The 72,089-nt window shown below is 33.3% G+C and overlaps 6 protein-coding genes across 14 annotated transcripts; 3 read left to right on the forward strand and 3 right to left on the reverse strand.

Moving 5' to 3' along the window:
* The first annotated feature begins 6,707 nt into the window (after positions 1 to 6,707).
* LOC108473077 (zinc finger protein WIP2-like) lies at positions 6,708 to 8,383 on the forward strand. Its single transcript, XM_017774636.2, has 2 exons — positions 6,708 to 7,459; positions 7,737 to 8,383. The coding sequence occupies exons 1-2, from the start codon at positions 6,929 to 6,931 to the stop codon at positions 8,166 to 8,168; spliced, it is 963 nt and encodes a 320-aa protein (XP_017630125.1). The 5' UTR covers positions 6,708 to 6,928; the 3' UTR covers positions 8,169 to 8,383.
* A 13,093-nt stretch (positions 8,384 to 21,476) lies between these two features.
* Positions 21,477 to 24,647, forward strand: LOC108470978 (protein gamma response 1). The gene is made up of 3 exons (XM_017772525.2): positions 21,477 to 21,885; positions 22,301 to 23,554; positions 23,835 to 24,647. The coding sequence occupies exons 2-3, from the start codon at positions 22,303 to 22,305 to the stop codon at positions 24,512 to 24,514; spliced, it is 1,932 nt and encodes a 643-aa protein (XP_017628014.1). The 5' UTR covers positions 21,477 to 21,885; positions 22,301 to 22,302; the 3' UTR covers positions 24,515 to 24,647.
* An 829-nt stretch (positions 24,648 to 25,476) lies between these two features.
* On the forward strand, positions 25,477 to 27,079 carry LOC108471724 (GDSL esterase/lipase 7-like). The gene is made up of 5 exons (XM_017773299.2): positions 25,477 to 25,903; positions 25,984 to 26,105; positions 26,192 to 26,440; positions 26,519 to 26,774; positions 26,860 to 27,079. The coding sequence occupies exons 1-5, from the start codon at positions 25,543 to 25,545 to the stop codon at positions 27,072 to 27,074; spliced, it is 1,203 nt and encodes a 400-aa protein (XP_017628788.2). The 5' UTR covers positions 25,477 to 25,542; the 3' UTR covers positions 27,075 to 27,079.
* Positions 27,080 to 27,092: 13 nt separating this feature from the next.
* LOC108473028 (uncharacterized) lies at positions 27,093 to 28,811 on the reverse strand. The gene is made up of 5 exons (XM_017774595.2): positions 28,569 to 28,811; positions 28,423 to 28,460; positions 28,269 to 28,326; positions 27,803 to 27,864; positions 27,093 to 27,586 (listed from the first exon to the last, which is right to left on the reverse strand). Exons 1-5 carry the CDS (start codon positions 28,660 to 28,662, stop codon positions 27,392 to 27,394), a joined length of 447 nt encoding a protein of 148 aa, XP_017630084.1. The 5' UTR covers positions 28,663 to 28,811; the 3' UTR covers positions 27,093 to 27,391.
* Positions 28,812 to 36,734: 7,923 nt separating this feature from the next.
* LOC108470846 (F-box/kelch-repeat protein At5g15710-like) lies at positions 36,735 to 41,450 on the reverse strand. Of its 3 annotated transcripts, none has more exons than XR_001869416.2 (3): positions 41,215 to 41,449; positions 39,044 to 40,689; positions 36,735 to 37,565 (listed from the first exon to the last, which is right to left on the reverse strand). XR_001869416.2 is itself a non-coding variant. In XM_017772338.2 (2 exons), the coding sequence occupies exon 2, from the start codon at positions 40,675 to 40,677 to the stop codon at positions 39,361 to 39,363; it is 1,317 nt and encodes a 438-aa protein (XP_017627827.1). In that variant the 5' UTR covers positions 40,678 to 40,689; positions 41,215 to 41,450; the 3' UTR covers positions 36,735 to 39,360. The 3 variants fall into 3 exon arrangements, 1 of the variants encoding a protein (XP_017627827.1); XR_001869417.2 differs by having other exon boundaries at positions 36,735 to 37,888; XM_017772338.2 differs by having other exon boundaries at positions 36,735 to 40,689; positions 41,215 to 41,450.
* Positions 41,451 to 43,086: 1,636 nt separating this feature from the next.
* On the reverse strand, positions 43,087 to 49,372 carry LOC108470390 (disease resistance protein RPV1-like). 7 transcript variants are annotated; one of them, XM_053021801.1, is made up of 7 exons: positions 48,660 to 49,340; positions 47,363 to 48,467; positions 46,935 to 47,240; positions 44,631 to 46,802; positions 44,442 to 44,500; positions 44,071 to 44,125; positions 43,087 to 43,457 (listed from the first exon to the last, which is right to left on the reverse strand). In XM_053021801.1, the coding sequence occupies exons 1-4, from the start codon at positions 49,130 to 49,132 to the stop codon at positions 44,670 to 44,672; spliced, it is 4,017 nt and encodes a 1,338-aa protein (XP_052877761.1). In that variant the 5' UTR covers positions 49,133 to 49,340; the 3' UTR covers positions 43,087 to 43,457; positions 44,071 to 44,125; positions 44,442 to 44,500; positions 44,631 to 44,669. The 7 variants fall into 7 exon arrangements, with proteins under 7 accessions (XP_052877761.1, XP_052877760.1, XP_052877762.1 ...); XM_053021800.1 differs by having other exon boundaries at positions 44,071 to 44,129; XM_053021803.1 differs by lacking the exon at positions 43,087 to 43,457 and having other exon boundaries at positions 43,674 to 44,125; positions 48,660 to 49,109; positions 49,234 to 49,372.
* Positions 49,373 to 72,089: the final 22,717 nt, after the last annotated feature.

A 72,089-nucleotide genomic window follows, 5' to 3' on the forward strand; every position in this document is an offset into this window, starting at 1 on the left:
CTCCAAAGTTCCAGCAATGTACCGTAAGACCTATTTTACTGCTCCATAATGAACCTTTGGAGGTTGCTGCATAAACGTAGAAATAACACTAATAGGAAATGCCATATCGGGCCTAGTGTAAGTCAAATAAATTAAACCTCCAACCAAGCTTCTAAACCTCCTTGCATCTGCCATTTCTTGTCCATCTTCTAACTGCAATTTCTTATTGATATTCATGGGTGTAGCTGCAGCTTGCAATTAAGCGTGTCAAAATTACTAGAATATCCTTGGCATATTTTCTTTGTGAGATGAAAATTCCATCTTCAGCTTGATGAAATTCAAGACCAATGAGATAATGCAATAAACCCATGTCCGACATCTCGAATTCATTCATCATTTGAGACTTAAACTCATTAATAAGAAAGTTAGAGGAACTAGTATAAATGATATCATCAACGTAAAAATAAATAATAATGAAATCATTTTTACCTTCCTTTTTCACATACAAGGTGGGTTCATTCTCACCTCTCATGTACCCTTTCTTCTGAAGATACCTATCGATCTTACTATACCATGTTCGAGGGGCCTACTTTAATCCATACAACGCATTTTTCAACTTGTACACCTTTGTTTCGTTGCCCTTCTCTATGAAACCTTCTGGTTGTACTACATAAACATTTTCTTGTAGATCTCCATTGAGGAATGTTGATTTGACATCAAATTAATAAATAGGCCATTGCAATTATGCAGTCAATGCTAGAACAAGCCTCATCGTTTCGAACCGAGCTACTGGAGAGAAAGTTTCTTCGAAATCAACACCATATTGTTGTGCATAACCTTCTGCCACAAGACGAGCTTTGTGCTTTTAGATGTTTCCATCTGTACCAAATTGTGTTTTGAACACCTACTTCAAACCAATTGCATTTTTGTCTTTCTGCAAGTTGACCATCTCCCAAGTTCTATTCTTTTTTATGGATTTCATCTCCTCCATCATCGCCTTTTACCATTCTTCCTTATCAACAGCTTCTTCATAATACAGAGGATCTGAAACAGCTAGAGCAAATTGACAGGATGCATAAGTGCCATCAACATATTTTGGATTTGGCTTTTTGACCCTTGTTGATCTCCTTAATGGAATTGGTTCTTCAGAAGACTCTTCAAGTGTTATAGATGTTGCTGGTGCCGACTCTTGTTTTTCATCTAGAGAATCTTCAATGAGAAAAGAAATCTCCTGTTGTACCTGCTCTACAGTCATATCCCAGCTTGCATTTTCATCAACCAATACCTCTTTTCTACCTGAAAATTTTCCACTATGAGGGTTATACAATCTATATGCTTTGGATTGAGTACAATAACCAATAAAAATACATTTTTTAGATTTTTCATCAAGTTTTTTACTAGCATGAGAATTTACCAAAGCATAAGCAACACACCCAAAAATTCTTAAATGACTTACATTGGGTTTCCTACCACACCAAGCTTCATATGGAGTTTGGTTCATGACAGCCCTTGTTGGTGAGAGATTTAGTAGATAGACTGATGTTGCCACAGCTTCTGCCCAAAATTGATTTGAGAGTCCCCTTACTTGTAACATGTTTCTCACCATCTTCACAATAGTTTGGTTCTTTCGCTTAGCGACATCATTCTGTTCTGGAATGTAGGGAATTGTTAACTCCCTACAGATGCCATTGTCTTCACAAAATAGATTGAAATCTTTAGACACGAACTCTCGTTCTTGATCTGTGTGAAGAACTTTGATATGGTAGTTGCTTTGGTTCTCCATTATAGCCTTGAATTTTTGGAACTTTTCATAAGTTTCTGACTTGTTTTCCAGAAAATACACCTAACTCATGCGACTATAATCATTCGTGAACAACAAGAAGTAACGGATCCCACCTAAGGACTCGGTTTGCATAGGACCACATAGATCAACATGAATTAACTCTAAAAATTTAGTAGCTCTCTATGCTTTTCCAACAGGAAATGACTTCCTAGCTTGTTTTCATAAATGCACCCCTCACATAAATCAAGAGAGCTAATTTTTGGTAGTCCAAGAACCATACCTTTATTACTTAGCAATTTTAGGCCTTTAATATTAAGATGTCCATACCTCAAATGCCATTGCTTTTAGTCATCCTTTGCACTTACAGCAAGAACAAAGTTCTCCATGCTTGAAACATCCAATGGAAACATTGTATTTGGATTCATGTAGACATGGACTTTTTTGCCTGACTTTTTGTTGTTAATGATACATGCACCATCATCAAATATAACAAAATATCCACCAGCCATTAGTTGTCCAACACTCAATAAATTGTATCCTAAATCAGGAACAAATTGAACATTGTCCAAAATTTTTCCTTCTCCATGGCTAGAAAAAAATTTCACAGGGCCTTTCCCTTCAACTTGCATCTCCCTTTTGTTCCCAAGTTGCACCTTTATCTTTTGTGACTCATCAAGCACCTTGAACAAGGATTTAGTGCATGTTATATGATTCGAACAGCCGCTATCCACAAACCAAAAATCACTTGGCTTATGGTTAGCATCAATACAAGCCATAAAAAGCTTATTTTCCTCATCATTTTCTGCTACAAAGTTAATTTTTTTTATCCTTATACCAACAATTAGCTTTTTTATGCCCATATCTGTTGCAATGATAACATTTTATGCCATATTTTATGTTACCTTGCTCATTGTATTACCTTTGTCCATCATTCCTTCCTCTGCCTCTGCCTCTACCATAACCACAGCCATGACCACGACCACCACGAAATCCTCCTCTTCCTTGATCATTGTTTGTTGAACTATCATTGTCGCCTAGATTTGTAAATGTCTCTTTCACTTGAAATGCCTGCTCTTCGCTTTTTTCTGTTGATCTATTGGTTCTTGTTTCATGAGATTGAAAAGACCTCATCGGTTCATCAACGGAGAGAACTGACAGATCTTTGGATTCTTCTATAGTAGCCACAACATGATCAAATTTTGTCGTTAATCTTCGCAAAACTTTAGCTACAATTATCTCATCTGAAATTTGTTCGCCGTAAGAGCGCAATTGGCGCACTATTGTCCTTATTCGTGAAAAAAATCAGTAATTGATTCACCATTTTTCATCATCAAGGTTTCAAAATCACGTCACAGTGATTGTAATTTCACCACTATAACCTTTGAATCTGTTACACCCCTAACCCCGTCCCATCGTCGGAACAGGATTACGGAGTATTACAGGTTATTACAGTACATTTACATGTAAAACAAGGATAAATGCAACATCATACATCTAAATATAGCTTTAATTGGCCCACGATACTTAATAAGAACATTTAAAACAAATCGGGGCTCGATCAGAAGCTTAGAAAATTTTTCGTGAAATTTTAAAGTTTATTCCTTTAAATAGTACCACACGCCCGTATGGCTGGTGTGACACGCCCATGGTAAGTTAACCGTGTGGCTCACACGGCCTGGACACGCCCGTGTCCTCTACCCGTGGAGTTCTCTGACATGTAGCTTATAAATCAACTAATTTCACACGGCCAATACACACGCCCATGTGCTCAGCTCATGCGACAACTTGTTTGTAGCATTTTAGGTGCAGGGGACACACGGCCTAACAACATGCCCATGTGCAAGCTGTGTGTCTCACACAGTCTGGTCACACGCCCGTGTGATAAGTCGTGTAGACTCAAATGAACCTTATAATTCAAATTTACCAACCCTGCAAACCTTAAATATCAAGCAATTTAAAATTCAATCTTTTATCCAATCTAAAATATGATAAAAACATACTTAATACTCATTAAAACCATCATACAATAATCTAGCACATATATTCAATATTCATTAACAAAACAACTTCAAAATTTGCATTTAAGTACCATTCAAAGCAATTCATAGTGGACTATATTATAGCACTCACATTACATTTATTAACTATCTATTACCATTCTTCACTAACATTAAAACAGCCTAGGTACATGCCATTCTTTAAGACAAGAAACTTTACCAAGTATTTGAGTTCGGGAGTTGGCTCGAATGCTGAGACGTTAGTTACTTTGTACCTAACCTGCGCATGGAAACAAACCATATGCTGAGTATACACTCAGTGTTATTTCTATAAACTAATGCTTAAAACAATAATAAGTTATGTATATGCATTGTAACTTAAAACTTTTTACTTTCATAATCTTAATAGCTTAATCTCTTGCCTTCATCTTATAGCTCTTAAAATGTAGTTAAGCAATTTTTTATTTATTTCATATCATTCGATACCTTACATCAATCGTATAACAATCACAGTCACATAATCAATAGAAGTCAATTTTCAGTACTTTCATTACCCCTATTAACATAACTCAAACCTGGACGGATACATGGATCCAACCCACACAACGGGATATCATACAGTGTTTCATCGGCCGAAGCCGGAATACATCGTAAGGGTAACAGTAACAGTAACAGTCAGGTATAGAGTACCTCTTCGGAACGAATCCGGAACAGCAACAGTAGTCAACACATATAGTGTCTCATCGACACACCGTCGGAATATCCCTGAACACTTCCAATCCTATGGCATGCCAACTATATCCGACTATTTGAATCATTTCATTTTGATATAGAAACAGTAACAATTTCCATCACATCATTTATCATACATATTAACCAATTAAAAATAACAATTACATTTATTAAATTATTAAGCATAGTTTATAGAAATACAAACCGTAATTCTCGAGTTTATTCAATAACCTAGTTCACCTTCTCCTTTCCCTTTTTCGATGACGTTTTTGGTGCTACGTTGGTTACATAAGAATTAAAATTTAAAATTATCAATGTATGTTATTTAATAACACACTCTTTTATTTCCATGTAACTTTTACATTATTTCCAATTTAGTCCTTCCACCATAACCATTCTTTTTCTTCAAAATAAATCATATATTTTCATTCAATTATCACTTTAAACTATTCCAACTCTTAAATTTTACAACGTAAAACATTAATTATAGAATTCTCTCTATTCAGTCCCTACTATTACAAAACTTATATCTCTTTTTACAATTTAATCCTTATCCCACTTCTAACTTGAATTTTTATCAATTAAACCCATAATTTTTTCCATTTATTCAACTTAATCAACATCTAAAAATCCAATAACTTTCTAAATTTCAACATAACTCAAATAGTATTTCTTCCTAGGATTCCATAGACACCAAAATTACAAGAAAATGAATTAAGTTAACTTATCAATCAAACTTGAAACTCTAAAACCCTAAATTTTCTTTTTCATTTTCTTTTTCTTTCCATTTTCCTTCTTTCTTTCCCTGCTATTCATGCCTTTCTTTCTCTTTTTTCTTTATGTTTTATTTCTTTTATTTTTTTATTCATTCTTTATTTAATCAATATATTATAATTATATAATATACTATATTATAATTTACTTTATATTATTATTTACTTATATAATAAGTAAATACATATATATACATACATTTGTACCAATTAAAATAATACATATGTATTTATACTTACCACAAACTTGTCATCTTATGGTATAATTGCTAATTTAATCCCTTGACTTTTGTATAGTTTCTAATTAATCTCTCACTTAACTTCGTAAATATTTCTAATAAATATTTACAAATCTAATATTCAAAATCGAAGACCCGAAAACTCACTTTTTTGATGACCTTAAAATTTGGGTCGTTACAGATTCACCTTGATACTCTTTCTGCAAAATTAACCATGCTTCATTCGATGTGGTTGCTATAGCAATTTGTGAGAAAATAGAGTCATGAACCGCTTGTTGAATAATGAACAATACCTTAGCATCGTTTTTCCTAGTTTCTTTCAATATCTTTTCTTCTTTTTTATCAGGTTCAAGTATGTCAGTGAACCCGTACTCGACCAAGTCTCATAGTTCTCGTGATCTGAGCAATGTCTTCACCTTGATGCTCTACCACTCATATTTCTCACCATTGAAAATGGGTATGAGTGGTTGAGAGGAAGAAAAACCAACTGATGTTATTCCAAGAATACACACTCTCTTCTCTCATGTTTCCCAAAGACCCAAAAAAGGTGTTTCTCTCAAATACCCAGTGGACCCAAACCTAACTTTCACTCAATTTCCTAAAAGATCGAACTTTGCTCCGATGCCAAATTTGTGGAAGAAGGAAACGTGACAGAGACAATGACAATATGCATCAAAGTTGTTCTATTATTGATGAACACTGAATTGATTAAAAACAAAGCATAAATGCCTATATTTATAAGCTTACAAAGAAACTACCTTAACACAAAAATAACTAACAACTTAATCAATTAAACTAAAAATAAAATCTGAAACTAACAAAGATTGTACCAAAATTCTTGGTCAACTAAACAACCCACTACTTTGAATTAATTCTCAACATTTTTTAATTTATAAAATTATGATAACTTGATTTTTCATTAAACAATTATTTAAATTAATCAAGCAATTACAATTGTTATGATTTTGAATGAATAAATTCTTCAAAATGATCGTATTATAAAATTCTCCAAAATTTTAAAATTATTTGTGACACTCGTTAGCGTAAAAGGTCTAGTAAGGTAAAAAATTGTGAGGGAGACTTATCCTCCACACCACTTAGAATGGTCTCTTAGCTAGCTAGCCTCAAACCATAGCTTATTGGTTGAAGACAAAAGATAAAGCGAAGGGGAGGGGAGGGGAGGGAGGGGTTTAAAAATAACAGAATATTTCCTTTGCATCCACCCCTTTCTTTCTCTTTACCCTATGAGGTCCACTCATGCATGCGTACGTGTGTATCAATGTATGTGTGTATGTATGCATCGATATATAGATGATATAAAGATTGTGTGTGTGTGTGTGTGTGTCTTATCATTCTAGTTGCTACTAAAGTACGAACAGTCCACTTTAGAGTCTTTTCAAAATTCCCAATCTTTCAACTCCAACCATGACAGACCCTTACTCCAATCTTTTCAGTGGCTGCTTCAATTTCATGCCTCTCCATCCCCACTACGCTACTGCTCCCACTCCACCAAATCACCCAAACCCTTGTTCTCATCTTCACCCAAACAGTATAATCAACAGTGAAACTAGTGGTCATCCACTTGCCCCATCGCCTCCTGGAGAAGAAGCTCTTCCTCTCATCAATTATCTGAGTCCCACAAGGCAACAAGAGAATAATGAACCCACAAGCAGTTCCATGGAAGACGATAAGCACAGCACTGTTGATGATGAAGCTGCAACTGTAGCCCTACACATAGGCCTACCTAGTCCTAGTTCCGATTATGGCTTCTCCCCATCCGTAGATTTGACTGATAATTGTGGAGTGAATGGCAATGTTGCAGCTTCTGGGTATCCTTTAAGCTGCACCAGCAAGGGACAGTATTGGATTCCTACCCCTACTCAGATTCTCGTTGGTCCTACACAGTTTTCATGTCCTGTCTGTTGCAAGACCTTCAACAGATACAACAACCTACAGGTATGTATGCTTGCCTCGTTGCATGAGACATGATCCACCAAAATTTCCTCCTTAATTAGTTCTATTTTCTCTGGTCTGCAATTTCCATCGATCATGGGCATTTTCTTCTCCGGAATCTGAACCATAACTTTAGTTTTAGCTTACCGTCTTAATTAAGAGGCCAAGAGCCTAGAAGCCACTTCATGTTGATGTTTCAACGGTGATAAGGTTTACATTTACAATTAGCTGTGACCTACAAATATATCTTTCTCTCATGTATGTATATATGAAAGTGCAGATGCATATGTGGGGGCATGGATCTCAGTACAGAAAGGGACCCGATTCTCTAAGAGGAAGCCAGCCAACAGGGATGCTAAGGCTCCCATGTTATTGCTGCGCACCCGGTTGTAAGCACAACATTGATCACCCAAGAGCAAGAGCGCTCAAAGATTTCAGAACTCTCCAAACCCACTACAAAAGGAAACATGGAATCAAACCCTTCACCTGCAGAAAATGTGAGAAGGCTTTTGCGGTGAAAGGAGATTGGAGAACCCACGAGAAGAACTGTGGAAAGATTTGGTATTGCATTTGTGGGTCTGACTTCAAGCACAAGAGGTCTTTGAAAGATCATATCAAGGCTTTTGGCCCCGGTCATGGCTCAGTTGGCATTGCTTCTTTCGACGAGGACGATGAACCCGGTTCGGAATTTGAATCCTCAACGACAACGTGAAATTGGCAAGCAGTGTATAGCATGTACTTGCCTTTTTGGTAAGGATTGGGAGTTGTTTAAATAAATGACTATTTTTTTTTCTTTTATCCTTTCTTCTTCATGTGCATAGCTTTCGGGTGCAAGTGTTTTATTCTCTTCTTTGGTATATCTCAGTTCTGTAAATCCTTCCCACTTTAAGTCAATATAAATGGTGCAAAGCTTACTATAGTTAAAAATGCTAATTACATTGTATTTGCTACCTATAAAATTTAGAGTAACGGAGGAAGGGCTATGAATTTTATTAATGAGTATAGCAATATATATCACGTAGCTATTTTTAAAAAACAAACCCTTTACTGATCTTCTATTACTTTTTGATCGCTGAAGATTCGGTCATATCAGTTCATCTTTACTATTGTCATAGATCCTCCCTCAAAAAGGAGTGGGAATATAAATGAACACCCATCTTGTTACGTAACCTACTGAAAGATGCTTTGAGTAACGCGACTTGGAAGAAAGAAGCAACGCCTTTGGTAACCAAATTACCTCTACCTACCATCTTGTTTTTTGAACAAAACTGTAATCAAGCTCAATGTATTTGGATTGAGCATGAAAAACTGGATTGATACATATGTGAAGAGCACTAATGTTGTCACAGGATAATTGTGAAAGTTGATATAGAGTGAAAGTGAGCTAAGTCATTTCTATAGTGATGAGTGGTGACATAAATTATTGGTTGCCTTGTACTGGTTATAGAAAGGATCTTGTTATATCAACATCTCATCAGTTGGTTCTTGTTAGTCCCATATTTTCCGATGAGTATACTTGACTTAAGGGCTCATCTACATAAGGAATCACTCATATCTTGTTCAAAATTTATTGAAGACCCTTCTTATCACAGGATGCGTGTCATAACAACTACCACTAGCTACTATCAAGTAGCTTTTTTTTATCCAATCACATTGTGGTAGAAACGTCATGACCCTATCCCGCTTAACTTATGTGGTAGGGTCATTGTTCACTAAGACCTAGGACCAACTCCGTTCCAAGCTCATCGCTTACATATTAACTTTTACTCCATTGAAAGAAAAGGATTTTCTCCCCATCTAGACCATTGGCAACCATCTTTAGAAAGACCCCCATAGCGGCTATAATGGCACCACCATCACTGTTTGAACCGCTCCTGATCACCAACCCTCAAATTTTGTATAAATTATCAGTATCATCATTGATACCCAAGATTGGAAACCATGTCTCCACTAAAAAAAAAAGTCTTCACTCCTCAAGTAAAGGAAGCTTAAAAAACGTCAGATAACACTATTATGTTGCCACCTTTATTACACAGACTAACCAAAAAAGTCTTACATGCCGAGGCTACCAAGGCTAAACTTTTTAATGGTACTTATGACCAAAATAGCTAAAACCACGACAGCTTATACTATCTCTTCTTTCCCTATCCCACATGCCAAAACCACCTACGAGTTTTGGCCACCCACTGGAACCAACCATCGGAAACCTACCCCTAAAACCTTTTGCTAGAGAGTTTCATCCAACAATATTGAGAGCTTTAAGCCAAAAACTAGAACTTTTGAGCTCAACTCTTTAGACTGACTTGCCTTTACAATGAGGAATATTGCCTCGAAATAGCTCGTTACTAACAATAAAACCATGCTTTAGAAGGTCATCTAGGAACCCAAAAGGAAGAGCCACATCTCATTAAAAAAAATTAGCTTTAACTCGGAGGAGGGAGAATAATGCCAACACCTTCCCAAACATGGAGTAGGTCTAAAAATCCCACTAAAGTTAACCTTGGGGAAGAAGCAAAAGAGACACCTTATACTAAATTTCGTAGCCTCACCCCATTCAACACCTTGCACACACAAATCCTGAGTGAGGTAGCAGACTATAAAATTTTGGGGCCACCACCACCTTTTACGAGGTTGAGTTGGCAAAAAAGGCAATCCTTAATGACAAAGTGCTAATTCCATGGATAGATTTGGCATGAGGCAAAAGATGGTCTTCAACTGAAAAACACCATTGAAGCGATGATCTGGAGGGATCTGGAGGGGGCACCCTGCCCAATTTATCAGACAACCGTCCATAGCCATAGAAAGAAAAATAGAAGTTCAAGCTTTCTTAGCCTCATTCAACCATCAATTTCAATAAGGTAATTAAATCATTTCTTTGAAATTACAATAGATTCTTGATCATGGAGGTTTAGTTAAATTAACCCAAGTGTTAATTTCATCAATTGTTTAGTTTTTAGGAAATTGTCATAGGTGAAAGTTGATTAGATTAAGCTTGAAATTGATAGATATCTAGTTGTTCAACTTAAATTTTATTAAGATTTTATTAGAAGATAGTGGAATTAGTTTAGAATTTAAAGTTTAGTTAATTTTGATATTAAGGATTAAATTGAATAAATTAAAAATGTTAAGAAATTATTCTATAGATTAAAATTACAAGGTCTCTAATGAAAGGATATGAAATCATGTTTCTATCCGATATTAAATATCAAAAATATGAGTGTTTTGGATGTAAAGACTAAAATAAATAAAATGCAAAATATGTTTTATTATATGTTTTTCATGTGATTGAGTGAAAACTAATGCCATTTTTATAATTGAATTATCAAACGTTGTTAAAGACGACATGGGGCCATCATGAGAGAAAGGAAAGGCAAGAGCCGTAGATGAGCGGTTAATACAGTTTGTACTTTCATGATTTGAATTTAGTATATATATGCCTTGTTACAAACAAGCTCAATTAAGGAAACAACCCTACTTGTCTAATGATTTGGTATGTATATGATGATATGAAATAGTATGTATCGAATTGAGCTCGATATAATACATTTGCATGAAACTATGATATGAAGAATCATGTACATATATAAATATGTGCTTGAAAACATTAGTTACCCTATTAATGGTCTCAAGCAAAGTCGGGTATAGTTAGCATGCTATAGAACTAATGTATATATAGGATTATACTTTGGTTTATGCCGATGAGGCGTGGAGCACATATTACACTTCAGATGTTCCAATGAGGTGCGTAACACATATTACTTCGATTTATACCGATGAGGTGTGAAGCACAAATTATACTTCAGATGTTCTGATGAGGCATTGGGTGTCAAATATATTAGTGTGATGGTTGGATGATCCGTGTATCCGTCTTGAGTTCGTGTCCAGTAATAGGGATAATAAAACATTTACCTTACTGAGTAACATTTGATATGAAATGCTATTTGTAAGTGATGTACCTTGTATATTAATGTTAAATTAAGTATCAAAAGATGACATGTGAAAGATCATGTGAACCGATTAAAATGAGCCTTAAGGGCTAATATGGACAAAAAATGAATCTATGGATTCGAGATAGAAATGAGAAATGAATGAACTTGTCGTATCCTATGCCATATATGGCATTGAGATATGGTGTTAAAAGAAATTATGTGTTCATGAATAAAATGTCAAATGATTTGGTATTGGGCTTTGCACTTGAGACATAAAAATTCAAACTGATTTAGTTGATAGTTGAAGTACATAATGATTGTATTGACACCATGTTTCTATTGATTATTGATCTAAATCATGAAAGTATCACTAAGCCCTATCATTCAACGTATGGTTTGTTTATTTTCATGTGCAGGTACTGTAGATCTCAAAGTTTCAAATAGATTGGTAGCATCCAGTTTCAATTGTCAACTCAAAAAGTTCACGAGGATCATTAGTAAGCTCGAAAGTAGGTTTGGCTTCCCCACTTACTGGTCTTTACCTCGTGAAGACAACTACTTGCGAAGTTAGCCTATTGACTTAGGCGTTGCTTCGCAACAATTCAAATAGTTAAGGGTGAGGCGTATTCTAAAATTGGGGGAAATCGTTACTGCTAGACATGTCTTCCAATATTATCTGCAAGGACTAAGTCCGAATGGCCGCCAAGCTAATGACTTTCTATTATGGGCAGATTCTCGAAGTAGCCCTTTTGTTGAAACAACTTGGACTGACAACTCCAATGATGATCTAGCGTGTATTTTAGTGGGGAAGATGAGGGAACATCATTTCTTTTTCTATGATCATTGATGGGCGTCGAAACTACAAAAAATAAATCTTACAAAATAATTCTAAATAGTAGTAAAGAGTGGTAGTAGGGTCGAGTTCACATGAATTGGTATTATAATCAACTTTCGCATTTAACTTGTGATTAGAATTTCTGTTGTATCGATAATCATGGCAATAGTCGTGCCCACGACTCCAAATAGACCTGCTAAAAAGTAAACAAATAAACCAGAGGAGTTTTGAAATGTTTAGAAATTAAATAATTGAAACAACATTATTTAAATAAATTGGAAATAAAATTAAATTGGGAAATAAATTTGGATTTTGTAAACAGAGATAATAAACCTTAGCCCTAGACTTGGGGGATTCTGGATTTTGAACCGATCCTCGAAAATTAATTTTCTCTTCCAAACAATAAGTTAGTTATAGCAGTTAAGCACGTCCTAATTGCCAATTCTTCCTCTCGTAGATGGTTCTGGTACGATCTGCAAACCAACCCTTACCGATTATCTAACCGAGTTACACACATTCCTAATTTAAGATTCTGGCAGCCTTGCGCTCTAAAGAACCCAAATCAGATTAATGGTCTCAACCGTGCAGGTCGTTTAAACTCGATCACTTCTCCCTCGATTTGTTCTCAAAGGTTTGAATACAGCATGACCGACTCGTTTCCCCAACTGTCTACAAACACGACTCCAACCTAATGCGCTTTTTGATTTGAAATCGAGTTAACTTTAAGGGATGAATTTGTTAATCTCGATACTTAGAAAAAATAGTGAATACCGATTGGAAGAATTTTTAGTACGGATATGTATCTCACGATTCCTGAGCAGAAAGAATACTGGCCTAGAGATAAGTTGGAATTTAGTGAAGCATGGTTTAATCATGTGTTGGTTGGCTATGGAATGGATTTAAATGAAAATGGTAGAAGTTGGGAAGGAAATGGACTTGGAAAACAATTAAACAAATTTTGCAAAAACAAGGAAATGGAAATGGGGTAGCAGTAAGTTATTGACGCATAGAATTTGGAAGGGAAATAAAATATTTCTTATTTAATTCCAAGTGAAATCAAGTGTATTTTTCAAGCTACCATAAAGGCCTTATTTATATATATATATGACTTACTAAATTTGGTCTAACTGCCTACTACATAATTAAAATTAAATAAAAAATAAAATTATATTTTCTTCTAATTTTAGCTTTTACAAAGTCAAAAAAATCTGATAGTCCTTGACTATTTCCACGTTTCTAATTCAGCCACACTTTATTGATTGTGTTGCAAATTGGTCATTTTCTGCTCCTTTTTAACTCATAGCATCCCAATTGCATTCCTGATAGAATTAAAACATAAAATCACTAATTTAGCAGTGATCAATTCAAGAATTAACCGATTTAAACATAAAAAATCATGCAAATTTAACATGTCATCAGTTATTGTGGACTGCATCCACACCACTAGAATATCATTTTTCATGGTATGTCTTCCACTCATTCTTCCAGTTAGGCTAATTCTCCTATTGATACTACAAGGTCTACTTCCAATTCTCATACTTCTACGCTCGCTCCAGTAAACAACATGGACGTATTGGCCTTATTAGATTTAGTGCGCGAGGATGAATGTGCTATTACTACCCTACCTAGAATAGTGGCTGCAAAGAAAACTTTAAAGAGGCTAAGGGTAAAGGGAAGCACCCATGACACAAAGGTAATGACTGTCCACCATTGATTCGGCGCAAACTCAAGAAGGGCCTGCCTCTAAAAGATTCATCATTCCTCTTGCTCCTACTTTTGCTTCATGTTACAGTTGCGCCAATTGAGTCCGTTAACTCAACAGGCTCTCCAGTCCATTGCGTTGATCCTCCTAAGGTTGAAATCTTACAAGAAGCAACATGCCCAAGTCAGCCAGGGTCTCTTCCTGATTCTCTATGCAATGATGCTCCATCTGGCGAAACAAATAAACTTTTCCCATAGTAGAATCTAATAAGGCCAGGACAGTATCCTTATATTCTCGAGGCTATCTAGCAGCAATAAAGTAACATCTTGCCTTAACAAGTGAAAGAGGCCTTTCTCTTCTCTCTCTCGTCCAATCTTTAATTACCCCCAGTCACAATACTAGCGAGATTTTGTCAAGTATTAGCTGCTGAATATGGGCTTTTGAGTTGTACCCTTTAGGAGACTTGCAACTAGAATAATATTAATCTGGCAAGCTTTGAGGAATTTATACATTTTGGCGAATAGTCTTTGGCTCAATTACGTCAAACTCATCAAGAAGCTGTGAGCCAGAATGAGGATCTCAACTCCTGTCTCAGCTTTGAAGGCCAAGTATAAGGATGTAGAAGTAGACTCGAGCAGGTGGTGGAAAATAATTGGCTGAAGGTCAAAGAGTCCTCTTGGGAGGAGAAACTCAAATCCCAAGAACAACGTCACTTATCAGAGTTGGAATGTCTATGCCAATCTAGCGAAGATGCTCTGAGAAAGTATCAAGAGGACAAAAAGAAAAATCTAACAGAGGCTCTGCCCATACTAAGGTCTAATTTGGTCCTTCATGTCGAAGTTGTTGTGGGCCCTCTCAACTTGAGTCGGGTGAACTTCAACTATTTACAGAAGGTAACTCCTAATTTCCTAAACTTCAATATATACAATCTTGAGGGTAAAGATTAGGAGAAGTTCTAGATTGAATGAAAGTAATCTGTCGACTTTTTTGCTTCCACTGAGCCAAGAATAAGAGGAGGAGGAGGAGGAGGATGACGATTCAATAGATCTGGAAGAAATCTCTCGAGAACACCCCCAACTAGAAGAAGCCTCCATTGAACCAACTGACTAGCCAGTTGAAGCAGGAAACTGAAAATTTTCTTCATTTCTTTTAGCTTACTTTACTTCTTTTTTTGTATCATTTCCCCACATTTTAATGAAATTTATCATTTTTCTCTCTATCTGTCTCATTTACCTTAGTTCTAACAATTTATTAAACCATTTTCCATACGAAAGTTTTTAACTTACCTAAGATACTAAGCCAGGTCTAGTGTATTATGCATACAGGGCTAACTCTAATTTAACTGTCAGGGATCGACTGACTAAGCCAGGTCTGGTGTATTATGCATACAGGGCTGACTCTAATTTAACTGCTAGGGATCTGCTAAATTGAAAGCTCCGGTACCAATAAACTTGTAATACCATATACTCGACCCGATTTATCGGGTTCGAATGTAAGATGTCACTAGACTTAAAACACTTAACAAAGATTTTGAAATGGGAAAATACTTTTTTGAACAAACTTTTCACCTATTTATTATTATTCTAAAACATAAATACTGAAAATAAACGTTTATTTAATTACATTCTAACTCACCATTAGGCCAACAGGGTGGTTGATTATGCTACTACAACACGCCAATCAATTTACAAACATACTTTACTCATCTTTATGAAGTCTCCAATTTTTTGGGTGTGACATTTTAGGTGTTAAATTGATAGATTCTAAGCTTAAATGTGAAAAAGGACTAAATTGTAAAGTTAATTAATAGTTTCATACATTAGGGATCAAACTGAATAAATTTTAAATTTTGTTGTAGAAATAAATAGTATGAGGTCCCTTATGGAGTATAGTGAAGTCGGATTACAATTTGGAGTTTTAAATTGAAAGTTATGTTAGTCCCACTTTTAGGGACTAAATTGAATAAAATAAAATTTTTGTATAAAATGATAATTGATTGTGAACTTGGTTGGGTATTGATGGTATTATATGTTTATGTTGATTAGTAGCTAACATTGACCCAAATTCCTCGAGAGGGAAAGGAAAAGCTAAAGTCGTCGACGACTAGCTCGGAGTTTTCAGTTTGTATTTCTACAATTCGAATTGATTAAATTGTTTCATAATTGCATTTTATAGCATGGTAAGATATTAAGGTAAGCTAAGATTGATTAGTTGAATTGAATTGGCATGAAAATATTGATCTCTGAGATGGAGGACTAATTTGAATAAAATTAAAAATGGTGTAAATTGATAAAATTGTGAAATTGACCTTGAATTGGATTGATTCATGTTTTATACATATGAAATGACAATTTAATTGAAATATATTCGAAATTGAATAGTTGTTACCTTATTAAATATTCGAGCAGAATTGGATATAATTGGCATGTCACAGGATAGATCAAGTACGAGTTACTTCAACTACGTGTCGACGAGTGTTGGGCACAACTTTTACTTCAATTATACCAATAAGCATTGGGCGTAAACTATTTACTTCAGAATTGTCCAATGAGGTATTAAGTGCCAAATTCGTGTGTTGGTTGGATCCATGTATTCGTTTGAGTTCGAGTTAGGTTAATAGGGATTTAAAATATAAAATCTTAAAATGGAATTTGAAATGAATACTATTAAGAAATACTACGTAAACTGGATTATAGATCCAAAAGATTAATATGAATTAGACAAGCCAAATGATTTGATTCGGAATATGATATGCCAATTCGATTATTCCTAACTTAATGTTTTGAACATGTTGTATTGAACTATATGGCATATTGGTGCATTTGGAAATAGGTTTTGCATTTGGTATGATGACATGATTATTGAATTGTATACATTAACTTAATTTTTATTTGATGTTTGAATTGTGGAAATATCACTGAGTTTATTGCTCAACGTACGATTTTGTTTCCTATACCCAGGTTAGATTTATACAAGATCCTGAGCATCGACTTCAACATCTAGACAAAATCCCAGACTCGACAAAGTTGGTGAATTTCCTTTGCTAGTTAAATAGCATGTACCTACTAGAGTCCTTCTTGCATGTAGCTATGCTTGGAATGTGATTTTGGAAGTTAATGAATGTATATATATGGTATATACAAGTTTGGTATGAAAGTGTTGTACGGGCCCAATTTTACCCGGCCCATTTAAATAAAAACCCAAAAAAATATAAGCAGTCCACTTACAAAAAGTTTTAACCCAAATACAAGCCCAATATTTGGATGGCCCAATAAGCCCAAACCTAAGGGTCCAAAAGGCCCAAGAACTAAACTAACTCAGAAACCCTAGGGTTTCTGAGCCTTTCTCAAGGCGCGTCGCTTCCCCACGTGCCTCGACAAGACCACCTTTTGGTCCCGAGACTGACCACCCAGTGCCTCTACCACCGTTTTGCACCAAAATATCCGGTTTTTGCCTTCGTTGACCTTGCGCATCTGCAAACAAACCAAAAAAACAACAGAAGCAGCAACAACAGAGAAAGGGGAGCATTTTCTTTCCTATTGTAATCGGTTGTAAAACCGAAACGAAAATCAGTTTGTAAGATACACAGACGATCAAAGCAATCAAAAAAGAGAAAGGTTGAAATCGGATCTTCATCTTTTATTTCCCGTTTCCTATTCTGTTTCATTTTTTCTTTTTTTAAGTTGGTTTAAAGCAAAAAACAAGAAGAAAAGAAAGGGGATTTACCCCAAGCCCCAGAATCGCGTCGTCGGAGCCTCAGTTTCGTTGTTTGGGATAAAAGGGGCCTCCTCTATTAGACTCTCGGGTTAGGGGACATGTAGCCTTCGGGCACTTCGAACGGTGACGAAAAACCCCCCTTTTCGTACCCTCAACCACTATCCACGGTGGCCTCAACGGCGGCGGCGATGATGGGTTGGTGCAAACCCTAGCAGAGGATAAATGGAAATGGGGGGTGTTCTCAGATTTTTTTAAAAAAAATAATGAAATAAAATAAAAAAATGAAATTTTTAAGTTTATATACAAACACGAAACGGCGCTGTTTAGTACCTAGATCATCCAGCGTCAAAACGACGTCGTTTTAGGCGACCCGCGCGCGACCTAACCCGCTCCAGGAGGGATCCGAGCGTTTTTGATAATTGGGTTATTTACGCCTGTAGTCCTTCCGTATTTTTTATTCTTAATATTTAATCCTTTTGTTATTTTTTCTTTTGTTTTAAATTTGACCACATAAGTATGCTCAATTTTCATCTTGGTCCTTAACACATGGGTGCGCTGGATGACGAACACGTGTCCAAAGGCTGAAACTTTTGCCTGATAGTCCTCAAACTTTGCGCATATTTTCATTTTGTACCCCACTCTTCTATTTTGCTACAGTTTTCATTTCTAATTCCGTTTTTGTTCCAATTTAATCCCCAATCAAATTGATTTTAATCTTTTTATTTATTTATATACTTCAGGTTTTATATGTGTTATTTATTTCATATTTCATTTGTTAATCATTCTTTTATATATCTTTAAATTGTTCTATTATTTGTTTTCAAATAAATTTGTTGTTATTATTATTATTTTCTACATATTATGTACTGCAAGCTATTGAGCATTTTAAATTATATATATATATATATATATATATGTTATTTGTTTTAAACCATTATATACACTATTCCTTTCGATTTTATATATGTATATGCATATCTCTTCTGCTTTAAATCATTTTTTATATAGACATATTATTTTTAAATTTTCTATAAGTTATTTGGCCATATTATTGTATATGTTAATAGCTTTAAATCCTTTTAGTATCATTTATTTTGAACTTTCTATATCATTTGTTTAAAAATATTTCTTATATACTCTCTATTCTAAACTATTTTATGTGTCATTTATTTAAAATTGATTTATATTATTCATTTCAAATTGTTTTATTATACATTATTTTAGATTATGTATACATAATTTCTTAACTAGTCACTTCAAATGATTTTATTACATGTTATTTTAAATATCACTTATTTTACGTTCATATATATATATATATATATATATATATATTATTTATTTTAAATTCTTACATATCGTAGACTTTAAATTTTCATATGTCATGTAGTTTAAACCATTTTGTATGTTATTTACCTAAAGTTTTTATATATATACTGTTATCTCAAACTATTTTATTATTATTTACCTTAAGTTTCCATATATGTATTATTTATTTGAGACTAATTTTTATTCGTTTTGAAATATTTTTATACATTATTCATTTTAAACCATTATCTACTTGAAATTGTTTTATATTATTTATTTATTTCATCTTCTTTTGTTGTTAATATTAGTATTTAAATAGTAAATGTTGTATGATTATGGCCATTGTGTGTACTTTAATTCATTTATTTCATAATTTTGCATTACTGTATTCCATTCGTAATTTTGTGTCCATACATCATTGTTCTATGCTCGTTACCATTTTTTACTTCAAATCATCGCCTCATGAACTTAATCCCAACACGTTTATCCAACTTAGATCGATTTATTTTAATCCAAACAAATGACGAACGTCGCTTAAATATTGTACTTGTTATCATTCAAAAACAAAAATTTTCAAAATAAGGCAATGTTTTGCGTTTTGGAACATCGAGGAATTGTGCTTTAATTTACGGGGTTTCGGTTCTCTCGTTGATTCTAAATAGCCTAACATCCTTTTGAGTTTTAAAATACATAGATTTCCAATTAAAATTAAAGACAAACTTGCGCTCGGAAATTCATTCATGATATCGTATCCTAACTTACGGGATGTGATACTCCGGTATCTCGAGACGAGGAAGTCTTTGACGATTGTTTTGATCTAATTCAAGCATTTTTTAAATTGATGTTAATAAAAAGGGATCGTATTTTAAATCCATTTCTCGATTTTTAACTTTCAACTTTAGGACACTAACTAATCAATTCGGTACCAATTTTGGGCGTGTCGAGGGTGTACATCCTTCCTCGCACGTAACCGACTCCCGAACCCATTCTCTCGAGTTTCGTAGACCAAAAAAAAACAACGTTTTAATAAACTAAAACATTTTATTAAAGCAAAGGTGATCCGATCACACCTAATAAAGATCGGTGGCGACTCCCGTTTTAATTTTCATTTTCAAATAAAGTCGATTATCGTTTTCAAAAAAATAGTTTCGACAAGTGTAATATGAATGGATATTGCGTATTGATAATGGCATGTTTTGGTAATGGTTGGAGTGCATATAAACATATGAAATGGTTTTTGAAGTGTAAATTGGTATGAAACATGTTAGTAGGTAGTTAAGGTTTGATAAATGATCTTGGTATGTGAAAATGATAAGTTAATGGATGATTGAATTGTTGAGATTTATAATGAAGATGCAAGTTATTATTTAAATATGATTTGAAAATGCTTTTAAGTATATTTAGTTATGATTTGAACATATTTTTGGGAATGTTTTGGTATGGTTGATAATAGTTTGGAATAAAGTAGGTGTCAAATGCAAATTCTGGAAATTTTTTATGAGGGGAGGGTATCGATACTTGGATGATTTTTCTTTAATTTTCAAAATATCTAACCTTAAAATAGTATTGATACTAGAGTAAAGTATCGATACATTGAAAAAGATATTGATACTTTATGAAAGGTATCGATACTATTGATTTTTATTCAAAATTTCCAAACATCGAAGTTCAAATTGATATCGATACTTGGCTTGGGTATCAATATTTGTTCTAAAATATTGAAAATATTGTAATTTGGTCCTTTTTAAGTCTCGGGTTAACTTTAGAGTGTATGTAGGCTCGTATAAATCTTGGGAAAGGTTGCATACCATGTTTTCGTTCTAAAATGCTTATGTTTGCATGAATTGTGTTTTGAATTAAATGTTTTGTATTCGTAATTACTTCAGCAACGAATGTAACATCTAGTAAATCGGACCTGACGGTCGAAGTGTTACATTTATAACCCGAATATGAGTACATAATGTGTGTTATTAAGTATCGAAACTTAGTTTCTTGTATAACTCGTTTGTTAAATATTGAAATAAAATCGTAATTGTTTCGACAACAAATGTGGCATCTAATATATTTGGTCTAACGATCGGATCAAATATGAAATGTTACACATTATGTCCTAATGTGTGTCATAACACCTTACCACTGGTTACCTACCAAGTAGCCTTTCCCATCTAGTTATATTATGTAGGAACCTCATGACTATATTGCGTAGCTTACGAGGCAAGGTCGTCAATCACTAGTACATATGGCCAACTCAGTTTGAAGCTTATTGTTTATATAATACCTTGTACTCCCCTAAAAAGAGAAGGATATTTTTCTGGAAAGACCCTTTATAACAAATTTCGTGATATGTGAAAGAGCAAATTGCCATTTGGATATGTTGTTTTAAAATTCAACATTGTGTTCCACTACATACATGTTACAATACAAACAGAGGTTGAATCTTTCGTCCCGAACTTTACACTCAGCATGTTAATAAATAATAATCCTTCCTTTTCCAACAAAATTTGTGAAGAATAAGTGGGCTTCAAATAATAGTGAAGGCCCAAGAGTCCATTTTTTATGATTTGGGCCTCCGGAGTTATTTTCTAATTATTCTATTCTCATAATATTTATTAAAAAGAATTAAAAATCTGTATCTTCCCCGCCACTGCAACCACAGCCGCTGTGCAATTCAAGGGTGAGCCATCGGCTCAAATTCAAGCCCCCGCCACCTTCCCGGTGCATCCCCACTCCCAAGGCATTTTCAGTCTCTTTCATTTCTTCAACTTATTGTTTGTCCCATTTTTCCTATTGCTTCCAACCAAACCGAAACTTAGTGACGGCATTTCTAACTTCTTCTTCTTCTAGATTTCTTAGATTTGGCTGACATTTTCTTTAGATTGGTGAAGGCAGGCAATTCATTGCTTTCTTTATTTTTCTGATTGCTGGATTCAAGCACAAAGTAAGTCTTGTTATTTTGATTTTAATTTTCCTAATTTCCTTTCACCTTCTTTTTTTTTTTTTTTTTGAGTTTCAGTTTTCTTGCTAACTGTTTATATGTAATTCATGGAACAACGATGAATTTAAGCTGTTTCTGGTCTTCTTTTCCCGTTTGAGATTATTGTTATTTTTCTTTGTCCCGTTGCTAGTTTGTCTAGAAAGAGGCTTCAGCTTGTTTAAACCGTTTGAATTCATATCCTTTTTCTTTAAGGTTTAATTGTTCAATAAAACTCTGAAATTGAGTTCAAACGATACGGTTCATTTTTATTTCTAAAATGGATATCCCCTTTCCCAATAATACTTAGTTAAATTCAAAATTCACCGACATATTCTGTGTTGAAATGATGACTTGACTGTTCTTGCGATGTTAATTCCAGAAATGGAACAGTCTCCAAAAGTAGGGCTTTCAGTCGATGGCAATGATGTTAAGTATATCTCTGGGTTAAGCACCATACTAGTTGCTTCAATTCAGGAAGCAAAGGACAAAATTTCTCAGATCGAGTACATCTTTTGTAGCCAACTGTATCCAAATTTCCAGTCGAAATGTAAAGGCTTGGAGAAAATATATGCAGAGGCCAAGAAAGAGGCTGAAGATGCATGGAAGAAGAAGGAAAACGAGTTCAATCTCCTATTGGAGGAGCTTGAACTTGAAAAGAAAAAGGTTGTTGAAGAGAATCATTCTTTCTTGCTTGAGAAGGAAAAGCTACAAAAGGAGCACGAAGAGAAAATGAGGCAACTTGTTGTTAAACTACAAAGTCAAGAAACAAAAATTGAGGAGCTAAAAGGGGAGCTTATGTTGAAGTGTAAGGAGGTTGATGAGGGAATGGAATTGCATAGTAAATTAGTGCAGCTAGTTCAAGCAAAAGCCTCCGTGATAGCTGATAATGGTAAAGAATTAAAAGAGCATGAAGAGAAAACAAATGTACTTCTCAGTGACCTAAACAACATGCGTAAAAAGGTTGAAGTACTCCAGCAGGAGCTTGGAGAAAAGACTCAGGAAGTTGCTGATGGGAAGAAATTGGCAGAAAACTTACTTAAAAAGGTTGAGTCGCAAGCCTTTGATGTTATGCATAATGAAGAGCAGCTGATCAATTGTAACAAGGAGAAGAAGCTACTTGAGGCCAACTTCGAGAAATTGAAGGAGAACTACAAAGAACTCCATGTGGCACTTGGGAAGAAGACAGATGAAGTTGAGGAAGGAAGAAAATCGCAGGAACAGTTGCTTAGACAAATTGATTTAGAAGGGTCAGAAATTTTGAAGAATAAACAGCAGTTGGAGGAGAATGAGAAAATAAAAGAACGACTTCTGGCCAAAGTAAAAAGCTTAGAACTGAAGATCAATGAACTGCAGGCTGCCAAACTTAGTAGAAGTGGTAATGATGCACACCATGCAGGTGAAGAAAGAGATTTATACGAGAAGTTACTAAAACAGATTGAAGCGAAGGCCTCTGAGTTGGTGGCTGAGAAGAAGAAAAAAAGAGATCTCCTTGATGCTTACAAAAGGCTAAAATCTCAGTACAACTACCTCTGCAGAAAGAATGGCCTTACTACCGAGAACATGTCTTTTCCAAATAAACTGGAAGATGAAAGTGACTCAGCCAGGCATCATGACAAATCCAAACCTTCTCTTGGTAACTTTCCAGAGCTTATATGTAGTTTATGTCTGTTGGCTTCTATTTTGATCAATGCTTATTGCTTAGTCATCCCAGTTAGTTTCCGCTAATTGCTACATTTGCTCTAGGATCTATCAAGTTATTGACTTCTCGTTTTGCTGAATTGATGATTTAAGTGAGACTGTTAAGAACAACCTATGGTTTGAGGCAACATGCTGAAAAAACATTGCTGCCACTGCCCTATATCTGCTTTTCTTTGTAATAGATTTTTAAGCTACATTTTGTTGTTTCATTATAGATGCTGAAAACAGGATTCTGAAGACTCCTATGGTTGTTTTTGGCACTAAAAGCATGAAGGATGTAATTGGCATGAATGGTGACTTAGAGGACGAGAAAGGAGTCAAACCAATTGAAACCTCTACCTCTCACTCCAGTCGTAAATGCCCCTCAAGTGTGAAGTCTAATCCTATAGTCGGTGCAAAGCGACCGGCTTCTGGTTGGAGAGATACTAGGTCCCACCAAGGCCAAGCTAGACAAGATCCCCATGATGATTTTCTTGACACTCCTCTGGAGAATATCAGAGGAAACCTGGAGAAAGCTATGAAGAAAGAAGCTGGTGATCCTCTGGTTCAAGATGACATGAATTTCGATAGCTCAGATGACGAGAAACATGATGTTAGCGTTGACAAGAAGCAACAAAAACAGGAGACACCGTTTCAAATGGTTGACAAGGGAAGTTTCAAGTATGTGGAACCAGTAAGAAAGAAAGCAGAGAGGGAGAAATTGAAAGGATATGAATGCAATCAATGTAAGAAATTCTATGATGCTGTTCTTAGCAAGGGAGCTGAAGGCAATGAAGATCACAACAAGAATTTCCGTTGTGAGCATCATGATGGCGTGTCGAGGCATCGATATAAGTACGTTCCTCCTATGACTCCTGAGGGATTTTGGAATATTGGGTTTGAATCGGAAATGTGATTTGTCTAGTTCAATATTGAATATGCATTTTTCATTTAAGTTTAATTATCATTCATACGCCAGCCTTTAGTCTGTAAACAAACCAAAAATGGAAAAAAGTTTAAAATGAATGGCCAAATGGTATTGAGCTTCACCATCTACACTCAAATATTGTTGGAGGCTTTCAGCCCAAAGACAAAACTTCCTTACCAATCATCGTATTGCTTTTTTATAATAGGGTAAATTACAAAAACAGTCACTCGGTATCTTTTTATTACGAAGTGGCCATTCTATCGTTAAGCTCTATTATCTCTCTAACGGTAGTCTTACGTGACAATCCAAATGAGTTTTAAATATCAACTTGAATGTTTAGTTGTTGGGATGAAAATAGATTTTTAATTAAATAAATTTAATTTGGACCGTCACGTAGGACATCCAAGTTAACATTCAAAACCCATTTGGACTGTCACTTAGGACTATCGTTAGGGAGGTAATGAAGCTTAACGGTAGAATAATCACTTCGTAACAAAACGATAATGTACGTGACTAAAACGTAATATTTCAAACATAAATGATTAAAATATAATCTGAAGTAAACAAAAGTAACTGTTTTTATAGTTTACTCTAAAATATATTAGTGATTTTCTTAAGAATTGGATCATTTTATTATCTATGCTTTTTAATTAAAATCCATAAATTACCCTTTGGTTTATTTCATGTTGATTTTTTGTTCTGGAATTAATGTAGGAGGAATTGATGATAAAGGGAGAAATACGAGAATTCATATACTAAAAAGTAATAGTACATAAAATGCTAATAAAATATAACAATTTCAAAGTAATAATTAAATTCCATAACAAAAAAATATATAACAATTCATGTCATACTCATGAAATTCTGTTTAGTGATTACATTTCGGTTGTGTCATAATTTTGGCCTACCTATTGCTTAAGTCACTAAAATCATTTTATCTCCTCAACAGAAAAAGGAAAAATAGGGGAAAGAAAAAACAAAATGGCTTAGCTTCGCATAATGAGATATAAATAGTCATGGTGATGTACTTTTATGATTTCCATTTTTTCATTTCTCAACAAAATCTCCTTTCAATATTCAACACTTACATAAAACCATTATCCTCATATTCTTCTTTAATTTCTCTTGCAAAGATGAGCAACAACAACTTCATCACGTCCAACATTTTCTTATTCAGTCTCCATCAATTCCTCTTGTTAGTCCACGCTAAACCTCTGGTACCAGCTCTCTATGTATTCGGAGATTCATTGTTTGACAGTGGCAATAACAATGTTCTGCCAACAATGGCCAGGGCAAACTTCCCACCGTACGGCCACAATTTCGTCCAGCACTTCACTGGAAGGTTCACTAATGGTAGAACTCTCCCAGATTTTATAGGTATTCTATGTCTTAAAACTCAATTTTCCTTCATTTAAATTATATCCATTTTTTTCTTAATATTTATGGTTATTTTGAAGCTGAGTTTCTTGAGCTGCCATATCCTCCACCATACTTGGGCATACACGACTCAGTACCCTTAACAGGTTTGAATTATGCATCTTCAGCTTGTGGAATTCTCCCTCAAACTGGAACTATATTTGTAAGTCCTTCACCTTTACTCTTAATTAATTGGAAATTGACCCATCAATTAATTTTCACAGCACCTTTTTTTTTGGGGAGGGGCAGGGCAAATGCTTGAGTTTGGGTGAACAAATTGACTTGTTTAAATGGACAATTGAATCGAAGCTGCCTACCCACTTTAACAGCTTAGAGGAGCTTTCTAAACACTTGGCAGATTCTATTTTCATATTTACAACAGGCAGCAATGATTACATTCAAAACTACTTAGAACCAACTTTGTTTAGCACAAATCATGATTATGATCCTCAATCATTTGCTCAGCTTCTTATAGATGATCTCTCCAACCATTTCCAGGTTCTCTTCATAAATTCTCTTTTTACCTGTCTCAGCTTCTTCTTCATATACGTATTGATCATGTTATTGGAATTGCAGAGCGTATATAAATTAGGAGCAAGGAAGATAATAATGCACGAAATAGCCCCACTTGGATGCATCCCACATTATACAAGAAAATATCAAGTAGTCGTAGGCAAATGTCATGAACAAACTAACCAAATTGTCTCATATTTCAATACCAAGCTTCATGAATTGCTCAAGTCTTTAACATCCAGTCTTCAAGGCTCCATACTTGTTCTTGCTCGAATTAATTCATTAGGCTATGATGTCATTACTAATCCTTCAAAATATGGTAAGCTTTGAAGGCATATTTTCATAATTACTTATTTAAAAGATCATGTATCCATTGTATTGAATGATAGTCCATATTATTGCAGGATACAGTGATGCAAGCAATCCATGTTGCACAACTTGGGGTAATGGGAGTGCTGCATGTATTCCATTGCTGGAACCATGCCCTAACCCAAATCAACATTTTTTCTGGGATGGTTATCATAATACAGAAACAGGGAATTCAGTGGCAGCCTCCCTTTGTTTCAACACTTCTGAATTTTGTACTCCTTTTAGCATTAAGGACCTCATACAAATTTAAATAAATTATGCTATCATATTAAATATTCATAACAGATTTGTAAGTCTCCACCATATGACTATATATATTTATATCACAACCAAAACAAAAGAAAAGAAAAAAACATGGTATAACAAAGTAAACCTAATGTACAAAAACTGTGTTCCTATAACTGAAAATACTTGTTTAAAAAAAAAAAACTAACTGTTTCTTGTTCCTATGCAAGCCTATATGACCCAACTATAACCAAAAAGGACAAAAACACAACAAACTGATGTTTGCTACATAAAGGCTAAGGGACTTCACTTTCTTTCGTGATGGGGGCAAGGCAAAGTCGATCAATGCCTTGGTACATGATTGTTGATTGGAGGCTTCCGACGAGGTCTGCCTCTGTAATCCTCTTGCATCAACTTTACAATCTCTTTAGTTGCTTCCAGAAGCTTTTCTGATTCGACATTGTTACCACCATTTCTGGGAGTTCCCAATCCGGCAAAATTACTTGTCTTTGCCTCCAACTTGTTCACACCACTCACCTGTTTTTCAAACATAAAAAAATAATGTTCATAGGTTACTGTAAACAATACCTAGCAAATGTAACCAATTAAATTTAGTTAGCTTAACCGATGACTTAAGACAGTCTTTAAGGTTAATTAAATGTACAATTTACAAGAATATTTTTGGACTAATTGCAGAAGTGTAGAGTTAAAGGCGTGTGTGTTTTTGAGAGAGAGAGAGAGAGAAGGAAAGACCTGATTTTTTGGTTGATGTTGAGATTTCCCAATGGACACGCTTTCAGCACCATTTTTCCCCCCTGCATTCAAAGGGCAATATCTAGGATGAATACACTACAAAGTTGAGATTTAATCAAGGCAAAACATATTGTATAACATTTGATTAAATCAGAAGCAAAATTATAAGCTAAAAGAAGAAAAATCCATTTTATAAACAACAAAACTTTTCCGTTACCTACATACAAGTTATGATATTCACACATCCTTGGCCTAACATCTAATAACCCTAGCGAATTTCACAAAAGAGATCTAGAAGGGTTGATTTTTTTTCAGTTATGCTTTGGAGGGTGATGGTTAGGCCCTCGATAATCAGCACCAAAAGCTACAAAATCAGCTGTTTCAACACTCCTATTTTCATTCCCATATTTCACATTAAAACCTCCCTTTCCTTCAATATCACATTTTCCATCACACAGGTTTGCACCTGAATTCTTTGATGCCATCGTTACTTCATGTCCTCCAATTTTCCTTCCATTAAATTCCTGCAAACGTATATATATATGCATCAGCTTTCCAAAAACTTCAAAATATATGAACAAATATACTGTTTTTAACTTACAAATTAATCCAAAACCAACCTTTCGAGTAACACTTCCTTCACCAGCTGTTTCCCTACCTGAAGAAAAAATTGAAACAACAGATAAATCAATCTCAGAGTATATGATTAGAAGGTTATTTTAAGTAAATTAATGCCAAAAAAAAAGAAGCTCACTATTGATTATACCTTGTTGAGCATGCACTGAGCAGCTATTAAGGGCATGCAAAACAAAGAAAAGCAAAATTAATAAGCCTGCAGTAAACCTTATCATATGCACCATCTTTGTGATTCTTCCTTCAACTTAAAAGAGAGGAAATCTGAAAAAAACCAAGGAATAGGTTTTATAGAGAGTTCAACCCCAAGTCAAAGCTAGGGTTCCGACAGCTGCCTAAATAAAATATTTGCTTCTGGGATAAATGCAGAGCTTAGGGAAACTCACCAATAAAAAAACTTAACACAATCACAAATATCCAAATTTAAAATATTTTAAATAATAATAATAATTATTATTATTATTATTATTATTATTATTTGCATCAAAAGTTTGAATGTGGTATTGAGCATTGATTTATCAAAGTTAGGGACAAAGTGTGAGTGTAGCTTTGTCTTTGGATTGGAAATGTTCATTTTGTCCCCCATGCCTTCATGCATGCAACGAGGGTCTTTGAGTTGTTAAATCCTAGTAGGAAGTTTTTGTTTATTATATAATGAGGTGGAGCTTGTTTGACATGAGTCTTACCAAGTATCCAATTTGCCCTAAAACTTTGACTTCATATTAGTATTAAAGTTGGCTTTGTTTTTTTCCACTTAAACGAATTCGAATCCCTGCAAATTGAAAGATAGTTAAAAAAAAAAAAGTGTCAGAACTGGTCAAGGTCTCTGAGTTACAGATTCGGTCTTCTGCTGAATTGAATATTACATAGAGGAAGAATGTGATAAAAACAAATCTGTGTTCCCTAGGGTACCCTATGATAGCCATGGCTATGCACATTTTTCTTCTTTTTTAACAAAATTATCTTTTTAAGTGCATGCTATACTTTCTTTTTATAGAATAAATTATTATAGATATAGATGATATTTGCTCTGAAATTAATGATACATTGAAGCCACCTTTTTCATCGGAGCCGTTGCATGAACCTATTCAATCAAACCCCTGTAAGATCACGATACAAGGAAGTAGGCATTGGCAATTACAAAGGCTTTGCTGTGTATGTATTTAAACTCTATAAAGGACTAGTTTCAGCTCAACCAAATGCATTTCTTAGTCCAAATTTCGTAGGATATGTATTAGGAAAATTTATTTTTAGGTCCCACATTTCAGCTGTATTAGTTTTGTTTCATGCCTTAGCATTGGGTTTTTTACATTAATAATATAAAAAATTTATTATAAAAATGGGGTGGAAAGTAGATTATTTACGAGAATAAATTATTTTAAATAATAAAAGTTGGTGTCGCTAATGTATTAGACAATACCACCTATAAAAAACGATATTTTAATTGTAAAAAGGGTGTTGCGAATGAGGAGGTGGCACCTTCTTTTTACCTGTAACCTTTTATTTTTATTTTTTTTGTATTTTTACAAAAAAATTAGCCCTATATTTACTTCTGTCTTTTTTATTTCTTAAATTCATCTTTTTTTTCAAATTACTCCAAAATTAATGAAAAAATTAACTTTGTTGACGTGACATATACGTGGATTGTCACGTGGTTGACATGAAAATTTTAGTTTTTTTAATTCTTAAAATTTTAAAAAATTAATTAAATGTTGACATGTCGTCCATGTGGCAATCCACGTGTATGCTACATCATCAAAGTTTTAAAATGTTTATTTTTCCTTACATCTTGGAGTGATTTAACAAAAACACAAGTTTAAGAGCTAAAAAGACAAAAATTAGATGAAAAGTTAAAATTATATTTTTATAAAGTTGAAGGGATAAATATATAATTATATCTTTAAAAAATAGGAAAAAAAAAGTGACCGGTGAAAAAAGGGTGTCACCTTCTTGGTTGGCTACACCCTTCTATAATTAAAATTTTATTATTTTATTTTGTTTATTTTGTTAATTTTTATAGGTGGTGTTGGTTGATACATTGACAATACCAATTTTTATTGTTCAAAATAATTTATTCTCATAAATAATTTACTTTTTATCTTATTTTCGTAATTAATTTTTTGTATTATTAATGTATGTCCCTCCCCTATATAAATAAAAAAATTTAATTCTCCTAAATTCCTTATAAGTAAGGGTAATATTTAATGCACAACTAATATATAATTCTATGTATCATCAATAAATAAGTTATAGCACTTCATTAATTAATTAATTAAATTTTTCTATAAGTAAAGATATCAAATTTATTGATTCAGCAAAACTCAGTACAAAATCAAAACAAAACATAATCAAATTAATACTTAGAAAAAAGAAAAAAAAACCAGCGTATGCCAAAATAAGAGTACACCTGGGAAACAAAAAGTCGAGGAAAGAAGTCAAAATAATTAAGCAAAGTATCGCGCAATAAGTCGCAGTCTCTATTGGCCCTTATTGTGCGGAATATGTGAAGAATAACCCAAAAACCTGAATAATCCTTCCTAGCGAAACTACTAACATAAGTACCAATGCACCACTTGATATCAAGATCACAGTTAGAATCAATAACTAGTTTATGTGAAATGTGCTACTTGGAAGCAAAGAAAATAACAAGCGCTTCCCAAATAGCTAGAATCTCATATAGAGAAGTTTCTAGTTAGGTTTCCAGCTTGCTTTTTTATTTTACTATTTATATTTAAAATTTGTAATTTAATTTAATAATGTTACTTTTAATTAATGTAACAATGTTTTATTATTGTACCTAACATTTTTTTGGGAAGAAAAAGGTTTGTATATATTATGGGTTTAGTTGGCATGACGATATATATGAGAAATAAATAAATAAAAGAGGGAGGGGAGGGTCAAAATAGGGAGGGAGGGAGGTAGGGCAAAGCAATGAAGCATAGTTCCCAAAGAGGCATGAAATTAAGAGCTAGAAGTAACATGGGCAAGTGATTAGTGCATAGAATTACTAAACCCTATCACGTTTAATTTTAAACCACGTATGCCTCTATTTGTGCATTATATCAATAAACTAATCCTGCCTTTTGTTAACACTTTAGAAGCCGAGGATCCTTTGTCCCCACCTCATCTTCACAAGTGTGTGCCACCCCACTCCGTTTAATGCTTTAATTATTTCCCCCTTTTTAAACAAAATTAACCGACACCAACCCTTTCATATCATTTTATCACCCATCTAATTTAATTCCATTATATCAATATTATTTTCAACCATTTATTCTTAATTATATTAAAGTAATTATAAAGAGAAATAAAAAATTCTTTTATAGATATATCATATTTTTAAGAATTATTTTATTTTTAACTAATATAATTAATCATAAAATAAATAATAAATAAAAGAGATAATAAAATGTTTTTTAAAAACTCTCTTATTGGTCATATAAAAATATTTCAATTTAAAATAATTTCATAAATTAAAAATTAGAATTTAAGGAGAAGATTTGAAAAAAGGCAAAAGAGAATGTTTGATCTTATTCAACCAACATAAATGAGGTTAAACTCATTTTTAAAAGATGAAGTTTAAAATACACCTGGAACGAAATTATCCATTCAATATCAAGTCTCAAAGAATTTTAGATAAAATCACCACCCTAATCTGGCAATATGGTTATACTAACACAAAAGAGATAAAATTTGTTTTTCAAGATTAAGTCTTAATAATAATTTGAAGTAAACTTCGTTGACCCAAACACAAGTCTCAAAACCCGTTGAATCAATCTCAAGCAAGTAACCCTACAAAATCCTTTTTAAAAACAGACAGTATCTATACAAGATCAAATTTAAACAATTCTTAGATTGATGATGAGAATATTATACAAAATTATAACTCAAATTTCATAAATAAAATTCTTTAGTTTATTTCTAATTTTTGAAGTCATAAAATTTTGTATCATCAAAATAGCAATGACTCCCAAAACCTAGTCATCTAAAATTGAAGTATTTTCCAACTAAAAAGAAAAGAAAAATGATGAACAATAAGAATTCGTGAATGGCGAACATCAAGTCAGAAAGTGGTAGTTATGAGTATTACTTCCTTTAAAGAATAAGTGGCTTCTCCTGCAAAAGTTATGAAATCAATTTGTTTTATTGATGATGTAGATTGACAGCTTAAGTGATTCCTACAAATGGAACTCAACACCAAATTCTTATAACAAGTTGATAAAATTTCGACTAACACTATTCAAAAACTACTTCAAAACATGTTTTCATGTTAACTCAATAATTTCATCACGCACTACATCAAAGATCAAGCTGATATTCTTGCTCTTTCATATTATATCATATCATATATATATATATATATATATATATATATATATATAATATTATAAATTTTAAAAATGAATTTATAATGCGTTACATTATAAAAATACGACATGTTAGGAAGTAAAAAAAAAAAATAAAGAGTTCGTAATTTTCTATGGATGTTGGTTATTAAGCATCTCTCAACGAAGGATTTTTTACCGGAATATTATAATAAAAAAATGGGTTGTTGAAACAATTATGTACCAAAATGGTACATTTAGAGGGGTGAAGGGTGGTACATAGGCGGCACCACTCTTATTTTTTGACAATACACAGTTAAAAATAATAATAATAAAAATAAAATAATGGTGGAGGGTTTTAGGTAGGCGGCATTGGTTGTGCCTACCTGATAGACGGCACACCCAGTATATTTTCCCCCTCCCCCATCCGGCTCGTATCAGTTTGGAAAATAATTTAGCAAAATAAGAGAGGGAGAAGAGAAGAAAGAAAAATATTATGGGTAGGACCATGTTTAGAATGGACTTGAATGGAAAAGTTTGGACAAAAATATAACCTCGAAAAATGAATTTAAAAACGAACCAAGCCTCAAGTAAGATTTTTTGGTCTGGGTTACTGCTATTTTGTTGTCGTTTTGCTGTTATTTTGTTATTTAATGTATTCTCAATGTGTTGGAAAATATTTATTTCAATGTTTTTAGCATATTTGATGTATTATATTTTTAAATTTATTTTTATATAAAAAACAATCTAAAATTTTTTTAATACGGACGAGTTGAGTTGGGCTTGGGTTTAATATTTTAAATTTTGGTCGGGTTTGAATAGAATTTTAGATCCATTTTTCAAGTCGTGGTCAGGTCTAGAAAATAAATTTAAAATTTTGCATCAAACATGGTCCTACCCATAATTAGGTCTAAACTAAATAGAAAAGAAAATGTATTTTTTTTTCTTCTCTTCTCCCTCTCTTATTCTGCTAAATTTTTTTCCAAATTGATACGAGTCGGATAGGGGACGGGGGAAATATACTGGGGTTGTAGCCTATTAGATAGGCACAACCAGTGCCGCCTACCTAAAATCTTCCACCATTATTTTATTATTATTTTTTTAACTGTATACTATCAAAAAATGAGAGTGGTGCCGCTTATGCACCTCCCTCCATCCATCTAAATGTACCATTTTGGTACATAATTGTTTCAACAACCCATTTTGGTTTTTTTTTTATAATATTCTGGTAAAAAACCCCAACGAAAGATTTTCTAATTAGCTGGGGGTGAAACTGGATCTGTTAAATAGTGGTTGCCCATGGTATAACAGGGCAACGAAAAGAGTTATTCATCTTTTCTTTGGGTGCAATTTTGGTTATGAATCTTCAATGGGTGGGGAATCAATTGGAAATCAATCAAGAAATTTGATGAATTTTTCACCATGAGTTGTGACATGAATTGGACATGAGTTCAAAAAATTTTATAGTTGATTGCAATTTCGGCATCGTGCTGGACTGTGTGGTTAGCTCGGAATGATAAAGTGTTTGATAGGACATCGAAAAATTTAGATACAATGTTGTACCACTCTAAAATGAGAGCTTTGATGTGGGCTAGAGCAGTGCTTGATGAATGTCAATTTTCAGAATGTTATTGGTGGTATTGGCCAGCAAAATATAGCTCATCAAGAAGCATTTTAAGCAGGACAGTTAACCATTGGGAGCCACCTCCTCCCGAGTGGTTGAAATTCAGTGTGGTTGGCGTTGTTTAGGAGGATGTAGCGGGTTGTGGTGGGGTTTTGAGAGATAATAAAAGAGTGGCTTGTGTGTTATTCTCGGGGTGGATCGAAGCTAGGGGATTGAAAATGACAGAATTAATGGCAATTAAAGCTGCAGTGGAGATGTCTATTGGATTGAATCGGAAGGCGCATGTTCCATTAATAATTGAATTAAGCTCGGTTGTTGTCGCGGAATGGCTGATAAATAGGAGGCATAGACCGTGGTCGTTACGAAATTTATTTGAGAATATCAACTATGGTGCTAGGCAGATGGCTGGATTTCAAGTTGTGGTTACTCATCGACAAAGTAATGGTATGGTAGATGTTTTGGCCAAAGTAAGTATATCGAGATCTTCTTTTTTTAAAGCCTCGTGGTGAATTGGATAGATGCTTTCTTATACTTATTTGTGTAGTGATTTTTGTATCTGGATGTTATTTGTAATATTGTTGTATTCCTCTTGTTTTTGAAAGAGTTGGTGCTTCCAACTTCTTTCTTGAAGTATTTCTTCGATTGAGAAAAAAAAAAAAGAGTAAGCATTTATGGACAGGGAAATTGCAACATAAATTCCTCCACCTTTTTATATAATTTTTAGTAGTTTTATGCAAGTTATATTTTCATAATAATTCATTTCAATTTATTTATATTCAATCATCCAGCTTACAAATTTACATAATAAGTTATTGTAAATTTTAAAACTATTTAATTTTTTTAACTTTATAAATATCTTTACAAATTAAATACACTATTAAAGTTGAAATAAATATTTAAAAATATAAATAATTTTATTTCAATCATAAGAGATAAATAAAAATAATAATTTTTTAGGACTCTTTTATAGAGATTCATATTTTTTAAAAGTTATTTTATCTCTAATTAATTTAAATTAATCAGAAATAAATAATAAAAATTATACTATCTTTAATTAATATAATTAATTATGAAATAAATAATAAATAAAAAGATTTAGTCTTTATAATTATTCATTTGAAGATATCATGTTCTACTAGACATCTCTCTTTAACATTATAAAAAGATGTCACCTCTAAACTTCAAAAATTCGAAAGCTCAAGAGTTTAAAAATTGAAGCTTGAAGAGAAGGTTTTGAATATTTGAAAGCTCTCTCGCTCTCCAAAGATATTGTAAGTGTCGAAGACCTAAAGAAGTTATGAAGAACACTACATATATTTTGAAAAAAAACTGTTCATTGATCTTGCAACAAAAGGAAGGCTAAGCTCATTATTCATGACTAAACTCCTTCTTTTGATTGTATAAACAGAGAATGTAAAACTTTATTTTTTTTTAGATTAAGTCTGGTTGAGATTTGAAATAAACATCATCAACCTAATATCAAGTACTATTGAAGATCACTTCATCAAATCACAAACAATCTCAAATAAGAAATTTTTTAAACTCATTTTCAAAATCAAATATGTACAACTTTTTAAGCGCATTATATCTGTTTAATATCAAATTTAGACAAACTATCTTAAAATTAAAGTTCTATTGAAAAAGATAATCCCAGAAATTTTAGAAGTAATTATGAAAACTATATATTGTTGATTTTGGTTTTCCATAATTCATGTTGTGTGTATCAATTTTTTTTTTTGAATTAAACAATTCAAAATATTTTACAATTTCAATAAAAGGAAAGGATAATTTGTTTTGTTGCCTCCAAAAAAAAAAAAAAGTCAAAACTGCAATTTCAACTATCAAAAAAAGACTTCTAATATCTTTTTGCTATTAATTATTTGCTTTAAAAAAATTTAATACTATAATTGAAGATAATGGGTGATGAGTGTGGAATTTAGTATGTTCGATACCTCTGCAAGGGCACCCGGTTCAACATCACCCTCAATGTTATACTTTAGTTTTACAACAAATTAGCATCAAATATTGAAAATACGCAACCTCACTCCTAATCTCTTACTTTGAGGAAGATTAAGCCCAGATTTTGACACCTGTAAAAACAGTATGGCTCCATTTACCAATGTCATGTGTGTTTCATCTTTAGTTAGTGAGCATCGATTCTATTATTACTTGTACTAATCCACCAGATGATTTGTAATCCATGTGTCTGTGTATGTAGGGAATATGGAGAATTCCGATTGTTTTAATGGGTGTTTTTGATGTTGGATTTTCATCCAGGTAAAATAAGGTGCTTGCTTTCAAACGACAATGTCACATGTATAACACTAACATTAATTATATCAATTTGGGGTTGTCAAGAAATTATTTGGCAATCCAAGAAAATAAAAAGATTCCTTTTAGATTGCCTTTTTGTTTCTTCTTTAATACAATAAATTTTCTTTCCTTTACAACGAAATATCTTGGAGCTTTCCATCTTCCATTTACCATTTTATCACCCATCTTCCCTAAATTACACGGAATATCATTCCTATGATTAAACTGTAATGGAAACATTTCTTCCAATATTTTGCCCTACTACGGATATACAAAAACAAAAATACACCAACTTGAACAAAGGATAAAAGGAAGAGTTTTATATTGCTTTTCTCACCAAAAAATTGGCAAAAATATTATTTATATGATGAATTTCGTCTCATTTTACTTAAATGATCACTTTTGACCATTAAAAAAAATTGAACAACATAAATGGAAAAAGTGATATGGTTTGAGAGGATGATGAATGGTACATGCAGTCCTTTCAAACTTCAACAATTTCTGCTCCATCATGTTGTTTTATTTGATAAGGTCAATTCAAAGATGTTTCAGAATTCAGAATAAGGTAAGCCAAGTAAACCCACACTGCAACAAAGTCATCATTTAGCTCAACCACTTAACAAGAAGGTCAAACCAGATAGCCCAGAAGTAGTTCCAGTTGCAGTAATAACACTCTGGAGCTTCATCCTAGGGTAACCACCAACAGCAACAGACTATGTCCGTCAGTTCAATGAGAACCTGTCAGCTTCTTTTGATGATGCATCTATACTTCAATATTCAACATGGTTATAATCTTTCTATATGTGGTTCAAAACACAATCCTCGGAACGATGTTCCTCACTATTACTTATGCAACACATTCAATTCACTGCAGCAACAACGCGGATTTCCAGTTATCCACGGGCAAAGAAAATATTAATATGTTATACTATTACAACAGTTTAACCCAAATCAACAAATGTTCTCAAATTTAAAGCATTCTTAATATGCTACCCTACAGGAGCAGGATATAACAACTAGCATCTCTTGCAATTTATTTAGTTTGTAACCTATCACCGATTAATGGTGATAATGAATTGATACAACTCCTTTAGCACCAGATCTGAAGTTTCATTTTCATATGTAATCAAACCCTGTTTCTGTTCGTAGGAGGTAATGAAGAGGAACTTACCTTCCTCAGCAGCAACCATGCTGAAACCAGAATCAACACATTATTGTTCATTCAACTCAAACGGGCAATGCAGTTGAAATTTGTAAATGATACTGCCTCATCAATTGACATCAGATGCAATGCATGAGAGTCATCAGACTGCAAACTATGGAAAATTTTACATGGAATAACAACGTTTCTGTAGTTTCAATGTTTTCCTTGTTGGTGAAGCTGCCTAAGACTGCCATGTGCAGAATAATAAAAACTAGCCAAATTCTACTACTAGCTCTCAGCCTCACCAAAACCAAATCCCGATTCTGGAAAACGAATTAATTGCTCCTGTTGGCTTTATAAAGCATATTATTATTTTTAAGTCACTCTAAGAACATGTGGATCATCAATTAAGCAAGAATAAAGGGCGACCATCCAGCAGCAAGCAAGAAGCATTACTGAAACTAACCATCAAGGTAAACTAGAAGCTAACAGGCTTGCTTAATGATTAACAACAAATGCAGTACCAGTTAAAATATTTTCAGGTGTGAGTGTCCAACATATTTCAGGGGAACATGACCTTAACATTTCCAATTAGTTAAAAATAAACTCCTAAAAATTGCTAGGATGAATAATCTAAAAGGAGAATGCACAATGTTGATTCATCCAGTGCAGCAAAAGACAGCATACAATTAATCTTGTGTCGGTTCATAGTAAGCACAAGATTGGATTAATTCTTCACAAACCATAATCAAATTCAAGTGTTACAATTTTCTTTGTTTTTTTCATGAGAAATAATGACAGTATATAATCCAAGGATGCTCTAAATCAATTTTGAAGATCATGAAAAACACCAATTTATTATTTTATTTGTGGTAAATTTATATCATATTACCTCTATAAAGAATTCAAACACCCGTAATAGATTTATTTAAGGAGAACAAAAGTAAAGAGGGTCCAGAAGAGCTTCTCAATCACTAAGAGGAGAGTTAAGAGCACTGAAAGTACAACGTGTACAAGCTGTGATGAAGTCAGCAGAATGACATACATCAGCCACTATGACATAAATCAACAGGCAACAAAAGTAAAATAACATTACGAGATGAAATTTCTTATGAGTTAAATTAGTAAGCAAAGGCCAGTGCAAAAATTCTTACAATTCTTTTAGTCCCATGATATACACCTTTAAGGAGTTCAGCCCTCACCTAGTTATTGAAGTACAACCCAGCCCGGTGTCAATGTGCCTCATTCAGTCCAGGTATGGAATGATATCACCAAGTGCCTAAAAATTGTTGGTGATATAAATAGCTTGAAAAGGATATGTTCACGATGCTGATGCAGTAGCAAGGATCACTTGGTGGCACAATCCGCCAACAGCAGAGAAGTAATTCCCGTCAAAATATGTGCAGGAAGCAGAAAAAAGTAGGGTGTGAAAGAAGATATCATCTTTCTTACAAAGAAATAGGAACTACTAGCCACAAGTTAACCTCTCAACAGGTCATCTCAAAGGAAATTTTCCAGCTCAGCGGACAGAGGCATCAAATCTTGGCTCATAGAAGCAAACCTGACTGTTGTATGACTGAAGAGCACAGCCGGCAATCCAAGACCAAACCTTCTTTTCCACATCATAAATTAGGCCCTTCCCTTGGTTCCAAGATGTGAAGCAGATAAGATTATCCTGTCCGAAGCACTCAAATCTCTCTGCTGATAGTCTCAACAAAGCTCGAAAATATTTAGGTGGCATTCTACTTATCTCCACCCACATAATCTTAGCATGATCCAATTCCCAAATTCTCATACTTTGTAGGGTACTATAAAGACCAATTCTTCCAACCAGAAACAGGCGCTTCTGTGTCCCAGCAACCAAATAACCATCTAGCAAAGATCTAGGGAACTTTGCTGGAATATGCTCCCAATATCCAGAGTCAAGACGATACATCATCAAGCCAAGGGGTGAAAGGGTTTCCAAATATAACCTGGAGTCACAATATGCCATCTTTGAGGAGCACAGATTTACTGCAGGCATTATCTGGTGGACCGTCCACTTATCAATCTTTGAGTCATATACTTCAGTAGGCAGTGACTTGTCACCATAAATATCACTAGTGGCTATAACTTTAAATGATTTGTCTGTTCGATCCACGACCATAATCAACTGTCTTTGCTGGTTATAATTCATGCTTGGCAGTGTTCTCCAAGTTTGTGTAAGAGGATTACATACTAGAGCTCTGAAAATTAGACCATCAAGTCCAGAAAAGCAAACTAGACCACCTGAAGAGCCAACCAACCAGAAGGCCCACTGAGGCAAAAAAATGAATGGAATTCTATACCATGTTTTTAATGGCAAACTAAAAACTGAGCATTGCGGAGTCTGTGAGTTCTTCCAAAATGTAAGTAGACATGGCCCATGAGATGGCACTTCTGAGTGAAACTTGAGAAAACTATTATCTTGAAGTATTGAATTCCATCTTTTACAAACAGAACGAAGCCGGAATATCATAAATGGGGGAACCCTTGCCAAAATTTCATTAAATAAGTCCTCAGGCAACATTGCCCATATGTTATCTTCCATTTGAACATCAGGATGAACTGCCTTACCAAATGTAGCAACCGTCTCCTCATCTAAACCCCGTGGTTTAGTCTTTACCACCTTCTGCCTAGACGGACTAGTGTTCCTCGATCCTATCCGACCTGATGGGCTTGTATTCCTCGACCCACAACCCCTAACAGGTAATACTTCTTTAGGACAACTCTCATCGTTGTGAAAAGGCTTGTTTTTGTTCAACTGGGAACTGGATAATCTAGATTCAGATGATTCCGCAGCAGCATCCATAGTCATGAATCCTCAAACCTAAGCAAACCAATTTTGTTGCTTTTATTTAAAATAAATAACTAAATAGTTAAAAAGAAAAAAGCGATTAACACCTACACCAAAATCCTAACTTTCAAGCTTAAACAATGTATTCAAGTACCGAGCAGCCAATTGCTTAACAGTCAAGACCACACATAGCTATTCATTCACGAAAAGCAAAGCAACCCAATGTTGTTTCATATCTAAAAACCAAGCTCAATGCTCAAATTCAAGTCTTTATTCACCCAAAGATCCTAGCTTTCAAGCTAAAAACGATGAAATAAAATCAAGTAGAACACAGCAAATCACAAAAACCCAATCAATACAATAGATAACTGAACAACTCCAGCTCTTCAGTTGGGATAAAAATAAAATAAAACTTTTAAATCAGATCCAGGCATAATAATCATGTAAACAGAAAACAATAATTCAATCAACTGGTGGAAGCATTGAGTTAAAATCAATGAACGATAGAAGCAAAGATAGAAAAAGTTTGAATCTTGGGAGAATATTTAGATGGGTTACCTTAGATTCAAAGGATTTATCTCAGTTCTTGGTGAGGAAGTCAGGAGAAGTAAATTTCTGGCATAGAAATGAGGGAACCTAACCTCAATGACTCTCTTACATTCGTTTTTATGATTTATTTTGTCATTATTTGAAATAAAAATGGACTTTTAAGTTGAAAATTGGAGCCCAAAAGCCAAACTCCAAACTGGTGCCAAGTAAGAGAGACCATGGGAAATCCAACGAAGACATGACATAGCAGCAAACTTGGGATTGATTGGTCAATGACTTAAAACTAATGTCCCTACTAACACTCTCTAATCACGGACAAAGGCTATAATAGTACTTTCATCAATTATTTTTATCCGCTAAATATCTTTAAAAATTATTCTTTTTTACTCAAATAACACTATGCAAATGCATTGTGTCGAATAAAAAGAAAACGTAATGCACACATATTATAATACCTAATCTTGCTAAATTTAAATTGGACAAAATTGTATTAAATTTAAACTAATTATTATTTTTTGTTAAAATATGTTTTACAAATTTAGAATTTAATTCTTTTACTTTTATTTTCAGAAATTTAATCCTGTTATTTTTTTGTTAAATTTGTTAGTGTGACATTTTGAAATAAAAAATATACTTACTTAATAGTCATGTAGCTAAAAAATAACTTTAACACTGTAAATAGTTGTCTCTAAATTTTGAAACCTAAAATATAAAAAGTAGTAGGTCTAAATTCTTAAAAATAAAAATATAAAGATTAAATTCTAAAATTTTGAATTTGAAGGTGCCAAATAAACATTTCTTTTTTTATGAAAATGAATTTGTGAAGTAATCTACTTTGAAATTAGGGTACAAAACTACTGGAGCAGAATGTATCATTAGTGAAACGGGTATATTGATTATTGTAGTTTTAAATTTTAATTTACGAAAAATGAGATTTGAATAGTTTAACCATACAGTTCCTTAATACGTAGCGTAGTATGGGAGGAGCAGTCTGTATCATTGACCGAAACGATTTTATTGTTTTCAGCTCCAACTTCTGCTGGCAAACAAGGGAGAAATTAAGACTAGTTGGTTTATGTTGTGAACGGAACACTACATTGCAGAGTGGCTTAAATAGAAAATGGCACCTCTTCCACTGGCAATACACACCAATGCTTGAGGACATATGCAGGCTAAGGAATGGAGTTTGTAGCCTCGGTGGGGATGCTGCAGGAAGCAAATAATTGCTTGTTATTACTTAACAAAGTCTTTTAGCCATTGGTATTATGTTTTCTATAAACCTTATTTGCTATTGCTTAATGATATGATTGAATTCCTGAGAATTTTATAATCACATTTTAGTATACCCAAAAGTTTCCACAATTTATTTTAAATCCCACTTTAATAATAAGGAGAAAGTTTTATATATGAATTCTCTTTGAATTTATTTTAATTTTTAATTTTTATGTATATTCTAGTTATTAATTAAATTAGAAATGACAATGAATTAGCTGTTATCAAATCCACCGCTATTTCATGGTTAATATATTTTATCTCATCATCCACTCTGCCTGTTATGGATGTAAGCTTGAAAATTATTAAAACTTTCACGGTTGTATAAATTCATCTCTGCCCTAATTTGATTTTTTTAAAATATATAATACACAATTTCAGTATACAACAAATATATTATACAAAGGGTAAGATAATAATCTTACCTTTTAATAATTATAAAATTTTAAAAGAATTCAAGATTTATTCTATGATGCAATTTTACATTTTACCTTTTTAACATATACCAAAATGGGATGAGAGAAGCAAAATTATTAGAATTGTTCCACATCCACCACCTAAGAAATCTTATCCCGCCCCTCCATTAATCAAAAAATAAGAACCAATCCATTTGACGGTGCAAGACGATTCGGATTCTATGATCCTTTAACTGAGATAGTGCACTGTAAAGTATTGAAGTACATACAAGTCTAAGCAGGTTGATCGACCTATTTAAATTAAAATATTTTTAAATATTACAACAAAATACATTTTCATGTTAAATAAGTAATAAATATGATAAATAATCAAAAAGAAGAAAACCGATAATCTTTCTTTGGGTTCAAGTTGTGCCTGACATGTATGTATGGACTCTTTCTGATGTGCTCCCATAGACCCAAGGTTTGACATTTCTTCCAAAAAAATAGTATTCAGAGTGGAAGGCTTGATTTAGATGCGATGGTATTATTGGAAAACCAAAGAAGACGATGTACAGATACAACCTGTGACCAAATTGCAGAAAACCCAAGCACACATGAGATGCAAAGTTGAGTGGTGAGACTAAAGTGCATTGAGACGACCCCAACGCACAAAAGATGGAAATTTGACTGCTGGACCAAGGATGCATTGACAGCTTTACTCGCACGGGGAGCTGATCAATCCCCCACAAGTAAATGACAAGAATTGTTAAGGTTCATATGTGAGTAAGACATCAACAATCACTAAAAGGTGAAATGCAAAGGTGGCATATATACATGAATGATAATACAATCCAATACATTATAGCTTCAAGTGACACCCAACATTTTTGTATAGGCTCTTTTTGGTGCGCTCTTACAGGCTCAAGGTTTGACTTTTCCACACAACACAAGTACATTTATACAAGAAAAGAATGGTTGAGTCACTGGTTTTCCTAATACATATGTTTAACCGAGGACCTCCTCTATCAGTAATGACACGTTCATACTTCATTATACATTTCATTCCTTCAACCACTCTTAGTGACTCCATATTTTCCATTGTTGAATGGAGAAACACATAATGGATATAAACAAGATCTTGGCGCCCCAAGTATATCCCCAAAACTAAACAAGATATGGAAGCCAAACATTGTACCTTGAAGATCTGAAATTGCTGGGGAAAGCAATCTGAAGTAGGGGATGTCAGTTCTCTACCTTGATAGTATCACAACAGATATTATTCAGTCAATAAGCATTTCGATGTGAGAAAACAAGTTGTATTGGTCACAATATAGACCAAGTCCATAAGAAATATTTGCTGAGTACTTTCTGTTGATGACAAATAAAATAACAGAAACATCGATGATTTGCAAGTTCTACAGTATCAAATCTGGCCATTCTTTTGCACTCCTATGAGTTCTTTAGTGCTCCTTAGGTATCCACTAATTAGCACACAGATAAAGCAAAAACCAGTCTCACGCAAGTGATGTAAATAAACACTTTGGGGAGGGCCAATGGAAGGTTTACCTGGCTGGCATGAATTTAGTGTTCAAACTTCATTATTGTAATCAGAAATCAACTAGAACCTAGGAAAAATGGGAATAAGTTAGTTAGCAACGTAAGACCAACAAAACCAGAATATTTACACATTTTATGTTACATTCATTTAAAATATAAAAATATAAATTAATGGATTAACACCTCCTCAACACCAACCTTGGTCCTGTTCATTGGATGCTTAAATCCGAAATTCAGTCAGAAGAAATGAAAATGTTTCAATCTTTTTTGCTCTGGTTCATCCTCATCATTAAAGTTGAAACTTCTACATCTCCTGATAGTAGGCTTATCATGGCCATTGTTAAAACTGATATCTTCTCGGTCTGTTGATCCACCAAAATCTAGACTGTTAAAACTGCTTTTCAATGAGACCTGATTCGGATCAATTGGAGAGTTTGACTTGAACTGTATCATGTTAGGACTGCAACCGTTCTCATCATCCTGAGTGCATGGCAGATAAGCAGAAATTCCATAACTTGATTCCATATGCTTAAGGGCTTGCTTCCCTTCCTCTTCACCAGAGCTGGAATTTTTTTTGGATTTGACATTGCCGTTAATAGAATACTTTGCATCAACATAGAATACATGTACACCACATTTCTCCACCTTCACATGATCTGCACACTTTCCATCCTCTCCAGCTGTGATGTAGAATTCAAATAAGGCCTCCTCATAATGCTTATCTTTTCGAAACAGATTCTTATCAAACCAAATGATCATGTTATTGGACTCAAAGAATATGGGCTCATCATAATACAAAGGCAAAGTCCACCTACTTATGAAATTATGACAATCATGACATATGGTTTTTAACTGAATTTCACAGACAATTTTAACATCAATGTCTTTAGGATTGTTCTTGAAATTAACCACAACAGATGGAACAAAACACAAGAATCTATCAGTCTTCCAATCAGGACATAGCTTGATTGTTATTGAAGAATCCCTGCACTGATACTCGAACCTTTCTGAAATTTCACTACAGGCAACAACTCTATCAAAAATATTATCAGTTAGCATTTCATAAAATCCCAATAACCTTTCTTTCACCCATTCCTCTACTATGCATTGAGATCTAAGCTGTGCGTTAGCCACAATATTGTCAACTACATCTTGATCCAAATTGAAGCAATTACTGAATAGCATGTGGACTAGGCTAGAATTCTCCCAAAACTGTCTTCCACTCAACACAAGCTCTAATGATGTGCAGTCATGTGCATTTAGGTTTCGTAGACTTGGGGGAAGCTCTGGCAAAAATATAAGGCTCTTGCAACACTTCAAGTAAAGAGAAATTAGATTAGGAAGTTGTCGGATGCTCATTGGAATTTTCACTATATTTGAACCACTCAGATCTAGAGTTGACAACGTGTGAAATTTGAGAAAGCTACTGCTAAGGATGACACTGAGAACATTCAAGTTTCTTCTGTGATGCACACGAGTTATGTGCTCATTCATGATGGGTGAAGCTTCTATACTTAATCTCTTGAAAAAAGCGAGCTGAGATAGACATTGCATGGTCCCCAGGATTTCTGGGAAAATCTCTAAATTTGAACAACCTTGGAGACAAAGTTGTCGAAGAAATTTCAACTGGAAAATACTGCTTGGGAGGCTTTTAATCCTAGTACAGTCACTCATACTTAACTTCGAAAGGCCTCTAAGCAAAGCAATCGACAGGGGAATTTCTTCTATTGGAGTTTTGTCCAGTAATAAGATTTCTATAGTCTTGGATACATTTGGAAACTGGGTGATGTTCAGGCAATGACAAAGATGGATTGCTTTTAGTGAATCCAAATTGCCAATAGTGCTTGGAAGATTTCCAATCCTTGTGCCACTCATATCTAAAAGAGAAAGTTTACTGAGACACCCAATTGACAAGGGCACTTCTTCAATCTGAGTATATGCCAAATTTAAGTCTTCTATGTTCTCTGAAACATTTGGAAAATGAATGATGTTTGGACAGTGAGACAGGCAGATTATTTTAAGGGAATCCATCTTAACAACACTGTCAGGAAGATTGTGAATCCGTGTACAGCTCACATGTAAAGAAGCAAGTCGATTGAGACACTGGATTGATGAAGGCACTTCTTCTATTCGAGTCCCACTCAAGTTTAATGTTTTTAAGGTTTGTGGAACTTCGGGAAACTTTGTAACTGGACAGTCTTTAAGACACAGCTTTTCAAGAAATTTCAAATGAATCATATGCGGAAGATCAGTCAAGTTGATGCACCCACTGACCTCCAACTCTTCAATGTTCAAGGCTCTTGACAGATCTGGGATCCTAGTTAAATTCTTGCAATTCCTGAGATCAATCACTCTTAAATTCGCAACATTCTGTAGAATAAGAATAACGAATAACAAATTTAGTTTCAAGTCTGTAACTAAATTAGAGATTTACTAAACAAAGAAACTTTTTTTTTTTTTGGGGGGGGGGGGGGGTTGAGCAAAATAGTACAGAATACATACCTGCTCTTTATTCCATAGTTGTTCGAAGCTACTGTCCGGTAATCTTAATTCCACAAGCTTTTCTGGAGTAAAATTTGGTGGCAAAGATTTCAATGGGCAATACTCCCAATGAAAATAACTAAGCTCACCTGGAAGAGACTTAAGATCCTGCTGTGAAAGCAGTGAGTTACCCTCCTTTCCAGAAAGCTGAGAATAATAAAATTTGATATACCGAAGATTATGCATTTTGTGGAAAACATCTTGATGTAATTGTATTCCATCAATCCCATGCATGTCCAGGAATATCCCTTCAATAAATTTAGTCCCCTGTCATGAACAACAAACAATTCAGTACAAATAAGAGAATTATCTTACACATGCATTCATCTTTTAGCAACTTAAAATTTATGAATGAGGAAAAAGAACAAGATAATGTAATCAACTTTTACCGCATCATGTTTTAAGACTCGAGCCACATCTTTGGGGATCCATAGCCTACTGCGTTCACCAGGATCCTTGGATTCTTGGCGGACAATGTTCCAACCCATTTCTTGTAGCAAATCATGCATCCAAAGAGTACTATCCAGTTCTGTAATGTTAATGAGACACTTATCAAACAGGTTGCTTATTCCAAAATGAGCGCCTTTATAACAACTATTTAATATTTTTGCAACAAACTCTGCCTTTTCCCCTTTAAAGAAGCATGCAATATCAAGAAATATGCTCCTCTCTAGGTCATCCAATCCATCAAAACTCATCTTCAGCAGATTATGAATTTTTGGGTTGGGATGTTCCTTTAACTTATCCAATGCACTTTCCCATTGTTCTTCAGTCTTCTTATAAAGTGTAGAACCCAAAACTTTAAGAGCTATTGGAACCCCTTTAGCATATTCTAAAAATCGATTTGATAGATCCACAAAATCATCAAGAGGATAGCTTTTCTTGAAGGCATATAGAGAAAAAAGATGAAGTGAGTTCAGGTAGTTCAACCCCTCAACCTTGTATATTTTATCAACTGATCCATTCTTAAGTACTTGTTGATCTCTAGACGTTATTATAACTCTACTTCCAAAACCCAAGTGGCATAGACCACCTATTAATATTTCTAACTGGTCCAAATCACTAACATCATCAAGGACAACAAGTACCCTTTTTCGATGGAGTCTATCATTGAGGAATTTGGATCCTATTCTGGGAGTTCCTGTACCAAGGATTTCTTCTTCTAATATCACAGAAAGAAGCTTATCTCGAAGTGAAGTAATTCCATCACGTCTTTCTGACTCCTCTGTAACATTTGCTAGGAAGCAGCAACTATCAAATTCACACCAGACTTCATCAAAAACAGCTTGAGCAAGAGTTGTCTTGCCTATACCACCCATACCCCAAATTCCTATTCCTATCATTGGGATGTCTTTCACATTAATGCATAACAATTCTTTAATCTGCTGTTTGTGGTGATCTATTCCAACCAATCCTTTAATATCATTAGGAGACATAAGATCCAACTTCTTCATAATATCTTCAACAATTTTCATCATGTATTCAGGTTCTGATCTGAAAAATCATAAAATGAATAGACTATTAAATAAGACAAACAGGAAACAAATAAACTTATTGAACCCAAATCATGTCATATCAAATCCGATGAATATTGAATTGTAAGTTTCAATCGGGAAAAAAAAGGCCATAAAGTACAAAATTCTACATAGAATATAGTTAAATCAAGAGGATGAGAAATTTGGTCACCTGTCAGACTTATCTCCCACTATGTGCCATCCTTTTATATACCCAGCTTCAGAAAAAGAATCTTTCCACCCTTGCAATTTGTGTGCCCAATTTTGCTGATGGTTAGCAAAAGCTTCTTCAAAACTCCCCGTACATTTTCGCACATCGGAGGGGTTAACATGATAGAAGATAGGCACTACTTCTAGTTTGCTGAGCCGCTTCAACTCCATGATCTTGAAAAGCTCTTGTAAGCACCATGAAGAAGAAGCATATTTTTTAGAGAAAATGATTACCGAGATACTTGATTCTTCGATAGCTCTCAACAGTGATGAGGACAGATTCTGCCCTGTTTTCAGTAGGTTTTCATCCATGTAAGCTCCGATCCCTTTACGCTTCAAGGCTCGATATAAATAGCTGGTGAAGTTGTTGCGAGTATCATCGCCGCTGAAGCTGAGAAAAACGTCATGTTTTCTGTGACGAGAGGAGGAAGCCATGGAAGTTAGACGGTGGGGATTTTGAGATGGATGTGAATATGAGTTGCAATTATTTCAACAGTAACAACCTAGAATACATTTCAAACTGCCTACTTACTTACCTCTCTCACAATGAAACTGGTTGCTTACATATGGGAATACGAAAATGAATAATCGAAATTTTATAATGACACATACCAATACCATTAGGAGATCCGAAAGTATAGGAAATATGAAAATAAATATTCACTTACTTTTTAGTTGGTTGAAAATTAAATTGAATATTAATGACAATATGAGAAATTTGAAAATGAATAATTAAAACTTTAGTTGATTTTTTTTCTTTAATTAAGTTTTTATTTATTTATGTCTTCAATCAAGCATGGAAATCTTTTTTTTCTGAGTTTTGTAAATTAGGTAAGAAAGTCTTGTAAAAGACAATGATTTTGAGGTTTGCACTCGAAAGTTTAAAATAAAAATTAAAAACTTTTTGCAATTTTTTCGATTTTTTCCATATATATTTTGAATTTTTAGAAATTTTATTTATAATTTTGTTTTTAAAAATATTTTAACATAATTTTTATGTTTTTAATTATTTATATATTTTTAAGATTTTAATTTTTTAGAATTATCATTGAGAAAAAATTTAGAAATCAAAATGATATTTCAGCTATAGTTCAGAACCAAATTAGTAATTAACCATTTCAATTAACGTTTCACATCATCATTTAACAAAAAATTAATGAATGGGCTATTTTATAAGTTCTTAAATGTATAAGGGCTAATTTACCCATTTTTAGTAGAGGAGTCAAAATACAATCCACTTGTAACAAACTGATTTCTAGTGGTATAGGAAAATATGTTTTTGAACCCCATTTCGATAAACCGAGTCCGTAAATATAACATAGGAATTTTTACAGAGTTAATATAAAAATATATTAAAGTTCGATTACGTAATTTAACTAATAAAATAATTAATTAAAACTCGTAAACTAAATTGTAAAAGTTCAATAACTATTAGGTTTTAATTTAAACTTGAAGACCTAAATAAAAATTATCTAAAAGATCAAAATGATTATTTAATTATTTATTAATATGAGATAGTGGATGATAATGGTAGATACCACTAAATTTAATTAATAGTTAACTTATTATAATAAAACTTTAATTAATCTAATTAAACAAGCTTAATTAACAACTAATCCTAGTATAAATGTTAAAGCTAGTGGAGGATGAATGCATCATCTTCTTTATTTTCCATGCCGTCCCAAAATTGAAAAGAAAAAGAAGAGAAAAAGAAAAGAAAAATGTTGTTGAGCTTTAAGTATTCATCTTCACTTTCACTAAGGTAATCAAGTTTTTTTCATGTAATTTTTATAGATTTATGATCATGAGAGCTTGATTTAGCTAGACCATGTGTCAATTTGTTCAATTATTAAGTTTTTAGCAAGTTTCCATTGTTGAGAAATTGATGAATTGGGTTAGAATTTGATAGATTTAAGCATAGATCATGATAAGGATTGAATTGTAAAGTTAAATAAGCTTAATAGTTATCTTTGTAACGTTAGTACCTAATTGAATAAATTGAAAATCTTTCATGAGCTTGTAGTATGAATAGGAAGTATAGGGTCTCCAACGAAAGAATGTGAAATCAAATTTAATCTGAAGCTAGATATTGAAAAATATGTTTATCCCGAGTATAAAGACTAAATTGAATAAAATGCAAAATATGTTTGACTTTGTATTTAAATGTGAATTGGATGAAATCTGAATTATTGAACGTAGTTGTAACACCCCTCACCGTATTCAATGCCGGAATAAGGTTACGGAGTATTACCGAACATAATAAACAACTACACATACATTTACTCATACATTTTCAAATTTCATGCAACTAACATTCAAACACAATCATATTGTCCCTAAAACAAGCCAATGAGGCCCTAAACATACAAATGAGGTGATTCAAGACTAAACTGAGATCTCAAGAAATTTCTGAAACACTTAGAAAATTTTCTCAAAAACAGGGGACACACGTCCCTGTGGCCCGACCATGTGTCTCACACGGTCAAAGACACGCCGTATCGCAGGCCATGTGGACATTCGAAATGGAAGCACATGGAAGTGTCCTAGCCTGTGCCCAACCCCGTATAACTCTTTGACTTAGGTCACACGGCCAACACACACGCCCGTATGCCTTAAAAATAGCCATACACGCCCATGTGTCAGGTCGTATGCTAGGCCGTGCCAAACCTGTAGGGTATATTGACTTATGCCACACGGCCAAGTCATACGCCCGTGTGAGGCCGTGTGAAGCATACTGACATGATTTCTAATTCAACACCAGGGGACACACGGTCGTGTACATGACCATTTATCACACACGGTTGAGACACACGCCCGTGTGGACAAAAGTAGGCTATTTACTAAGCCAATTTGCCACCCAAACTTGCACAAACCTTTACCAAACCAAATTGCACAATTCATAGCATAAATAGGCATTCAAACCAACTAAATCAAACCTAATTCATGCAAACTCAATATCATTATCCGCAATGCACACAAGTCACAAAATAGACCAATCCATTTATACCAATATCACATACACATTTCAACTAATTAGACATCCCAAACATGCATTATTATGTTCAAATTCATAAGCCTACATCTTCTCAAATATCAACCACAACACCTATTGTCAATATGCATCACAAAGTCAACCTCAATCACATAACATAAACCATATGCACACATATATATATACATATCCAAACCAACCAAATTAAGCCAACTTTCATGGCTATATATACAAGCCAAAACATATACATTTACAAGCCAAATCAAATGGCTATATTCATCAACAACTTATATACCAAAGTGACCAAAGTTCCTATACATGCCATATATTCCAAAACATAGATTAAAAAGTACCAAAATGATAACTTGATAGTGTGAGGAAGTCTCCGACGATCTCCAAATCCAAGCTAGCTTTGAAATCACTATAAGACACAAAAAAAAAAACAAAATAAGCTATAAAGCTTAGTAAGCTCGTATTAAAATAATAAGCAGAACTCACCATTTAGTTTTCATTCAAAATATGCATAAACTTACCACAAAGTACATGTAACAATAATGTTAACTTATACACAATCATCTATTTATACATACTCAAACATTTCATACGTTCATTGCATATTCAGTTTCCATACTTACCTATATCGATACGTATCTATTCTCACCGATTCATATCTTCGATATTCCCGTTGAACCATTTGGAATTTAAGTCGGATACTCGAGAGTTTTCCACCTTAAGTGCCAATATCATAGCCCGAAGCCAACTCAATAAATCATGCACTCGAAGTGCAAATATCATGGCCCGTAGCCAACTCAATAAATCATGCACCCAAAGTGCAAATATCATGGCCCATAGCTAACTCAATATATATATCTCGCACCTGAAGTGCCAATATCATGGCCTGAAGCCAACTCAATATATCCCTAATGACATGTCATTTGTATCCTACCCTATTCCTAAGGTTCAACCGGGATTTCCAATGCCAAATCTTCGTCGATGTGTCCGCAAGGTCGTAATTCACAATTTAGGCAATATTAAGGTATTTAAAATACAATTAAAACAAAGGTTATTACATACGAACTTACCTTAGACGCAAAAACTGCTAAACAGATCGATTAGTCGAGTACTTTGTCTTTCCCCCGATCTATATCTGAACTTCACTTTCCTTGATCTATATGTAATCAAATTTAACTTATTTAATTACCTATCTATTCAATTTAGTCCAAAATTCACATTAAAGCACTTTTACACATTTGCCCCTAATATTTTACATTTTTACAATTTAGTCCTTATTCCATAAAATCACAAATTCATGCAATTTAATACCAACCCATGCTAGCCGAATTTCCCTAGTGCACATATCAGCCCATATTTTTCATTTATTTCACATTTTAACCACAAAGTTTCCACATTTCACAATTTAATCCCTAATTTGCATTTTCACTAAAAATCACTTAACAAAACTTGTATAACTATCATCAAACATTCATAATCTATCATTAAACATCAAAATACTCATGTATTAATCAATGGAAACATATAAAATCTTTAAAAATTTTGCAAAATAGTCCCTAGGCTAGCTAGACTAAGCTGCAACAATCTCAAAAACATAGAAATCATTAAAAATGGGACAAAATTCACTTACATGCAAGCTTGAGATTGAACCGAATGCTTAAAGCTCTAGCTATGGCTTTTTTTCTTCTCACTTTCAGAAAATAAAGAAGATGATAGCATAAAAATTTTGTTTATTTTATTAAATTAGCCTTTAATAACTAAATTTACAATTTTAACCATAATAATAAACTATTAAAATTCATTTATGCATGTCCATCTTTTTCCATTTACAAATAAAATGAGATAATTTCAACATAAATCCATCAAATATTTAATTTCATAGCTATTAAACCCTTTTAGCTTATAGAACTCCAATTTTTCTCTTTATGCGATTTAGTCCTTTTTATCAAATTAACTAATCAAACGATAAAATTTCTAACCAAAACTTTCACACAATCATTCTATCATGCTGTAAACATTAAAATAATAATGAAATAATTATTTTGACTTTGAATTTGTGGTCCCAAAACTACTGTTCTGATTCAACTAAAAACGGGCTGTTATAGTAGCTAAAGACGATGTCAGACCATCGAGAGGGAAAGGAAATGCGAGAGTCATAGATGAGGGATTATAAGTTTGGTTTGTACTATTATGATTTGAGTACAATATATATACGTATGATTATATATATATATACATGATTGTGGCATACTAGCCAATGAGGTAAGATGATTAAATATCTCATAACTTGATTCGCGATTGTTGATATTGAATATCGAGAATTGGACTGAAATGAATAAAATATAAATAAGCATGATAACAAATTGAAAAAATGTCTCATGACTTGATTCATGATTGTTGATATTAAATGTTGAGAATTGGATTGAAATGAATAAAATAGAAATAAGCATGATATAAATTGATAAGTGTCTTATATTATTAATTGATGATAGAAATGATATGGAATAATGTGTTGAGTATGTGATGGTATGAAGTTGATAATAGTATGTTATATGGATTCATAATGAAATGAAACGAGATTATGATAAGTGAATTGAATATGATATGTAATTAGATCATCGGTACCTTATTAATTGTTTAGGCAAAGTTGGATATAGTTGGCATGCCATAGAATTAGTTTGCGTGTGGGTTTATGCACTTCGTGTGCCAGTTTGCACTTTGTGTGCCAGGATGCATTTCGGTGCCAGATTGGTGTTGTCCGAGTTTAAGTTAGGTTAATAGGGATTATGGAACATAATCTTGATAAATGATATTGAATTGAAACGATATGATGAAATGGAACCATATGTGCATATATGTAATTCATGATAGAGAAAAAATATAAAAGATTATGAAAACCGATTAAAAATAAGCCTTGAGGCCCGAATCAAATATGAATGAGTCTATAAACTCCAGAAAGAAAATTGAACCATAAATTGAATGATTAAATGACATTAATTGAAATTGAAGATTAGGTATCATATTGTTAAATGCATATTTGTTTGAAATTTAAGTGGCTTATTTGTATACATGTAGCACCCCAAACCCGGCCCAGAAGTTATGGCCGGATCCGGCATGCCACATCAAAAACGTAAAAAAAAAAATTCCATTCTAAGTCTAGAAAATCGTACTTGATGTTCAAAAGATTAATTCATTAAGGGTTAAAGTGAATGGAAGTGTGCACCGGTAGGAAACCGAAAAGAGGTGGTGAGTCCATCGGATCGCTATACCAACCTCCTTCGGATCCAATCCTAGACATGCATACCGCCATTGCCACACCTTAACGTCATGGATATTTCTAGGAAACCGATTCGATTAAGTCATTTTAGGAAAAGTGATTAATTTTGGAAAATACTTTCATTCGGAAGCTTTGCTTGTTGTCGTGTTATTTTGAAATCAACTGTTGTTTTTGAAAACGCTACCGTAAAGCTATCTAATTTCAACAGTTAAAATAAGTATTACCTATCTTGATAATACATATTAAAACTATCAAAATAAATAAGCGGCTTTATTACATTTAAAAGCCCAAAACCTCAAACTTAATTAAAAGGATGTCTAGTTCACCAGAAGAAAATCAAACTTTCAGAACGGGTGGCCACTCCGAATTCCCTCATAGCTCCAAGCCCACTATGGTTGGGGATTTCCTGCGTGGATGAAAATAAAAGGGGTGAGTTTGGGGAAACTCAGTGTGTAAGGAAAACCCATTCAAAGCCCAAGTCAGCTCAAGCCTATTGGGCCTAAGCCCATTCAGTAACAAAGTGGTGGTCTTGGCCGAGCCCTTTCAAATTACAATAAACCGGGCCTTAGCCCTTATTCAGATAACATGATGGCCCATAGGCCCATTTCAAAATACATGCAACATCAAGTAAACATATGGAAGCCCATTTGGGGAGACTACTCAACCCACCAACCACTACACTCCACCGTACCAGCCATACACTCCATGTGGGAATAGCTCAACCTACCCAAATTAACACTCCACAGATTGCAACCTTGCTGCTCGATTATCAAAGAATTGAGGCAAAGCCTCCAAGACGTGGACAAGCCACTTTCAAGTACTTCCTCCGTCAATATCCCATCCCATGCATCGATAATAACAACATGGCATGCAAGTAAATAACAACAAATCAAACATGCATTTAGGTCAATTTAACCTAGGGGTATTTGGTAATTTATCTACTAGGGGTAAAACTATAAATTTTCCACTTTTAAAGGTATTTCAGTAATTTATCTATTTTAGGGTTTTTCATGCATATTCCTACTTTTCACGTACTAATGTAATCACGCATCGAGGGTTCTTACGAATTGGGCTGTTGGCCCATCATTCCAATTTTGGCCCATTAAGCCCAAAAATATCGAGGCACGTAAATCATGCACTTTGCAGTCCAAATTTTGCAGCTTACCAAAACATTAATCGATTTACCTCACGAGCATTCGCACACTCGCAAATCTACAAAATACCGGTTTTCGGCATTTCGCTTTTCGACTTTTTTGATCTAGACTAAGAAAGAGGGTGTTAGTTACACACTGTTTTGACGATATCTTGTGAGATCCACACACGAACCGCCTACAATTGGATTACTAACACGTTAATCTAACTATTCAATTACAAACTACATATTAACCCCTTACAATATTCGGCCAACCACACCTACAGATCATTGTAAGCTTATAAGAAAACAATAAGCAACTCATTAACAAATTTTTGTCAATGTTTACCACATAATCATAATTTCACTGCAAGCTGTCTTCCTGAGCAACAGTCACTAAATCATTTATAAATGGAGCTACGAAACTCCAAATCAAGTTCCGTTAATTTTCCTTGAAAATAAACTCATATATCTTCTATCCATAAAATTTTCAGAATTTTTGGTTTAGCCAATCAATACCAGATTTTTCTCAAAGTTTCCCATGTTTCACTGTTTGACTAATCTGACCACTCTTCATTACGAATCAAATTTCTCATTGTACAGAATTCAAAATATGTTCTCGTTTATTCCATTTGAAACTAGACTCATTAAGCTTTAATTACATAATTTATTAAGCTTCTAATTCATCTCCCACAATTTATGGTGATTTTCCAAAGTCACGTTACTGCTGCTGTCCCAAGCAGATTTATTACCAAATCACTCTTTCATACACCTATCTTGCATGCATGTTATTTAAACATGTATATCACCAATCAATCATCACATATCTATGATTTTTACTTAAGCATAATCTCCATTTCATCATTTTAAAGCACAACATGTTAGCCGATTTTTCCCTTTAGCATCTAAGGCACATGCATGCTCATTTGTTTGGCTCAACTTTACCTATCTTCCATTTTTCATCAAAAGAACATCAAACAACAACCATTTCCTTCATTTTAATTCATGACTAAATGCTCACAACACAACTAAAAATCAAAATATGCTTCAAGAGTTAAGATAGAATCAAGAAGAACTCATGAACATCAAGATAGAAGCAAACTACCATGAACTTACCTTCAATTTTCTTCCCAAGTGACCGAACATTTAAGAGCTTTCTCCTCTCCTTTCTCTTCTCTAACTTTAGGCTAGGATGAACAAAGATGGACAAAACTTTGTTCTTTTCACCCTTTTCTTTTAATAAAACTTCATATTTCATCCATTTAATTCTTTAATACAAAAGACATGAATTTCTTATCATGAAACATTTACCTAAACCATTATCATGAAACATTTACCTAACCCATTATCATGGAATATTTACCTAATCCATTATCATGGAACATTTACCTAACCCATTATCAATTTGTATCAATTTGTACCATAAATTATGGATATCAAGTACTCATATTGTCTACAACAACATGATGGCTAGCAACTTCATGTAAAATGGGAGGTTTGTCATGCAAATCCTCCTATTTTGCACTCCTATTTATTTGGCCACTTCAATTTAGCCAATAGCATTTTCAAACATTTTCACATAAGTCCTATTTCATAATTTCACTCCCTTTTTCTTATGGAACAAAAATTAACTAAAATTACCGGGTTCTATCTTAAGCTTGGGCTTTTTAGAGGCCCACTAACATAATTAAACCTATGCCAACATTCATAGGATTCCCGAAAATTGGGGAGTTACAACTCTACCCTCCTTAAAGAAATTTCGTCCTCGAAATTTACCTAATCCAAACAGATGAAGGTATTGCTGTTGCATCGTCTCTTCTGGCTCCCAAACTCAGAAGTTTCCCCTTCCTTAACTTGTTGAAAACGAGCGACCAAAGACCCATCGTTCAACTGTTTTTCCTTAATCTGATCAACCCAGGTTGGCCTCACTTGTAACTCAGCCAACAGACTTCCATCATCATACAGACTCAGACGAGCAAACATTGCTCTCAGATCAAATATAGCTCTACGACTTAGAGCATCGGCTACCACATTAGCCTTGCTTGGGTGATACTCGATCGAACAGTCATAATCCTTAAGCAACTCAATCCATCTCCTTTGCCTAAGGTTCAGCTCCTTCTGAGTCAACAAATACTTAAGACTCTTATGGTCAGTGTATATAATACACCTTTCTCCGTACAAGTAACGTCTCCAAATCTTAAGTGCAAATATCACTGCTGCCAACTCTAAATCATGAGTCAAATAGTTTCCCTCATGAGGCTTAAGCTATTGTGATGCATATGCAACCACCTTACCCTCTTGCATTAACACGCAACCTAAACCCACGTGTGATGCGTCCATTGTACACATAAAATCCTTCCTGACTCATTTGAATTAACACAGTGCTTCAATCGAACTTTATTCAACTTCTCAAAAGCTTCCTGCTACTTCTTAGTCTATACAAACGGTACTCCTTTTCTTATGAGTTTTATCAGAAGTGCTGCTACCACAGAAAAACCTTCCACAAACCTTCTGTAGTATCATGCCAGTCCTAGAAAACTTCGTATTTCTGACACTGACCTAGGTGGCTTCCACTCCAAAATCGCTTCAATTTTCCGAGGGTCCACCTTAATCCCCTCAGCAGAGACCACATGTCCTAAGAAGGTTACCTCCCTCAACCAAAATTCATACTTGCTGAACTTCAAAGAGTTCCTTCTCCTTAATACTTACAAACATTATACGGAGATGCTCATCATGTTTCGTTTCAGTTTCAGAATATACCAGGATATCGTCAATAAAGACGACTACGAACTGATTCAAACATGGTTGGAACACATGATTCATCAGATCTATAAACGCTGCAGGAGTGTTCGTTAGTCCAAATGGCATAACCAAAAACTCGTAATGACCATACCGAGTCCTGAATGCTGTCTTATGGATATCTACCTCCTTGACCCTTAACTAATGATATCCAGATCGAAGGTCGATCTTGGAAAATACAGAAGCTCCTCTAAGCTAGTTGAATAGCTTGTCAATCCTTGGCAGTGGATACTTATTCTTAATCGTCAGTTTATTCAACTGGCGATAATCAATGCACATCCGCATCGTACCATCCTTCTTTTTCACGAATAGCACTGGTGCTCCCCATGAAGACACGCTTGGCCTAATGTAGCCCCTATCCAACAACTCTTGGATTTGAGCATTTAACTCTACTAACTCCTTCGGTGCCATTCTATACGGTGCGATAGACACAAGCGCCATTCCAGGCAACAAGTCTATTCCAAACTCAACTTCTCGATTCGGAGGCAATCCTGGAAGCTCCTCCGAAAAAACATCTTGGAACTCTTTTACGGTCCTAACCTTATCCACTGTCAGTCCCTCCTCTTCCGACTGACTTACAAATACCAATTAGGCCTCACAACCTTTCCGAATCCACTTTTCGACTCTTAATGCCGACACCACATTGGACAAATAATCCCTTCTCTCACCTATCACCATAACCTTCTCATCCTTTGTAGTTCTTAACACCATTCGTTTAGCAGCACAATCCAGAGTCGCCTTATGCTTAATAAGCCAATCCATTCCCAGAATAAGGTCAAACTCTTCGAATGGTATCTCCATCAGATCTCCAGGGAAAATCTTACCTTGAGTTTCTAAGGGTACATTCCTATACAGTTTGTCTACCCTAACCGAGTGACTCAAATGACTTAGTACAGATACCCCACTCACAATCTCCTCAGAGCAGTCCAAGTCGTCCATAATCCGTTCTGTGGCCTCCAACCAATATTCTGCCACATTCGTGGCTATACCAGACGCACCCCTAAAGATCTCCGCTCCGTTGGCCCAGAGTCGTTCAGAAATCGATCTTCGAATTTCGTTGCCCGAACTTGTTCCGGCAACCCTTTCCAGAACATGAAGCATTGCCTGTGATAAGGCATCATCCTCGGCGGCCCTATCATACGGCCCATTCTCATCCGTCGGTGGTGGTCGTGCTACTCCAGTGGATATGTGTTCAGAAGACGAAGATCCACTCGAGCACTTCCTCGGCTCCGCCTACGGACTCTTGTACTCATATTGTATTATCTTGATTACGAATTTTCATGCATCAATTAATATTCCAGTGTTTATTACAGATGTTTTATGAATCATACAGTAGTTCAGAGTTTGTTTTCGCAGAATCGAAGTCTAGCTACAGTTTCGATCTCTTATCAGATTTTCCTATGGTTTCAGTATCATCCTATCTAGAGTGTCCTAGTAGGGTTTCAGTACAGACAGATAATTCAGGAAAATATTTAGAAAAATTCAGAATACTTACAAACTTGAGCCGGAGATTCGGAATGCCACCTTCTAAAGATCTAAATTTTGAAAATCAAGTTTTTCGCATTCTTTATAAAATTTTAGCTTTCAAAAATCTTTGTTTTTGTAAACCCATTCCACAGCCGAGTTGTTGTAACCTAGGCTCTGATACCACTAAATGTAGCACCCTAAACCCGGCCCAGAAGTTATGGCCGGATCCGGCATGCCACATCAAAAACGTAAAAAAAAAATTCCATTCTAAGTCTAGAAAATCGTACTTGATGTTCAAAAGATTAATTCATTAAGGGTTAAAGTGAATGGAAGTCGTGCACTGTAGGAAACCGGAAAAGAGGTGGTGAGTCCATCGGACCGCTAAGTACCAACCTCCTTCGGATCCAATCCTAGACATGCATACCGCCATTGCCACACCTTAACGTCATGGATATTTCTAGGAAACCGATTCGATTAAGTCATTTTTAGGAAAAGTGATTAATTTTGGAAAATACTTTCATTGCGGAAGCTTTGCTTGTTGTCGTGTTATTTTGAAATCAACTGTTGTTTTTGAAAACGCGCCCTAAAGCTATCTAATTTCAACAGTTAAAATAAGTATTACCTATCTTAATAATACATATTAAAAACCATCAAAAATAAATAAGCGGCTTTATTACATTTAAAAGCCCAAAACCTCAAACTTAATTAAAAGGATGTCTAGTTCACCAGAAGAAAATCAAACTTTCAGAACGGGTGGCCACTCAAATTCCCTCACAGCTCCAAGCCCACTATGGTTGGGGATTTCTGCATGGATGAAAATAAAAGGGTGAGTTTGGGGAAACTCGGTGTGTAAGGAAAACCCATTCAAAGCCCAAGTCAGCTCAAGCCTATTGGGCCTAAGCCCATTCAGAACAGTGGTCTTGGGCGAGCCCTTTCAAATTACAATAAACGGGCCTTAGCCCTTATTCAGATAACAAGATGGCCCATAGGCCCATTTCAAAATACATGCAACATCAAGAAACATATGCAAGCCCATTTGGGAGACTACTCAACCCACCAACCACTACACTCCACCCGTACCAGCCATACACTCCATGTGGGAATAGCTCAACCCACCCAAATTAACACTCCACAGATTCTGGCCTTGCTTCAGATTAACGATAAATTGAGGCAAAGCCTCAAAGACGTGGACAAGCCACTTTCAGTACTTCCTCCGTCAATATCCCAGTCCATGCATCGATAATAACAACATGGCATGCAAGTAAATAACAACAATCAAACATGCATTTAGGTCAATTTAACCTAGGGGTATTTGGTAATTTATCTACTAGGGGTAAAGCGTAAATTTTCCACTTTTAAAGGTATTTCAGTAATTTATCTATTTTAGGGTTTTTCATGCATATTCCTACTTTTCACGTACTAACGTAATCACGCATCGAGGGTTCTTACCGAATTGGGCGATTGGCCCATCATTCCAATTTTGGCCCATTAAGCCCAAAAATATCGAGGCACGTAAATCATGCACTTTGCGGTCAAATTTTGCAGCTTACCAAAAACATTAATCGATTTACCTCACGAGCATTCGACACTCAAATCTACAAAATACCGGTTTTCGGCATTTCGCTTTTCGACTTTTGCTGATCTAGACTAAGAAAGAGGGTGTTAGTTACACACACATTTGCGACGATATCTTGTGAGATCCACACACGAACCGCCTACAATTGGATTACTAACACGTTAATCTAACTATTCAATTACAAACTACATATTAACCCCTTACAATATTCGGCCAACCACACCTACAGATCATTGTAAGCTTATAAGAAAACAATAAGCAACTCATTAACAAATTTTTGTCAATGTTTACCACATAATCATAATTTCACTGCAAGCTGTCTTCCTGAGCAACAGTCACTAAATCATTTATAAATGGAGCTACGAAACTCCAAATCAAGTTCCGTTAATTTTTCTTGAAAATAAACTCATATATCTTCTATCCATAAAATTTTCAGAATTTTTGGTTTAGCCAATCAATACCAGATTTTTCTCAAAGTTTCCCATGTTTCACTGTTTGACTAATCTGACCACTCTTCATTACGAATCAAATTTCTCATTGTACAGAATTCAAAATATGTTCTCGTTTATTCCATTTGAAACTAGACTCATTAAGCTTTAATTACATAATTTATTAAGCTTCTAATTCATCTCCCACAATTTATGGTGATTTTCCAAAGTCACGTTACTGCTGCTGTCCCAAGCAGATTTATTACCAAATCACTCTTTCATACACCTATCTTGCATGCATGTTATTTAAACATGTATATCACCAATCAATCATCACATATCTATGATTTTTACTTAAGCATAATCTCCATTTCATCATTTTAAAGCACAACATGTTAGCCGATTTTTCCCTTTAGCATCTAAGGCACATGCATGCTCATTTGTTTGGCTCAACTTTACCTATCTTCCATTTTTCATCAAAAGAACATCAAACAACAACCATTTCCTTCATTTTAATTCATGACTAAATGCTCACAACACAACTAAAAATCAAAATATGCTTCAAGAGTTAAGATAGAATCAAGAAGAACTCATGAACATCAAGATAGAAGCAAACTACCATGAACTTACCTTCAATTTTCTTCCCCAAGTGACCAAACATTTAAGAGCTTTCTCCTCTCCTTTCTCTTCTCTAACTTTAGGCTAGGATGAACAAAGATGGACAAAACTTTGTTCTTTTCACCCCTTTTTCTTTTAATAAAACTTCATATTTCATCCATTTAATTCTTTAATACAAAAGACATGAATTTCTTATCATGAAACATTTACCTAAACCATTATCATGAAACATTTACCTAACCCATTATCATGGAATATTTACCTAATCCATTATCATGGAACATTTACCTAACCCATTATCAATTTGTATCAATTTGTACCATAAATTATGGATATCAAGTACTCATATTGTCTACAACAACATGATGGCTAGCCACTTCATGTAAAATGGGAGGTTTGTCATGCAAATCCTCCTATTTTGCACTCCTATTTATTTGGCCACTTCAATTTAGCCTATAGCATTTTCAAACATTTTCACATAAGTCCTATTTCATAATTTCACTCCCTTTTTCTTATGGAACAAAAATTAACTAAAATTACCGGGTTCTATCTTAAGCTTGGGCTTTTTAGAGGCCCACTAACATAATTAAACCTATGCCAACATTCATAGGATTCCCGAAAATTGGGGCGCTACAATACATACTAATATAAGACATGGTATTAAATGCTTTAAATGGCTATATAATGAAATGGTATATAAGATTGAAAATTTTTGAATGGTATGATATGGTAAATTTTATAGCAAATGTTAAGTGAATTGGTATGCAAATTGCTATATATATATATTGTAACACCCCTTAACCCTAAACCATCACCAGATCAGGGTTACGGAGTATTATCGGACATATTGGACAACTTAGAAATAATTCATAAATAAATAACATACATAGCATAGTTTAACTTTTAAGTCTTTATAATAGACCCTCGAGGCCCAAAATACGTATTAGGAGTGGAACAAATTTTTTTTTTCAAAATTTCGGCAACATTTCTGCTTATTTTGTATAAAACCCCCTGCAAGTTCAAACCAAAAACAACCAATACCATATATACTATATAAACTTTTGTACCATTTCATTAGTATAAACATTAAAAATACTAATTACCATTTTTTTTTTTACAACAAAAGTTTTGTAACGTTCTGATGTGATCAAAATAACACCTTTGTACATGCCACTTTTAATTCAAAATATGGTACCTACTTATGAAGCTCTTGAGGATGTGATGAGATGAGAGATCTTCTAGTCGACGCTACCTCTTCGAGTCTAACTGTACCTACGCGTTAAAATTACACGCGTTAAGCCGGTGAAGGCTTAGTATGCACTACAAGAATAAATAGGCAAATAAATCCCATTTAAAATATTATAATCCATTTTGATCAATATATATTTATATGCATATAAGTTTCTTTAGTTGTATCTTATAATAACAAAATTTAATTTATTATTAATAAGTTATAAAACTTACCTTAGTACATTGATAATTCGCTTTGATTCACAACTTATAGCTTTAGCCCAAAGTAGACTTAATAGAACACACTTGGATATCTGAACAAATACGAAGTGCATTATTATGCACAAACGAACAGAGAGCACTAAAGTGCTATACAGAGAGCACAGATGTGCTAAACAGAGAGCACTTAACGTGCAAATAATAGTACAGAGAGCACTAATGTGCTAATAATCAGAGAGCGCGCTAGAGTTCCTTAATGGCATGCCACTAATATCCAAGTAGTTCTAGATTCATCTACTTGGGCATTAAAACTGAATTTCATACATTTAAATACTTTACATAAATATCTCGAAAAAGATTTTTTATTTCTTCATCATTACAATTTAGTACATATTACACAATTCACAAATATCACATCTTTTGCACACATATACTTTTGTCACAACATTATTACTTAATGTTCAAACAATATAATTTCTTATATTCTCCAATTATAATTTTATCTTCAAATTTCATAATTCCATAATCTATTATTATTATTATTATTATTTATTTACTTATAAATTTAAATATATACATATATATTACATTTTTATTTCTAAATAATTCTATACTACAATATAAACTCTAAATAAAATTAATTTAAAAAAAATCTTGTAGTACTTACAACAAAAGATTGAGATGATGTCTTCCTTCACTCCTTAGCCTTCCTTTTTCCTTTTTCTTCAATTAGGTCCTCTCCTTTCTTTTCCTTCTCTTCAATTTCATATAAAACATATAACATTTATATGTTAGAGAAAATAATTAAATGACTTTCCTATGCTATTAAAAAAATAAACATGTATGATATAATAAATTTATCATTTCTTACATTAACTTACATTTCAATTTATTCCATAACTAAAATTATTTCCATTTCTATTATAATCTATGCTTTATTTTTATTTAAATTCTACTTATAACTTAGTTTAACTCCCAAATTTTCACTAATAAACCCCAATTTCAAACTTCTTATAATTTACTCCTTATTGAAATCTATTTCACAATTCAATCTTTTTTTTTCTCAATTCTAATTTGAATTTTTCATAAGTTCAATCTCTAATTTATCCATAAATTCAACAATAACTATATATAAAAAAATCTAATAACTCTAAAAATTTCAACATATACCTAATAGTATTTTGTTCTAGGATCATAAAAACTCAATAATTACAAGAAAATGAATTAAATTGACTTACCAAATTGAATTTGAACCCTTAAAATCTCAAAATTTCTTTTTTCTTTTTTCTTTCTCCTTTTCTCTATTTCGTCCCTGCGATTCTGTTTGTTTCTTTTTTCTATTCTGTTTCTTTACTTTTCATATGTTTTATATATTATATATAATATAATATAATATAATATAATATAATAATATAATATATTATATATTAATACTTAAATATTAAGTTAATATAATATATAATATATATTTTATATAAAAATATCTTAGATTTTTTTTCTTTCAACATTAAACCGACTCATTTAATAATAAGGGCATATTTACCTATTTAGTCCTTTTTATTTTCTTTAATCTATAATTAAACTTTCACACTTATTTCAATCTAATCCTTTTCCTAATTACTTCTAATTAAGTCAAATTCACCTAATCAAAACCTAATTAGACACACAACTAACTTCGTAAATATTTGTAATAAATATTTACGAATCTGATTATCGAACGGAGTCCGAGAATGCATTTTTCTTTCTTTTTTTTCTTTTAACAATTTAACTATATAATCAATAAAATTTTCCTATCAAAATTTTCATGCAGTATTCCTATCGTAATATAGACTATGCCACAATATTAAAATAATTTTTCTTTCTAGATCGGATTTGTGGTCACGAAACCACTATTATGATTTTTACTGAAAATGGACCATTACATATATATCATATGATAATGGAAACTCTTGGCATGATGAAATGTGAATTGGTTAAATATTGAACTTGAACACATTGTGCTCATTTGCTAATGTAAAAAATGACATTGACTTGAATCATTAAAGTATCATTGAGTTTTATCGCTCAGCGTACGATTTGTTTATTTTGTGCTCAGGTTATAATAGATTCCAAAGTCTCGAATGTAATTAGCATTCAATCAGCAAACCTCAACTAAGAAATCCAAGTGTAACAAGCTTTAGAGAAAATTATACTTACATGTAGAAAATATTTATCTTAATTCACATCTAATTTAACAGTCAATCAAGTCTTTAAGCATAAGTATCATGCATTCAATAATCGAATCTTTCTCTATCATTTTCAAAATCAAAGCATACAGATATTCATAGCAAGAGTAGTTCATACCAAAGATAATTTTCCCCTCATTCACAATCTCAATATAAGATCCATTACAATGAATATCTCTAGAGGATTATGCATTAACCATAATTGATTTCGATCTTTTAAATATTAATATATTAACTCTTTGGAGCTTTCAACTAATTTTGTACTACCCAATAATTAGCTCTTTTGGAGCTTTAAACTAAATTTGTAGTACCAAATATTGCATTAATAGTGGTTTATTTTAATACAAGTTAAGATAAATATTTTCTACCTGTAAGGATAGTATTTATTGTGACATTGTCATCGAGACATAAATTTTTCCGAAAAAAAAATTAACAAATTTTGAATAAAACATTTGGACATATGACATGTATGCCACCAATGATATTTCGTATCACATTGATAACATAAGTTATATCTACCTTTTGAAAGGTTATTTTGAGAATTCTCATTGTTATTTATTACTATGTTTCAATTTCTAGTGGTTATTATTATACCACTTATATTATATCCTTTAATTTTTTTTATGGTTAAATTCACTTTGAGGAATGCAACAAATTTAGTTAGATAAATTTTTAAACAAAAATATTTGATAAGGAAAAAACATGTACTCAAATATAAAACATGGCATTAATATATTTCTACCAAAAGCCTGGGCTTTTAAAATATTAGAAGAATATTACTATACGACCTATTTAAAATATATATTATAAGATATTAGAAAATTATTTGAAAATAATACAATAAAAATGTTTATTAATAAACTTTATGAATCCATCAATATTTAATAATTTGATTAAATTTATAACAAATAAAATAATAATAGTCATACCTCAAGAAATTACGTCCTTACCAATCTAAAGTTTACTTAAAAACCCAAGATCAAAAATCAAAATCAACGTTGAGAAAAATTTCACCATTTACAAAAAAATAGAAATAAAACAAATTAATTATGGATTAAAATTAAAAATTAATCTAAACATATAATATTTTTAAAAACCTTCATACAAATCTCAGCATTTTACGTCTAAGACCTCGAAGAATAAATCTGATATTTGATCTTCAAATAAATTAAATTTGATGAGATATGAATAAACATGTTTTTATAGATTTCTTAACGCATGATAAATGCATGGAGTAGTTGAGTAGCTAGAGGAAACGACAAACAAAGGTCGCACGTTCAAAATCTTTTACCCGTGATTTATGAACTCAACATAAAAATCATAATGCAGTTGAGTGGTTGAGGAAGAAGTTTAATTGTTTTTGCAGCATGAGTTTGAACTATTCGCCTAAAGGTTGGCTTAAAATTTAGGAGAGTTTGGAAAAAAATAATAAATTTAAAAAATGGATTTGAACAAAAAATTAAGTCTATTTAAAATATGAGTTAAGCTCGAATTTAAACATTTAAGATCTAAGTGGCCGATCTGTTTTTAAGTTTATAATATTTTATATTATATTATATTATATTATTTTTATATATTATGTAATTTAGAACACATTAAAAAATCTATACTAAATATATAATATTACTCTAATGTAAACATTAAAATAATATTAAGATGACTATATAAACAATGTCAATAAATAAAAATATATAAAATTATTCAATATTAAAATAATATAATATAAATACTTTTTAAAAAAATTAAAAAATAATATGGGCGGGCTTAAAATGAGCTTGAGTTAGTCTTTTACAAATATGGATGAGTTTGGACAAATTTTTAGGCCTATATTTTGAGCTAGATCGAGCTTGAACAAGCATAAAGTACGTTAATATCATGCTTAGACCTGACCCGAACCCAGCCTACGAGAACCTCTAGTTCAACTCTAGCCAGGTGCAATTTTTTTCCTTGCCAGTAAACTAAAGGCGTAGCAACTGAGGTTTTCTATTATAAGAATTTGGGGCATGTTGTGGGCTAAATACAAGAGAAATAGGAGAGTAAAAAGAACTTATTGTTACAAACAAAAGTGGATGTCTATATTCTAACTTCCTCATTTATGAGATAAAACCCCCTCATTTATTATGAAAGTAAATATACAAGTTATTTAATGTATGTGTTAACGAGGCACTTAAGTAAGCTTTATTTATTTGTGTTGCATTGAATGTCAATTATTTATAAATAAAATCCTTACGTGAGTGAAAATAATATACGAGAAAATTCTCTATTGATTTGATCTATTGTTTACTTTTTAGTGTTCTTTTATTTGATTATTTTATAACACGTTATCAACACGAGCTTTTACAAGTTCATAGTGAAGTTCACGTTATTTCGACTTTATATAATTTGCCCGTATAACTTCATATACGATATCGTATTTTATAATTCTTTTATTTTATTTTCTAGATGAAATATTTGCTTTGGGTAACATTTGTCCATTTATTTTTACAACTCAAATATCATAATGATAATTATAAATATTTTTACTAAAAGAAATTTCATTTAATGCAATTTGTGTTAAGTTATTATCATGACTATTCCTCTCTATGCCAATATTTGACATACATATTATTATTTAGCAAATTTGGTATATATAATTAAATTATTTTACGATTGAGAATGCTTATTATTTTACTAATTTTTTTAAATTTTGATTCGAGTGATTATAATGTCAAATATTGCCAAACTTGAATTTGCGGCCTTAGACATCTCATGCAAGAATTATTTGTCATGGGTGTCAGATGTTGAAATTCACCTAGATACTAAATGTTTAGGAAATACTATATTAGAAAATAAAGAAGCATCTAATCAAGGCAAGGCAAAAGTAATAATTTTCATCCTTCATCATCTAAATGAAGAATTAAAAGTGGAATATCTCACCGTGAAAGACCTCATTGAGTTGTAGAATAATTTGAAAGAACGATTTGACCATCAGAAAACAGTGATACTCCCTAAAGCTCGTTATGATTGGATGTATTTACGGTTGTAAGATTTTAAGACTGTAAGTGAATACAATCCGGAACTTTTCAAAATTAGTTCTTAACTAAAATTATGTGGAGAAAACATAACTGATGAGGACTTGTTAAAGAAAACATTTTCAACCTTTCATGCTACTAATGTGCTCAGCAATACCATGAAAAAGGTTTTAAAATGTATTTTGAATTGATTCCATACCTTTTAGTGGTTGAACAAAATAATGAGTTGTTGATGAAAAATCATGGAATTCATCCCATTAGTTTTGCACCATTCCCTGAAGTGAATGTATCAGTACACAATAATTATGAAAATGGAAAAGATAGAGTTCACGGTCGTAGCCATGGTCATGGACATAGTGGAAGATATGGTTGGAGATGTACTAATAATCGTTATCATAGTGGTTATAATAGTGATACTTCTAACCACTAGAATAAGATTAATAATGAAAAACAAGAAAATTATGGTCAAAATATTTGAAAGTTATTGAAAATTCATACTATCAATGTGGTATGAAAATGCATTGGTCACGTACCTGTCATACGTTTAAGCATTTAGTAAAACTTTATCAAAGCATCCATTAAATAAATAAAAAAAGAAGAGAAACAATATTGAGAAAAATTTCATTATCCCAAAATGATGAAATAGAGGTTAGTTTTTCGACACCAAAAAGAAAGAAAGAAAGAAAATTTTTATTCTGATGCTAATGCTAACCATGCATATAAAGATGGGGATTTTAAAGGCCTTAATGATATAACTCATTTGTATGTTTCTAATTTTCCTTTATAAGAAATAGTTTTATATATTTTCCTATCACTATTTGTAATATTTTTAAAACAATGTTTTCTTTTCAAAAAAATATGAAAATTTCTGATTTTTTTCGTTAAACTCAAGAATAAAGACATATTTCACATAGATTTTCTTTCTTTAATTGTAATACCCCCTACCTGTATCTATTGCCGGAATAGGTACGAGGCATTACCGGAGTTTACTGAACATTTTCAGATAATTCTGAGTCATTTATTATTCATATTTTGAAAATAATCATAATGTCTCTTTATTGGGCCCTTGAAGCCCTAAACATACATTAAAAATCAACCGGAATTAAATCGGGATCATAAAAAAAATTCGTAAAATCTTAAATTTTTTTTCATCTAAGTACTTACTATTTCAATGCTTCTTATAATTAAACATGTTACCATTCAATCAATAGCTTGACACTTGTCTAAACGTCAAGCCACATCATTGTTAGTATACTTGCACATATTTCATATAAATTCAACATTGATATACTTATTTTCTCGACATGTCACACTTGAGTTTAATAATTGTCTTTACTTACATAATTTCCTTGTATCAACATATCAAAGATAATCATATATGTACATGTCATGAAACATATCATTCTCTTACCGTTTTTCATAAGTATATATCAATCATTTCATTATATCAATATTTCATGCTCCATCATTTCCATATATTTTATGTATATTTATTCCGTAAAGTTTATATCAAACTTAACATAAATTATATTCCATGTACTTATTCTTATTTCGCTTATCTATCTTCATAATTATTTCATACAACTATTTTGTACATATATTTTCATATGACCAGTTCTTGTAAACATTTCACACAACCATTTTATATAACCATTCGTCATCTGATGCATATTACCTGAATATCAATTGTTCAATAGATGTCATCGCGTCTCCCATCCACGGTCTTATTTATCTTTGACATGATGCCATAGTGTCTTTCAACTATGGTCTTACTCATTTTCTGTCATGTTGCCATGGTATCTTTCAACCATGGTCTTATTCATTTCATATCACGTTGCCATGGTATCTTTCAACTATGGTCTTATTAATTTCCCGTCATGTTGCCATGGTATCTTTCAACCATGGTCTTATTCATTTCATATCATGTTGCCATGGTATCTTTCAACCATGGTCTTACACATTTCATATCAGGTTGCCATGGTATCTTTCAACCATAGTCTTACACATTTCATATCAGAGAGCACACTCCTGCGAACCTCATCCCATGATGGGATTACCAATCCAGGCTAAATCCCCTGTAATATAAACTCATAGAGTATTGTCGGGATTACCGGTCCAGCTAAATCCTCGCAACGACAATTACTCTAATGAGCTTGGATCTGAATTACCAGTCAAAGCTAAATTCAAACCCTAATTCGGATTACCCGTCTGGCTAAATCCATTTTACACATATTCTTCGGAGGGCTATATTAGGATAGGATCACCCGTCCGGCTAGATCCTTTTACCGTCAATTCCTTTTCGAGATCCATCGAATTTTCCTTTCATTCAACCGGGATTTCTTCTCATTTTATCAAATATATCAATGTTTCATAAATTTCCATACAATGAACATTCAAATCATATTC

The sequence above is a fragment of the Gossypium arboreum genome, chromosome 11, assembly GCF_025698485.1.
Source record: "Gossypium arboreum isolate Shixiya-1 chromosome 11, ASM2569848v2, whole genome shotgun sequence".
Taxonomy (NCBI): Eukaryota; Viridiplantae; Streptophyta; class Magnoliopsida; order Malvales; family Malvaceae; genus Gossypium; species Gossypium arboreum.

What these genes read in the sequence shown, in the direction of transcription:
- LOC108473077 (XM_017774636.2), top strand. Translation starts at nt 6,929, where the DNA reads ATGACAGACCCTTACTCCAATCTTTTCAGTGGCTGCTTCAATTTCATG. An exon ending in ACAGATACAACAACCTACAG is followed by an intron (nt 7,460 to 7,736) that starts GTATGTATGCTT and finishes ATGAAAGTGCAG; the next exon opens with ATGCATATGTGGGGGCATGG.
- LOC108470978 (XM_017772525.2), top strand. Translation starts at nt 22,303, where the DNA reads ATGGAACAGTCTCCAAAAGTAGGGCTTTCAGTCGATGGCAATGATGTT. An exon ending in CAAATCCAAACCTTCTCTTG is followed by an intron (nt 23,555 to 23,834) that starts GTAACTTTCCAG and finishes GTTTCATTATAG; the next exon opens with ATGCTGAAAACAGGATTCTG.
- LOC108471724 (XM_017773299.2), top strand. Translation starts at nt 25,543, where the DNA reads ATGGTGATGTACTTTTATGATTTCCATTTTTTCATTTCTCAACAAAAT. An exon ending in AACTCTCCCAGATTTTATAG is followed by an intron (nt 25,904 to 25,983) that starts GTATTCTATGTC and finishes GTTATTTTGAAG; the next exon opens with CTGAGTTTCTTGAGCTGCCA. An exon ending in ATCTCTCCAACCATTTCCAG is followed by an intron (nt 26,441 to 26,518) that starts GTTCTCTTCATA and finishes TTGGAATTGCAG; the next exon opens with AGCGTATATAAATTAGGAGC.
- LOC108473028 (XM_017774595.2), bottom strand. Translation starts at nt 28,662, where the DNA reads ATGGTGCATATGATAAGGTTTACTGCAGGCTTATTAATTTTGCTTTTC. An exon ending in CTCAGTGCATGCTCAACAAG is followed by an intron (nt 28,461 to 28,568) that starts GTATAATCAATA and finishes TTTTTTCTTCAG; the next exon opens with GTAGGGAAACAGCTGGTGAA. An exon ending in AACATCAACCAAAAAATCAG is followed by an intron (nt 27,587 to 27,802) that starts GTCTTTCCTTCT and finishes TTTGAAAAACAG; the next exon opens with GTGAGTGGTGTGAACAAGTT.
- LOC108470846 (XM_017772338.2), bottom strand. Translation starts at nt 40,677, where the DNA reads ATGACTATGGATGCTGCTGCGGAATCATCTGAATCTAGATTATCCAGT.
- LOC108470390 (XM_053021802.1), bottom strand. Translation starts at nt 49,132, where the DNA reads ATGGCTTCCTCCTCTCGTCACAGAAAACATGACGTTTTTCTCAGCTTC. An exon ending in GTGGGAGATAAGTCTGACAG is followed by an intron (nt 48,468 to 48,659) that starts GTGACCAAATTT and finishes ATGATTTTTCAG; the next exon opens with ATCAGAACCTGAATACATGA. An exon ending in AACTATGGAATAAAGAGCAG is followed by an intron (nt 46,803 to 46,934) that starts GTATGTATTCTG and finishes CTTATTCTACAG; the next exon opens with AATGTTGCGAATTTAAGAGT.